At 36.7% G+C, this 72,089-nt stretch overlaps 3 protein-coding genes across 4 annotated transcripts in view; 1 reads left to right on the top strand and 2 right to left on the bottom strand.

Moving 5' to 3' along the window:
* LOC117344250 (transmembrane protein 106B-like) overlaps positions 1-7,462 on the bottom strand; it is a 12,427-nt gene extending 4,965 nt beyond the window's left edge. The window contains exons 1-2 of the mRNA XM_033906934.1: positions 7,084-7,462; positions 1-43 (exon numbers count right to left, since the gene is read on the bottom strand). The exon at positions 1-43 is cut by the window's left edge and continues 21 nt beyond it. Coding sequence (XP_033762825.1) covers positions 1-43; positions 7,084-7,453 — 413 coding nt within the window. The 5' untranslated portion in view covers positions 7,454-7,462. The remainder of the gene's footprint in view (positions 44-7,083) is intronic.
* A 251-nt stretch (positions 7,463-7,713) lies between these two features.
* LOC117343982 (lanC-like protein 2) lies at positions 7,714-19,022 on the top strand. 2 transcript variants are annotated; one of them, XM_033906574.1, is made up of 9 exons: positions 7,714-7,831; positions 10,133-10,250; positions 12,587-12,797; positions 12,961-13,105; positions 13,368-13,508; positions 14,051-14,242; positions 14,856-15,032; positions 16,118-16,190; positions 17,585-19,022. In XM_033906574.1, exons 1-9 carry the CDS (start codon positions 7,760-7,762, stop codon positions 17,659-17,661), a joined length of 1,206 nt encoding a protein of 401 aa, XP_033762465.1. In that variant the 5' UTR covers positions 7,714-7,759; the 3' UTR covers positions 17,662-19,022. The 2 variants fall into 2 exon arrangements, with proteins under 2 accessions (XP_033762465.1, XP_033762466.1); XM_033906575.1 differs by lacking the exon at positions 10,133-10,250 and having other exon boundaries at positions 7,744-7,831.
* A 13,929-nt stretch (positions 19,023-32,951) lies between these two features.
* On the bottom strand, positions 32,952-67,089 carry LOC117343712. The gene is made up of 5 exons (XM_033906180.1): positions 66,893-67,089; positions 47,861-47,958; positions 37,394-37,483; positions 35,820-35,997; positions 32,952-34,936 (listed from the first exon to the last, which is right to left on the bottom strand). The coding sequence occupies exons 2-5, from the start codon at positions 47,954-47,956 to the stop codon at positions 34,926-34,928; spliced, it is 375 nt and encodes a 124-aa protein (XP_033762071.1). The 5' UTR covers positions 47,957-47,958; positions 66,893-67,089; the 3' UTR covers positions 32,952-34,925.
* Positions 67,090-72,089: the final 5,000 nt, after the last annotated feature.

The raw sequence follows: 72,089 nt of genomic DNA, 5'->3' as shown, positions 1-72,089 counted from the left end.
TTGTCTTTGAGAGGAATTAAAGCCACCAGTTGTCCTTCTTGTTCTAAATATAAAATTAAACAAGATTTTCTTTTATTATCAAATTGATATAACATTAAAGGCAATTCAATCGACAAATATTAAACTAATATAACATTCAGCAATTCATTTCACAAATATTGAATTAATATAACATTAAGCAATTCATTTGACAAATAATAAATTAATTTAACATTAAGCAATTTATTCGACGAATATTTAGAATATCCTGAAACATAAACAACATTAATTTCCTCGAAGAACTCTCTCCAGGATGGCTGACTAACATATGGACCCTCACTCTCCATTCAACCCTTGGCCTGCACTCTGTCACCAGAATGACTGCCTAACATGGTAATACACTAATCCACCTTGATTCCTGCCCTGAACAATTTTAACTTCTTGATTAAGATACAATGTGGTTGTCACTTTTTTTCTTCCCCCCCCCCCCCCCCCCCCCTTTCTTTCCCCAAATTAAACCCGTCCTCTATCTATAGCTATCGATCCTGTCAATAAGAGTGCAACATACCTTATAAATAATTATATACATGTATAAGAGATTAAAAATGACTTTGTAAGTCATTCCGATATACAATAGACAATTCATTGGTTGATATATGTTTTGATACTGTGCCCTCAAGCTGATGTGTATGGTGTCTGGTGGTGAAAGGTTGTGGACCATAGCTGTAATGAGGAGAAATTAAATGAGACTTTATAATTAGGTTGTATATAAATTTGTTATGATGATTGCATGTATGTATCAATTGCTGATTATATCATAATTTAAATGTGATGGCATGATGTTTGTATATGATCTAATGCATAATGAAAATGCTATGATGTTGAAGAAGAAGAAGATGATGATGGCAGATGGTGATATCGATGATGATGATGATGATGATGATGATGCATGTCCTTTAAATATAATGGTGTATGGAAATGAGATTATTGACTTTGTGTGAGGTCATAACAGGATTAGGCAATAACTTGATGACAGTACATGTATGAAAATGAAGATAAAATATTATATAAGTTAAAAAAAAGACAAATTACAGCGTAAAAGAAGATAAAAAGTGATCAATATATAAATAAATGTAGAGAATCAGTGTACAAAAAAAATATGTGTTGACTACCTTTGTTGCAGGTGCATATCTTCAGTGTACGGTGATCACTATGATCATCATCAGTAATCATATATATATGTAACAGAGATCGAGGATCGAACCCGGGATCTATGGCTTAATAGCTATAGCTATATAGTCTTATACTCAACCAATCGAGCTAAAGAGAAGATCTCTAGTCGAACGGTGTATTACGGCTAGTATTTTACCAGGACTACATACTCTAGATCTCCAACCAGAAAAGAATTTGTCATTGAGTTTCCAGGGGCTAACCGATGCTTTCACAAGTAAGCTATAAGTATAATTCCTGAGCACCTAGCTACATACAATGCTTTGTTGCATTTTTTGGATGTTATAATTAATTTAAGTGTCTGCTAAAGCTGTATTTCAGATATAACATGATCATCTTCTTCACTGGCATAATCATGAAATTCAACACATATTATCACAATAATGCTATAAGTTTCCAAGTTAGATTAAAATCAAAGACTTATATATAAAATAGTACTTCACACTGCAACTCATCAACCCAAACTATTGCCAGATCTATAGAGTTGTTTTTATGCTACATTTTTTTTCAAAGAAGCAAATATTTCAAAAACAAATGTCATGACTTCACAAAATATTTTTGCTGTTGTGCTGGAACTGTCTCCCAGATGTGAAAAATTCTTTGATTTTGCAGAAATAACTCTTGAACTTTAAATTTGCTATGGCGTGCATAAACGTTATTAACATGTATGGTGTATTTAGTGTAAAGTGCTTCAAACTGACTATGCAAATAAGACCGATTTTCTTTCAAAGTACACATTTATTTTAAATGAAACTTTATCAGAACCTGTAAAATGGATATACCAACCCAAAAAACCAGTTATTTTGTGTGTATATCGGTTACATTTTGCTTTGGCGTGCGAAAAACCACTATGGCGTACCTATGGCATATATTTCCCTATGGCGTATTTTAGTGTGGCCGGTATTGGGTGGTGATCAATTTTGAGAAAGATGATCAGTTTTTGGAAGTTTCAAAATACAATAATAGTAAAAGGGGTATAACTGCAATTAAAAATGCAGGACATAACTAATCAAATTTTGAATCGATGCAGTAACGATAGACCGATAGACCGAGGCTACAGGAAAACCTGTCGGTCTCTGCAAAACGCTACTAGGGTAGACCTGATGTCTAAGCAATTCCATTGCTTATGTATGTCGAAAAAGTATTAAAACTGTTTGAATAAATAATATAAATTGTATTTCTCTTGTGTGTTGTTCATTTCTTAATTTTGTTTGGCTGAATTTGTTGTAGCATATCAATTTTTGTTAATAACTACGATCGCGACTAACCCGAAAAATCCAGTTGTTTTGTCCCGCCTCCCGCTCCATTAATGAAGGAGGGGAGATCACTCTGTTGTAAGCGCTTCATTAACACTGATTCATATGACAACATGGCAAATTTTTTGCGCTATTACGAAGGGGCAAATTAAGCCCAACCAAAAAAGAAAGGGGGCCATATTGTCAACGATTCTACCATAACAGAAATGTAAGGCCTATGATGATGAGGCGAGGGAGCATTCATTCATGTCTCACTGGCAGATAGGGCAAAATTGGCTCAAGTGGGACAGTGAGAAAATGTATAATCCGTAAATAAACATACAAATAACTTCGAAAATAAGAGTTTGTCATTATTTTGACCAATGATGGAAAAATTGTGGTCTATGGAAATTTTGTTCAGTCTATGCAATTTGAAATGTCCATAGACCTATTGTCTATGGAACTTCATGAATCACTTTCGCACACTGTCGATGACATCACTGAATTAAAAGTGATATCACTTAGGGACTAGGTGAAATCACTTAAAGGACTAAGTGATATCAGTAAATTACTAAATGGGAAAATTATAGTAAAGCGGTACCCCATAAATAGTGTGTGCATTAGGTGGTTTAGCCCGAGTTTCCTCTGGCCCTGACACCATGTCTGGTGTAGGGCCAGAACGCACTACATGAAAACGTGTTTGATGCAAATGCAACAAAATCGGGTATGACATAACACCTACCTTACATATATAGATAAATGAGATATTTATTTACCCCAGAACACGTATATAGTCCAATCTAGGTGTTTTATTCCGTCCGTATAGACCCTCGTTTTATGCTACACCAGCTGAGGGCCAGAGGAAACTCGGGCTACAGTTGAGTGTAAGCTAACCTTTACACCTAGTGCACTATACTAGTAAACTATGTTGTGCACTATACTAGTGCACTATGTTTAAACTAGTAGTGCACTACATTTAAACTACAGGTAAACTAGTAGTGCACTACACCCTAAGAGGTGATGAACAGCAAAACCCCCATACACTCTGGTAATGGACAGTACCCAAGGCTACCTGTGATTTTTACCTGTACTGTATATATAAGGCTATCTATGTATAGCTAGCAGTTATATTCAAAGAGTTATGAAAAAGATTTTGGAAGTTTAATTTGATGTTATACTTCAACCTTTCTATTCTTGTTAATTATACACGGTAACTAAGTTAAAACAGATTTACTTTGTAAATCCTTTAACTAAGTTAAATTGTTCAAGCCAAGTTTAATTTATCTTTTGGTACTTAATATTTTGTATTGATTGATCAGTTATATATTTCACATGTTTAATTCCAGTTATTTTGTTTTCATCACATGAAAGTATATAATAAAACTTTTGAAAACAATTATCGTTACTTGAACATTTTCAATTTGATACATTTAATTAATATTGTAGTTTAATTTCAGATTAAACTAAGCAGCATATTCATAATTTCATTTTTGATGTGATATTATGCTTATTAAAACCTAATTAGCCCATAGTATATGTTGTACATTCGATGTGTATACATCCAATGCTTAAAGTCAGAAACCTGAACACATAAAGAAATTAATTAAACATTGATTTTACATGTAAAGAAAGAGATTCTTTGAACGTACTGGTAATTAAGTGATCATAACAGTTCTACGTTTCAAAATTTAAAGTTTATAAAAGGTATATGTTACTTCTAATACACCTTCCAATGCTTCCATCTTCCTTTACTGAAATAGTTGAAATATCTGTACATGTACCTGTACCTGTATCTGTACTTTGAAGATCTAACATATTGGTTCTGATTCCAGGTACATGTATCAGTTACAGGTAACACTGAATGAGATAATGGCCCGGGGGAACAATTAATGTCATTTTTGTTATAAAATACATATACTGGCAAACTTGGGGATGGGGAGGGTAACAGTTTTAAGCTTATATAACACACATACATGTTCATAAATCTGGAGCTGTACATGTCATACAACACTTGACTTATAACTGATGGGGATTTTACCTCTTCTTGTAATCAAAGAAAATTAGCATATACACTATATTTATTGAAGATCTTTATTGTGAAGAAAAATGTTTATAAACATTAATTATTTTTTGATGATTCGCAAAAAAACCTATTTTTTTTTAAAAAACATCCACAAGTAGATATTAAATATGGGTAGTGTTATATGCTAATTACAGGTAGGTGAGGCAGAGGAGTCTGGCACAGCATGCTATAAATGGACCCCTGGGTATAATTGGGGACTTGACAAAACTATAGCCAGGTGTTAAAACAGGCACACTTTAAGACTGATCCTCATCTGATACATATATATCAGTAAGGTGTTATGGAGGCCCATAAGGTGGTGGTGAGGTGGGGTTTGGGCCCTGGGGCCCAGGTGGCCATGACAACAGGCATGTCCTGAAAGTACCAATTATACATACAGGTACATAACTTGTTGTGTAGATATTATATGTCTCTTAAGAACATAAATGAGAATACACGAAACTTCTGATTCTTGATTCTTGACTATGTACTATATAATGATTTCATGGTTGAATTAACAGATATTAGTGAAGTAATGATATAACAATACATTGAATTTAAAAAAAAATTGTCTGATAAAATAATAAATATTAAAATATATGTACATATTAGTGCTGGGAATCGCCATGATATTGAAGATCGATTATCGGGCTGTCAAGATCGATCGATAATCGATTATCGGCTGGAAATGGTTTTTAATTAGGTCCGACCACGTGTTAAATAAATTCTGGAAAGTCCGGATTCCGTTATATATTAGCAAATTAGTATAGCCTTGTACAAAACGCTGCACCGACCACGATTACGTAAGGTAGATACAACGCTTGAATGCTGGCGTGGTTCAAGCGAGACATAACAAGAACAAGAGGCCCAGAGGGCCTGTATCGCTCACCTGGTTTCATGAGATATGAAACAAGAATGATGCTTAAGTATATTTGTCGCTGGTATTGCTATGTCAATATATATCATCAGCATTTTATATGGGTACATGTACAATGGTTTTATTTTAATACTAAAAATGCCAAAAGGTACATTAATCCATGAAATGAAATTGACTTTTGGCGCGACCCCATAGGGATGCTAACACACAAATGTGAGTGATATCCATTGCTTAATTTCAGAGAAGATCTTGTTTAGACCAATTGGCCCCTTTTGACCCTGCCCTCTGCCCCCTGGGAGTCAGCTCCTTCCTTTATACAATTTTGAATCCCTACCCCAATAGAATGCTAATAGTCAAATATGAGCTGTTTCAGAGAAGTTGTTCATATCAATTTAGCCAAATTGACCCCTTTTGGCCCAGCCCCTCAGCCTCCAGGGGGTCGGCCCCATCATTTGTACAATTTTGAATCCTTAACCAAAGTGAATGCTACCAGTCACATATTAAAGATATCCATTGCTTATTTTCAGAGAAAAAGTTGTTTATATCAATTTTGCCAAAATAACCCCTTTTGGCCCCGCCTCTTAGGTCCCCTGGGGTCAGCCCTGTCATTTGTACAATTTTGAATCCCTACCCTAGGGGGTTGCTACCAGGCAAATATGAGTGATATCCATTGCTTAGTTTCAGAGAAGAAGTCGTTAATATCAATATAGCTATATTGACCCATTTTTGCCCCGCCTCTCAGGCCCCTAGGGGGTCAGCACCACCATCTGTACAATTTTGAATCCCCACCCCATAGTGATTGCTTCCAGGCAAATAGGAGCAATATCCTTTGCTCGGTTTCAGAGAAGAAGTCGTTTATATCAATGCAGCCAAATTGACCCCTTTTGACGCCGCCCCTCAGGCCCCTTGGGGGTCAGTCCTGTCATTTGTACAATTTTGAATCCCTACTCTAGGGGGTTGCTACCAGGCAAATATGAGTGATATCCATTGCTTAGTTTCAGAGAAGAAGTTATTTATATCAATTTAGCCGAATTGACCCCTCTTGGCCCCGCCCCTCAGGCCCCCCGGGGGTCAGCCACACCATTTGTACAATTTTGAATCCCCACCCCATAGTGTTGCTACCAGGCAAATATGAGCAATATCGTTTGTTCGGTTTCAGAGAAGAAGTTGTTTATATCAATATAGCCCAAATGACCACATTTGGCCCCGCCCTTCCGGCCCCTGGGGGTCAGCACCATCATTTGTACAATTTTGAATCCCCACCCCAAAGTTATGCTACCAGGCAAATATGAGCGACCATTGTCGTCTGCTCAAATTTGGATTATCGTCCTTGATAGAAAGCTATCGCTACCGGAGGTAAGAAAGTGCTGTTACACCCCATAATACTCATGTGGAAAGAACGGACGGAAAGTACGATTTAGGAAATGAGAAGCAAAAATAAACAAAGTGTTCGAGCACTGGTCCTGTTCGAGCACTGGTCAGTATAGTCTACAGGTATCTATAACACAGGTGTCCAGTGGCACTGTCCATTTACCTGTATAGGGGAATTTATGGTCACGCTTGACTGGACGTAGTGACTACTAGTTTACCCGTAGCTTAAATGTAGTGCACTACTAGAAGTGCACTAGGGTGTAAACAGGTAAAGGTTAGCTTACACTCAACTGTAGCTAGTGGTATGATCTCCGATGCTATATATTTACCTTTCGGTATGCTTCCGTTGCCTCTGCATGTCGGGCATGGAACACTCCCACGTAGCAGTTCTGTATAGGTGTTCGTGTCTATATCCCTACCTTCAGCAACTCTAGACGAATTGAGAACTAATTCATTGGTCGATTGATTGTTGTCATTTTCACGAGGCGGGGGCACGTGAATCACGTGATTTCCATTTGTCAATGGTGTTGGTCTATACGAATCTCCTGAAAATTCACCAGAGTCGTCTGTATCGTTAACGAGTTTGTCCCGATCGCTGTATCCGCCTGATCTTATCATTGTAGAACTGCAACGTAAGCTTCTAAATATCAATTTGATAAACCTCTTGCTGTAACTCCGCCTGACACTACGGTGTAACATCCATATTGTAAATAGAACAATCCAAATTAAGGATTCCGAACGAGGACCATAATAAACGGATAATAAAATACACAAAATCGTCAAATCTGATTGCTTATTTTCACTGAAACCATCAAAATAATAATTCAGTATTTTTAGATACTTTTTACTCTAAATGCATTGTTAAAAAGAGTTCAATTGTTTTAAACACCATATGCTATTCGACATCAATTTCGCACAAAATAAATTGGTAATATTTATTAACCAATCGAAAAGTCTTATTTCCGGTTCCGATATAAACAAACTGAAATTGAAAATAGAAGAAATATGGACGGGAGAGCATTTGAAAACAAATTTTCTTTATACGACGGGAAATCTCTCGTCGGCGAAGATGGAAAGGTGCAGTTTATTGATAGTGCATGACCTTGGATTTTAGGGTTTGCTTTACATATTTGAAATGTTTCCGCTAAATATACATACATGTAACCAGTGAGGGATATGTCCCTGGCAAAACGGCAAAACCACAGGTCCTAGCCTCGTCCGTCAATACATCCAATATATAATCGATTAGACTATATATTGGATGTATTGATAGACGAGGCTAGGACCTGTGGGTAAAACGGAGTAACTCTACTTACTGTTAAATATTTAGGCCTACTGAGAAGAGCACAGCAGCTGATAATTAATTTACTAATTAGACAAGTATCAAAGGGGGCCGCGGTGGCCGAGTGGTTAAGGTGTCCCGACACTTTAACACTAGCCCTCCACCTCTGTGTTGCGAGTTCGAAACCTACGTGGGGCAGTTGCCAGTACTGACTGTAGGCTGGTGGTTTTTCTCCGGGTACTCTGGCTCTCCCCCACCTCAAAAACCTGGCACGTCCTTAAATGACCCTGGCTGTTAATAGGACGTTAAACAAAACCAAACCAAAATATTAAAACAAATAGCCAGAAATAGTCTTTAGCCAGAAATACTATAAAGACTTTATCTACAGATAGGTATTTCTGGCTATTTGTTTTTCAATATAAGACTATCCATGCCCCTGTGGCTGTATGATGCATTGTCGCTCTTTGCTTCGCACACTGTCAATCTTTGCATAGCACATTGTCACTGACTTTGCTTGGCCCACATGTACACATTGTCACTATTCACTTGGCCCACTGCCGCTCTTCGCATGGTACCTTTTCTCTCTTCAATATATGCTCACTCTTGACATGGCACATCGTCGCTCTTCGCTTGCCCAACACATTGTCACTCTTCGCCTGGCCCACTGTAGCTCTTCGCATGGCACATTGTCTCTCTTAAATTCACTTGGCCTGGTGTCGCTCTGCGCTTGGCCCACTGTCATTCTAATTCTCATGGCAAATATTGACGCTTTTGCTGGGTCCACACATTGTCACTCTTCGCTTGGACCTCTATCATTCTTCACAATGTATATTTTCTCTCTTTGCTTGGCCCGGGCCACTGTTGCTTTTGGCATGGCACATTGTCACTCTTTGCTTGGTTCACTGTCGTTCTTCGCTAAGCCCACTGTCACTCTCTACATGACGCATTGCCATTCTTCGCTTGGGCCACTGTTACTTTTTGCATGTCGCATTGTTGCTCTTCGCATGGAGTGGCCTGGTGCTGTCGCTCTTTGCATCACACACTGTTGCAATGTTGCTCTACGCATGGGTCACTCTTTGCATGGCACACTGTTGCGTTGTTGCTCTTTGCTTTGCGAGAGCAACAGTCTGACATGGCCGAAATCGGCCACTATAGGTTTGTAGTGAGTGATTATATGATAATGACATACATATTTAGTATTGATCATGATCTCTACTCTATTTGGATTATTTTATTATCATAATCATTCGTTACATATCCCTGTGGCTGTATTGTGAGTTGATGAAAGGAAATAACTCCTGTGAAATGAAAACAAAAATGTACCGTACATCATTTCAGTATCCTGTTAAACCAGTATTCAAAATTTTAAAGCATTTTATTATTTAGTCAGTGTCAGAAATTGATGTGTTTTTTCGGCATAGCCGTATAATTTTCTTTTGGCCCTGGATATGACGCGACAGGTGGCGTTCCTGGTCAAGATGAAGTATGTTATTGGTCAATGTAGCGGTAAATACAAAATGCTGATATGCAGTTAAAAACGAAACAAAGCTAAGATTGAATGGAAGCTGAATAAGTGGATGTATGTTTTTAAATGACACATAAATGACATTATATTCTTGATTCAAATGCAGTCTTATTATCACCAAAAATGATTCAAACTGATATAATTTTGTTATCCGTGCTGAAAACAATAGTTTGTTAATTTCACCAGCAGTTTTACATTATAACCACCAGCATTTAAACTATGCCGTTTATCTTTTTTTAAAGATATCTCTTGTTAATTTCTATTATGAATATATGACAGGATGATCAGATAAAGCATGTACAGATCCATCATGGTTTGATTTGATATCTTCAATTCATGTCTATGATATCTAAATTCTTTCCATAAAATGACAAATTCACAAAAATCATGTTTTCAAGCAATTTTATGGGGAATTTCTAATAGATATATATACACAATTAAGTTTTAAATATTGCTTAATATGTACATCAAGTAAGAAATGTAAGGAATGTACATGTATAAACATCAAAAAGTGTTGTGAACTCACGATGTGTTCATTAAGTTTCATACTATAAATTAAATATATCAACAGTTATTGGCTGGCCGACAAGAGCTCCTGAGGTCACACATAGACAGATTACTACAGAAATTGTATAGTGGCTTAGATGATGATACAGACACTAACTACTCCTTGTATACCGGCATTGGAGGTAAAGTCTGTGTAAGATCATATGGCATTTTTCTTTATCATTCCATCATTACATGTAATCAGTTACGTTGACATAAGACCATTTTTTTTCATACCAATTAATTATAAGATAAGATAAGATCAGTTTATTTCTGGTTCAGGACATTTTATAGTCCTCTATACCAGACTCAAAAAAAACCCAGATATTTATATACATATATACTTAACACATATCAAAAACATGTGTGGTGGGACTGGACTGGGTCGATCATCGATGACCAGGTAGCTCAATTGGTAGAGCATCCGGCTAGTGTTCGGAGGTCCCGGGTTCGAACCCCGGTCTGGCCGCTACATTTTCTCCTCTCCTGTTACAAAATTGGCGCCCAACTAAAATACCCACGGTGGTGGTATAAGGGTCTTGTGTGTCTTCGAGGGAAGACTTGGAAAAAAGGAGGGAGGTGTGTGGCGGGACTGGACTGGGTCGATCATCGGTGACCAGGTAGCTCAATTGGTAGAGCATCCGGCTAGTGTTCGGAGGTCCCGGGTTCGAACCCGGGTCTGGCCGCTACATTTTCTCCTCTCCTGTTACACATGACACAAATACATAAGATTAAATTTCAGTCCAGTATATTACTTTATGTTTTATATGGTTATTTCAGCTGTATAATTTAAAAAAAAAGGAAAAGAAATAATTGTTCATTTAATAAACTCTGATTGCTATGAGATTAGATTCCCTGGTGCAAATCCAAGCCAGGCAAAAGAAGGGTTTTCATTTTTAGCTCACCTAGCCCAAATGGGGCCCTTGAGCTTACGCCAAAAGTGCAGTGTCCGTTGTCTGTCTGTCAAAATTTCTTTTAAATCTCTATTAGTCCAGAACGACTGAATGGAATTTGATGACATTTGGTCTGGAGTATAATTGGGCAAAGGGGATCAAATGTTGTATAAACAGAGGTGTGGCTTCCATGGGGCTGGATGGACGGGGGGCCAAATAGGGAAAATTGAGGTAAATCATTTAAATCACTACTTGTCTTAAACGCCAGAATTGATTTTGTTAAAATTTGGCCTGGAGCATTATTTGGCAAAGACGATCAAACTTTGTATAAATGGAAGGTGCAGCCCCCCAGGGGCCGGCCAGGACCTGCCATAATTGAGGAAATTGAGGTAAAGCCTTCAAATACCTGCTAGTCCTGAACGTCTGTATGGATTTTGATGAAATTTGGTCTGGAGCATTATTTGGTAAAGGAGATCAAACAGTGTATAAATGGAGGGTGTGGCTACCCTGGGGCTGGAGGGGCGGGACCCAATAGGGGAAATTGAGCTAAATCCTTTAAATCCCTACTAGTCTTGAACAACTGAATGTATCATAATTTTTGTGAAATTTTGTCTGTAGCATTACTGGGTAAAGAAAATCTAATGTTGTATAAGTAGAGAATTTGACCCTGTTGGGGTGGGACGAAGGGGCCCAATAGGAGAATATAGATTTTTTTTTTATATATATATATATTTTTGTTATCTCGAGAATAACAGGATTTGGTCCACTTGTAGTTTGAACCATTGTTGGCAGAGTTAGTTCAAAAGTAGGAAAATATTTGAAATACCTGGTATAACTTTAATTAGTTTATTTTTGCCATAATTACTGAAATATCCAGGTGAGCAATTCAAGCCCTCTGGGCCTCTTGTTTGTTTCCTGTTACACTGTATACACTGTCAAAATACCAAAATGTACCCATAACATCAACATGCTGGTTGACCAAATCCATCAAATGAGGTATCTTTATGAGAGTGGTAAATTTGCCAAAATCACATTATCATCTTCTATAAGGTCTAAAGAGTTGTCTACCTTAGTATTTTCCAAACACATATCATTGTATTGCATTCTATTTTCTTTTTTCATTATGTTTGTATGTAATCGTTATCTTTAAGGAAATTTTGAAGATATACAAAAAATAAAACAGAAATATGCATTTTGAACTGTTTTATTAATTATGAACCAAAAACTAAACTTAGCACTGAAACTTGCTTTATGCTGTGTGTCTAGTACAGTACTATTCTCTCCTGCCATTGCTAATGAACACAAAACCCCAGCTTTTTAATGGTTAAACAAGAAAATATTTAAGAAAGATTAAGAATATAATGCTTTACCCATGATAATGATGATGACGATGATGATGATTGATGATGATGGTGATGATGATGATTGATGCTGATGGTGATGATGATGATGATGATGATGATGATTGATGATGATGTATGTTTTTTGCCTTTGTCATATATGTCTATTGTATTGTTAAATATGTGAAAAATTGTCAAAAAATAAAAGAAATATAAAACAAAATAATATAATGCTTTCGCTTACAGGTATTGCGTATCTCCACTGGCATATGTACCACAAACTTGGTAAAGACCCACAATACCTTGAAAGGGCATACTGCTATATCAAGCATCATTTACGGCACCTGAAAGGTCGGAGGGCGACTTTCCTATGTGGGGACGCAGGGCTTCTGGCTCTTGGTGCTGTGGTTTGCAGTGAGATGGGCAAGGTTGACAAAGCGCAAGATCTGATTAAGAGGTAGGAGTTATAAAAGATGCATTACAAAATAACTTTTGTCAAACTTTGTTAGACACCATAGCATTATTTATTTTGCCATAGTTTTAAATTTCAATATTATGTTGTCCATATGTATATACATTTGAAACACAAATTAAAAACCTTTCTGGTATATTTTAATTAGGTTGGAAGCCATGCATGATGGAGTGTGTTCAGATCACAATCTTCCCGACGAAGTCCTATTTGGACGTGCTGGTTATCTGTTTGCTCTCCTGTTTGTCCAGCGCCACCTAGGGGATGACAAGATAAATAATTCTGTTATATACAAAGTAAGTTTCTTGAAAAAGATTACAAAGTTACATTTACATTGCGTGAAAAGCTTAGACCAATTCATTCTTGTTGATAGTAACATTTCTACAAGCTTCATTTATTCATAATGCTTATTTACAATTTACATGAATATCTCTGGTTCAAATCACACTCAAATAATTAATTTTGAAAGATTTTCTTTTAAACCTTTCCTGTTTTATTTACACATCCTCTAGTATATCATTGAACTGCAAGATCCAATCGGGTGATTTTTTTCGACAGGTTTTCCAGTCCATGATAGACAGAGGTCGAAGGTTGTCAAGGGAGGAGGGGTTGAGTCACCCTCTGATGTACCGATGGCATGACAGGTACTACTTGGGTGCCGCTCACGGTCTGGCTGGGATACTCTCCGTACTGATGCAGGTACACCTGTGCATTTGTTATGACTTCAATAATTTTTTGGATAATTAAATTGCTGTTAATCAATTAAAGAATTCATGAAGTGATAATCCCTTAGGAGGAATCATTATTTTTGTCTTATCCTGTTTGTAACCCTTGTATGTATCTAATATTGAGGTTACAGTGTTGATGTGAATTGTAGATGTGACATCAATGTATTGTCGATGTGACATCATTGTATTATTTCCATATTGTCATGCAACGGTTAGAATGTGTAAAGAGCATGTGTAGTTTGTTTCAACCCTAGGTTGATATAAGAAAATCTCACAATGGTAAAATTGTGGATATCCCTCGCCTGTCCAGGGTAAGAGAAAAGGGAATCTTAAACCCTTGGGAAAATTCTTACTCTGCCAAACACTTGGAAAACCTTATGTTTGTCAATTCAAAAATCTTCCCCTTGAGATTAAGATCTTTCTGTCTCATCCCAAGGAGATAAAAGATCCTACTAATCTTCAAACTTGTCATTAGTATCATTTGTACATGTAGCAATTGGTTTTACACTTCAGGTTCCAGATCCGGCCGGGAAGTACAAGTCTGTGATTACAGACTTTGTAAAACCTAGTGTGGACTACATGCTGGGATTAAGGTTCCCATCTGGAAATGGTCCATCGTCGCTGGAAAGTGAAAACGGAGACAAACTTATACACTGGTGTCATGGAGCTCCAGGCTGGATCAACATGTTCATCTCTGCCTACAAGGTAAGTGACTCATAAGGTATGTGTTGTGATATCAAATGTTTGTTAACTGTGTCAGTTATAGTAGGACTCACACAATAAGATATTTTACTATATGTTATTACCAGTGACTCCATCCCCTCAGTCACTCGTTTGAAGTTCAAATGATAGAAATTTGTATCAAATTGAAGTTTGAAGACTTTGCTACCTGAGAATTGATGTTATTGTATAGGTTTAATGACATATTAGAGTACACAGGTACTGTAAACGTGATTATTTTCGCAGGGGAATTAATTTCGTGATTTCAATATGTAAACTATACGCGTGGGGGTAGTTTTCGCGATCAATCCACTTTCGCTTGAAGTTCAAGATTACGCAAATTGATATCAACAAAATACGCGAATGGGAAATTTTTGCGAACAAAAGGAGTCCGCATAGATAGCGTAAATTTCACCCTGACGTAAATTTCAACATTTACAGTACTTAAGATGCAGTAATACATCGGAATTAACAACACCAAAGAAAATGTTTGTTCTGGCTCTGCTGTACATTCCTGACATAAAATGTCACATTGGGTGGGGGACATATATATGCTGAATTGTCATGCTGTCATGTTTGTACTTGTTTGTTACTTTAGACATTTAGTGATTCCAAATATCTGGAGGCAGCCAAGAAGTGTGCAGATGTGATTTGGGAACGTGGAATTCTAAAGAAGGGGTATGGAATCTGTCATGGCACGGCAGGAAACGCCTATGCATTTCTGACAATGTACAAGTTGACTAACAACCAGGAATATCTCTACAAGGCATATAAAGTAAGTTGTCAGTCATACCTAGAATATCAATGATGTTTTACTGTCAAAGGGGACCACCATGTAAATTTTAAACTCAACATCAGGAAAAGGGTTATTTAATAAGATTCATCAGTTTGGATATACATGTATATATGTATATAAGGTTTATCTTTACACAAACAATACACATAACAATGTGTATGAGTGTCGTTGCAATGTTTCAAGACCGACTGATCTTTTTGTCTAGCTCTGACTGACTGAGTGAGCGACAATCATGTTAACCTGTACGTCTATATGACAAAATGGTAACTATACATTATCTCTCAACGACGGGTTAACACAATTTTCGCTCACACAGTCAGTCAGAGCTTAACAAAAAGATCAGCCGGTTTGAAACGTTGCAACGACACTCGTACGCATTGTTACGTATATTGTTTGTTTAAAGATAAACCTCGTATATATAAATTGATAAAGCATTTGTTAAAATTTTGCTGAACTGCAATAGAAATTTGTGGGCTTACAACCAGATATATACATTATATTTTGTCTGGAACCTGTTTTCTTGTTTAATGTGACTAGATATTTTTGGAGGAGTTACTTTGACAAGAAAGCGTGACAGACATATGAAAAAGTTATCAGTCCTCTACATCGTGATGAAGCTGATGAAATTAGGGGATTTATGATTCTTGGTTGTGATTATCAATAATTTCATTGTGTTACATACACATTGTGATGATACAGAGAAAAGGGGCGTGAGTAGATATATTGTCATTTTACATCAGCATCAGAATACACATATTCACAAAACGAAAACAAAATAATAGTGGTTATATGATAAACAGAATCTCACCTGAGCATCCATTTAATTTAGATTTTTTTAAAAAGATTTATGAAACATTAACAAAATCTCACCAAAATGTCAGTTTAATGAAAATTTCTTTCAGTTGACTTGTTTAATACATCAAGTTTCACATGAAATGGAAGCTCATTGACTCTGTAGAACATGAACTACTGAAGAATACAATGCTTAATTCTTTCAAAATGTCATTAATTACCACATTTAAGCTAAAGAATCTCCCCTCCCTCATTAATGTTTTTGTATATAGTTTGCAGAGTGGTGTTGTGACTATGGAAAACATGGATGCCGTACACCTGATGCACCATTCTCGCTATTTGAAGGTAAATCGTCTAAATTTGTTGATTCTATGCAGGACCATTTAACGGTCAGAGACATAATTACGTATGTTGTTAACCGTGGCCGTCATTCTGTAATAATTCCATTTTCACTAATTTTCTTTTTAAAAGACACATATAGAGCTGTAATTTGCCATGTAGTTGTGTAATAATGATGTCCTGGTCATGTTCTGATTAGGTTGTAGTCAATTAATTTTTTTCCATAATAGGAATTTAACTTTTAAGAATTGGAGAGCCTTGAATAACTTCAGTGGGAATTAAGAAAAAACAAAGTATTAAAAATGGAGATACGTAACTTATAGAATCTCTTGAAGAATGGGGCACTGTAAAAGTCAATATCTGGGGTGTAACTTAAAGTGACTTCATTTCAAATGAAACTTGATCCAGACTAGCGGATAATTAATTTACTAATTAGACAAGTATCAAAGGGGGCTGCGGTGGCCGAGTGGTTAAGGTGTCCTGACACTTTATCACTACCTCTCCACCTCTGGGTCGCAAGTTCAAAACCCATGTAGGGCAGTTGTCTGGTACTGACCATAGGCCGGTGGTTTTTCTCCGGGTACTCCGGCTTTCCTCCACCTTCAAAATCTGGCATGTCCTTAAATGACCCTGGTTGTTAATAGGACGTTAAACAAAATTAACCAAACTAACTCAAATCATTGGTCAACCATTAGGGTACTTGTTCTGGAAAGTCATGAGTACACCTCATAGCAATACCAACAACACTAAAAACGTTCCAACACTTCTCTTTGGTTTACATTGGGGCATTTCTGTTCTCCGACAAGTCTCATTTTGTAAATTCTGTTTCATCTTGTATCAATAGATTATGAATGACAATGCTTTTGATTATATCTAAACCTTTCTCTCTCATCCTCCCAACATTTTACCAAGGTTGTATGTCAATATCAATTTGTATTGTTGAACTAGTATGAGCATATATTATCAAAAAAACATTAACATCTTTCTTAACTATAAAGTAAATACCATTAAATCCATATTCAAATCTTACTTGTGTGGCATGGTGGTAGCACAGTTCTGTTTGTCTAGGAGAGGGGATCACCTGCCAGACTACGTGGGTTTTTTCCTAGTACTCCGGTTCTCCTCCAACACTGAAACCCCTCGCATGCTTCACCAATTCAACATGAATGATCATTATCAGTTGATATAGCTTGTTTTGCAATCACTGTAAAATAAATTGAGTTTAAAATTAAAAAAATATGTAAAACAAGACAGTTCTGTTATTAAACCAGAATTAGATTTTCATTTTCATTGGCATAACGTTGATCTTCATCCATATTTGTACCTCTTTATATTGCTTGACAGTTTCAGCAGTAATTTGTTTCTTGCATGTAGTTATTAAGATTCTTTATTTTTTGCAGGTATGGCAGGCACCATATATTTCCTTATTGACATGATAGATCCTTCCAAAGCTCATTTTCCAGCTTTTGAATTGTGATGGAAAAATTTTACTTATATTATTTCTGCCTGGGGAAGGTCACAATACCTTCATGGCCGAAGCTAATTATCCAGCTTTTGAATTGTGATGGAAAACTTTTACCTATATCATTTCTGCCTGGAGGCGGTCACCAATACCTTCCTGGCCGAAGCTAATTATCCTGCCTTTGAACTGTGATAGAGAATTTTTACTTACATGTATATTATTTCAGCCTGGACGAGGTCACCAATACCTTCTGGCTAAAGCTAATTTTCTGGCTTTTGAACTGTGATGAAAATAATCTATGTGTATTTTTTCTGTCTCTTTGAGGTCACAATACTTTCCCGGCTCTAAGCATGCCGCCTCTGTTGATGATGTTTTATTGACTGTGTCAGCTAAGCGGAGTTTCAACTATTTTGTCTTGATTTTTAAGGATAAGCTTTGGAAACTGTGGAAAAATGCCAGGTAGTTTCTTTTTGGGGATAATGTAAAACAAATTTTGATCCTAAGTCAGGATTTGGAACTGTGAAATATTAATTAACACATTCATGTTTCCCTCAACTGTTTATGTTTTATAGTTGATTGACGAGAAGGGTCATAAGGTCATATGATGACTGTGTCATTTTAGAATGAGGCCTATCTAGAGTCATAGTTGTAATGTGCCATTATAGAAATGTTGATACTCTACATGGCTAGATGAAACCTAGCAATAAGTAGAGTCATACAGGCAGTGAACCTGTATAATTTAAATGTTACTGATTTGTTTGTATGTAGTATAGTGTTTGAGTATGTGATATATACATGTATAGCCTATGTACAGGCAATATTGTTACTGTCTTTTATGAGTGTTCATTAAATTTAAACTTTATTCAGTTTACAACAATTGTGAACCAAGTTGTATCAACATAAATAAATCACACTTGTTCGTCCTGTTGACAGGGTTTTAGTGTGGGAGAAAACCCACGTGGTCAAGCAGGTGACTCTAACCTCTTCACGTGTGATGGAGGAATCAAACCCTGGCTGCCTAAGTGAAAGTAAAATGTGTTACCACTGTGCCACCCAACCACCATTTTATGGGTGGTTACTTGGCATAGTTGTAATGTTCATGTCATTCACCTAAGCGATTGGATGAGAAAATTTACGGGGTCACCTGCCAAACTGTGTGGGTTTTCATGGTAGTCTGTTTTCCTGCCACAGTAAGACCACTTTTACTTCCATTCTGTCATCCAGAGTGTTGAGTATAAGTGAAAATAACTTGTTTCGCAATTGTTGTGAAATTAATGTGTAAAGTTTGTTGTTTTCAAGTGCATAATACTCACGGGATTTGATTGAACAAGACCTTTCAAATTCCATTTAAGCCAAATAAAACTGATCTGATGGATTTTGAGAATTTTCTTTTCTTTGGGAAACGTATGTTCTACAATCACCATCAAATAGATAAGACAAACTTTTCTTGTGGGATATAAGGTAGACATGACATTAAACTTGTTTTATGTGATTGTAGTACCTGCAGGTTTCATTATCAACCCTGTTTCCTATTTTGTGCACGTGACATAACCTGATCAGAAAATAACACAAACGCAGCCGCTGATGACACCGTCGGGTTAGTTGTTGAACCAGAGGACGCGTACTCTGCTGGAACACATAATCTTATATTCTCCCTGTATTTCAAGGGTCTCCAGGTAAATACATATTTTCATATTGTGCGGTTGTCTGATCATGTCTGATCATTTTTAGCTCACCGGTTACGATTAACGATGAACTAATGCTCCAGCATCAGTTTCCCACCACAAGACTAAAGGTGCTGTTGCAGGAACGCTCTAAAACCGCCCACGAAGGAAATTGATCCTTTACCTAATGCCCTGATAGACATATCCATGGGGCATCTGATAGTACATATGAAAACCTTGTTCCGTTCCGGACATGCCAGAACGAGGCCATTTTGTACCAAAGTCGTAAATACTCAACAAGCACACTTTATCAAGTATTTATAAGGTCAAAATGTTATTTGTTTGTAAGGAAAATTGTACTAAAATTACATTTATATATCGGGCAATGTAATCGGATATCGATTGTATGAATCTTTTCGTTAGTTTCTGTGAAATTTGACATCAAACATAAAAAATGATATTTCTCATAAAGTTGAATGTACGTTTAAATGGCATTTTGTCTAATTCAAACCCCGAGTACTATGGAATTTTTTGTCGATAGAAAATATCTCCATTCATTTGTGTAATCCATGAAAAAAAATTGCGTTTCAGAATTACTGGATATGCCTCGTTTTTGCAACTTCTATTAGTCAACCCCCCATAAATCTTCATATAGATCAAAGTGCTGAAAGCACTGCATGCTAGTGAAGACATCTCGTCCGGACAAGAAATACGTTGAAATATTATAGGAAACACGATTGGATGAATTCGCCTTAAGTAAACTATTTGTTTCAAGATTTTTGTCAGGATAATGTTAGTCCCTTTACCAATTTTCCTATCTCCATGACTTTGTTGTACAACTAATGTGCTTTGTTCTTGCTCACTCAGCTCATCATGTATTATTTGTGTATTTAGAACTTAATATCATATATATATGAGTATTATATTCCTTCACAGTTACATTCTAGACACTGTCGATCATTTTTGAAGAGTGACAATGACGCTACGTTGTGTATATCAGAAGTATCTTCCCTACATTCTGGATTATATGTATTAGCGGGTTATTTACTTCATCAGTGGCATAAACTTGGTTGGTCGAAGTGGTTTTCGAGAATGACTATGGACATAGACCCCAAGGTAGAAGAGAACATTGGCGATATGAGCACACATACCAACAGTCCTCTGACCGGTTGGACACGTACAGTAGTAATTCTGTATTGGTGGTTGTTCGGTAACTGAGTACTGGATCCATATGTTGTATTTCGTTTGCGATTTATGACGAGATCGGATTTGACATCGAATCAGGTCGGAAGAGTGTTGGTATGCCATGACTTCATAATCTCCATCTGCTGTCAAATGTTCCGATATGTATCCGGGGGCCAACTTCACCTGGCACGTCCCACATGCCCGAGGTTTTGGCTCTCCGTGATAGTTCTGGCTCTTTCTCAACACGCTCTGCTAGGATGTTGGACTTGTTTAGAAGTGACTTCATCTCCAGAGCAACTTTTTCATCTTCGGCTGCTTTTGTCGATGAAGGCTGATATATGTGTCCACGTAGCCAATTCAGACATTCCGTGACACTTTTCAGAAGACTTTCGAGATTTTTGATGAAGTAGTTTGATGTGAGTTCTGTTTAAAAAAATCTGAATTGCTTGAAACGAGAGAGTGATAACTTTCGACCACCCATCTTGTTTTAGTGATACACTTGTCTGTTTGCCTCTATACCATCATGTTGACTCTGTCCAGGTTTGAGAAATGTCGGCATGTGAGTCTCGTATCCCTCGTCTGATAGTTTGCTCAAAATGTCTCGGAAATCCCTGTCTACAATTACCTGACCATCTTCCTCTAGGATACCTGACAGACTTTGTAATGAGGTAAGTATCTTGTCAGTGATTTTGGCGTCATTATCACTACCAAGAAATGGGCCGACAGTGTCTAGAACGTAACCGTTAGGGAACACAATACTCATAAACTTCGCGTAGTTGCGGTTTTTTTTACCGCAGTAACTTTTCCGCTGAAACTCATCATCTTCACTTTTGCAGATATATATATATGTACCATCCAATATTACTGTGACTTTGTTGCCGAAGAATGTTTTTGTGAAAACTGTATTGTGATCCAACGCTTGCGCCCTAGACACGTGATCCGGACCAAGATGTGTGGGAACTACGGCTTGATTTAGAGCATCTGTAACGATCTGGAAAATTCTGCTGACGCTCGATTTGTGAATGCGGAAAAGAGAAGCCAACTGAGTGAAAGATATGTCTGTTTTGAGTTTAACCCAAAACAGCAGAAGGGCATTCTTAGATGACAACGCTTTTGTACCAGTAATATGTTCGGAACATGCATCGTGTATTTGATTGAATTGATTACAATCCCAGCCTGTCCAAGCTTGGCAATCTTCATCATCCATGTTGTCGAAGTTTAATACAAGCGGTGACAAGTTATTGGACATGTTCTGTATGATTTTGAGTAAATCGTTGATAACAGCTGGTGACTTGGTGGCTAAGTGATTAACAAGTTTATCCCTCCCTGTCAAAACCGGCTCAATGTCAGGACTGATATCCTTACCAAGAAGATGACTTGAACACACCCTGGAATTCTCAGGCATGTACAGTTTATGTTTGATAAGCAGCTGGTGTCTTACTTTCTCACTGATGCAGCTAGAACTCTTCATGTTGTAAGTTCGACAAATGCTACATTTTCTGTTCGAAGAAGGGGCATAGTATAAATCATCTACAGAAAGATACCCGTCCAGAGTGTCAGATTCGTCAACAGAATCATCATTGTCTACGGAAGCTTTTTTCCGTTCCGGTTCATTGGCATTCTCGGATGCAGGACGTTTCTTGAGGTATCTGAGAAAGCAATTTGGACACATCTTTGCTTCTGTTGATTCAGAAAGTATGACACCTTCAGAAAGGAGAACATCTTTCATCCAGTCCTGAATTTTTCGCGGATTTTTACCATCGCCAACCTGGTTGTACTTGAACTTAACTTTACATCCCAACCCAACGCAGGAGTTCTCCATTTTCCTATTTGAGACAAAGACAACTTTACTACAGAATAACTGAACTAGATAGAATTGTAAAACGTAACAGAAATTGTAACAACACGCCGAGCACCATTCGCGGTGAGTATTCAAAAGACCAAGTGGCAAAGGGAACTTTTGTGTGGCACACCCCAACGGAGGAGAAGCTTTGAAGAAGTACTGAAGACGAAGATGGTGAAGTGAGAAAAATGATGAATCATACGTAATACGGAACTACTATAAGTATGTTAAACATAGAACATAATACATTGCCATGGACATTGTATCAAATCATTTTCATAATAAATCAATACGTTGTATTATTGTGTACGACAAGGACCACTTGTATCGCCCGTGCATTTTTTCCACATACATTTTTCAACATTGAAATACTGCCCTTACCCAGTGATTCGGCACGACTTTCTTTTGCTGGTATACAGAGGGATAGTCAAATATGTTTTTAAAACACTAACATCGATAGTACTCGCATATTATCGTGCCGAATTTGCCGCTTGATTTTAAAAATGATATTTTGAATTTGATGAAAATTTTCGAATTTTGGTTTTCTACGTCATCTTGTACTAAACTCGTTTGTTTTTTCATGGTCAACTGTTAATCATTTTTAACTACAATGTATGTACAATACCTAGTCGTGAGAAAACCTCTCAGTGACAAACAGAAATACCACTTATGGGTCTGTGAAAAATACAGGTATGCTTGTAAACGAAAAAGTGAAATAGATGGCGCTATGGGCGCGCTTATGGGTCAAGTGGAAAATAACATCTTGTTCCATATGTATTTTTCATAGCTTTACTGGAAAATATAGTCGATTTCAAGAAATCGCTGTGGGCGGTTCTGCAACAGCACCTTTAAAGTTTTTGGGGTAAGTCCAAAAGTATACACCTTACACCCTTCTTCTTTGGTTCATACACCCTTCTTCTTTGGTTCATACATTCATTAGATGTCTAGCAGTGATGTTATGGCAAAATCATGCAGAAATAAAATTATTTTTTTCGCATTTTATCATTTTGTTGACTTAACTTTTTTTGGCACCGAAACCCACTTCAAATTGTTTGGTGTGGGTTTTTGGAAAGCCTATAAGTTCAAAAGTATACACCTCATACACTTCTAATTTGGTTTCTACATTCATTAGAGGTCTAGGACACACACAAATGAACGTTTAGGCCATACATGATCATCTAAATAAATAGAAATTTCAAAATGACATGCTTATACATGCATGTACATGAAAAATACATAAAAAAATGAGTGAAATGAGTGATTGTTGCTCCCGGTGATCTTCTCATTGCACTTGTTTTAGTTGGTATTTCAAATTACATGTAGTTTCACATGTTACCGTACTGTCTTTTTACTGTCATTTTAGATATGACTCGACCCTTTTCTGACCTTTTGGGATACCCTTGAGTAAAAATAATTGTTCGTTGCTTGCCTTCCAAACCATATCCTGCCATTACCACATGTCCGAGCTGTAGATGGTTAGTGTACCGGTCATGTCCTATGTAATTTTATTTCTCCAGGGTTTACGTCCGATGTCGTTACCTCATTATACCGCAGTTCTGACATCAATAGAACCCCTAATTAAGGTCACATTCCTCAGGTTAATGATGATGACTTGTGGTCCCGCATCAACAATAACATTTCCAGGGACATAATTATATAGAGAAACCAACCATCGATTGAGGAACGTATTGACCCCGGACTACGGGACAAACACATTGGATGGTACGAGAGAAATACCAATTATCTCGGAGTTTGTTTCGGTCACAGCTTGCGAAAGGAACCATTGGAAAGGTTACAGAGAGACACACATGAAAAGAGTTTTTAAATATGAATTTAGTAATTTATCAAAGCCTTGACACATATAATTCACTGGTTCTGATATTATCAAAGTTCCTTTATTGATCAAATCCTAACGAAAGCATTCGTAGGGTTTCAGGAAAAAATTCTTTCAGGAAAAAATTAGATAATGTTTTTTTTTATCTTAAATTCAGTATTGCTTACCTCTTTTGAAAATTTAAGTGAAGAAATGTTGATGAAATTGGGTCCTGAAGCTGAAGAATATAATTTCTATAGAGTTGATCTCAGCATCATAGGAGTTGCCTCCCTCTAAGTGGAATGTATCGATGTCAATATTGCTGGACTTGAAGGGACAATTTTCACTTTGGATTTCGTTATTCTAGATGTTGAAGCTTTTCACCGATGAAAATGAAATGAGTTCATTATACACTGCAGTTGGGTTCCATTTTAAGCCATTTAGTTCCTGGCACACTGTATTGTTTGAAAATGATTTTCAAAATTTCCTAATACAATGTCTTTAAATGACTGTGATACTGGAAAGCGGGCATCTTCAAGGACGAACTGACAAAACGATTATTTAACGGTATTCGAAGAAGGGGTACTTACTGCCATATCATTATGCCTGAACATGGATATGTTAAATATATTTCAGCGGTAGAATGCTGAATGCTAGCAATTCGCGTTTTAGACAAAGTAAAACTTGTTCTAGCTCATTGTCATATGTATATTTATGAAATGATTTGTTTGTTTGGTTTACGGTCCATCGACAACTAGGGTCATTTAGGGCCTTATGGAATGATGACGAACTAAAGAATAACCGAGAAACCTATCACAATGATACACGTCAAGCTACATGTATTTTGAAATACATGGATTTCAATGTCGAGATTTATGTTTTTTATCAATTTACCTAATCTGATAAAAAAAAAAAAAGGTAGACCGGAACAAATTTTCTCCACTTGTTCATTTTGAATGTTAAATGTACTCATGTCTATCACCAATTTTTGACTGCAACCTTTGAAGAAAGTAAGGTATAATTTCTGGTTTGGCGATATATTTACCTTTTCTGTGAAAATAACAGAATTCGCATAAACGTAGATTTATGGCGTAGGAGCACATTTTATCGTATTCCCACATCCAAGACATCGTAGATTTGTGAAAACAAAAATCTGACAGCACCAAATTTTCGAGATGAAATTTATCAATGTATTTACCACCGATATTAATTCATGTAACATCTAAGAACTTTTGGTTTACTGCAATGGAAAGACCAATTAAAATCGTATGAGGGAAAGAAACCGATACCAAGCCGTTCCTTGACACCTTCTCTGTAACGAAACGTGGTGTCCGCTCGTTGTTATGTAATAGGAAGCAACTTCATTCCAGTTTAATCAACATTCTTTAACTTAAAATCCTCAACTAATTTTGTTCGTAGGAAACCATTGTATGGAACCAGGACCCGATCATAGTTGATTTGACACCTCGGTTCCTTCATTCTACTAGGTAATGTCACCACCTTTACTGTCAGTGGCAAGCGACCCATTCATGTCCATCACAATATCTATACCAGCCATATGATAGCCATCAGAATATCTATAACAGCCATATGATAGCCGTCAAAATGTCTATAACAGCCATATGATAGCCATCAAAATATCTATCACAGCCATATGATAGCCATCAAAATGTCTATAACAGCCATATGATAGCCATCAAAATGTCTATAACAGCCATATGATAGCCATCAAAATATCTATCACAGCCATATGATAGCCATCAGAATATCTATAACAGCCATATGATAGCCATCACAAGTCTATAACAGCCATATGATAGCCATCAAAAGTCTATAACAGCCATATGATAGCCATCACAAGTCTATAACAGCCATATGATAGCCATCAAAAGTCTATAACAGCCATATGATAGCCATCAAATGTCTATAACAGCCATATGATAGCCATCAAAATGTCTATAACAGCCATATGATAGCCATCACAAGTCTATAACAGCCATATGATAGCCATCACAAGTCTATAACAGCCATATGATAGCCATCATAAGTCTATAACAGCCATATGATAGCCATCATAAGTCTATAACAGCCATATGATAGCCATCACAAGTCTATAACAGCCATATGATAGCCATCAAAAGTCTATAACAGTCATATGATAGCCATCAAATGTCTATAACAGCCATATGATAGCCATCATAAGTCTATAACAGCCATATGATAGCCATCATAAGTCTATAACAGCCATATGATAGCCATCAAAATATCTATAACAGTCATATGATAGCCATCATAAGTCTATAACAGCCATATGATAGCCATCACAAGTCTATAACAGCCATATGATAGCCATCAAAATATCTATAACAGCCATATGATAGCCATCAAATGTCTATAACAGCCATATGATAGCCATCAAAATATCTATAACAGCCATATGATAGCCATCACAAGTCTATACCAGCCATATGATAGCCTTCACAAGTCTATAACAGCCATATGATAGCCATCAAAATATCTATAACAGCCATATGATAACCATCACAATATCTATAACAGCCATACTAAGTATGATAGCCATCACAAGTCAATAACAGCCATATGATAGCCATCACAAGTCAATAACAGCCATATGATAGCCATCAAAATATCTATAGCAGCCATATGATAGCCAGGGAATGTCTTTAACAGCCATATGATAGCCATCAAAAGTCTATAACAGCCATATGATAGCCATCAAAATGTCTATAACAGCCATATGATAGCCATCAAAATGTCTATAACAGCCATATGATAACCATCAAAATGTCTATAACAGCCATATGATAGCCATCATAAGTCTATAACAGCCATATGATAGCCATCACAAGTCTATAACAGCCATATGATAGCCATCAAAATATCTATACCAGCCATATGATAGCATTTAAGTCTATAGCAGCTTGCATGAAATGCTAAATATTCATCAAATGTTGACAATCACTCTAGTATCCGCCAACACTATTTCTGTACATGTACCAGTAATGATATACGTTTGTCCCTGTTGTGTCTCGCTTCATGTCGTAAGAGGCGGCTAACTGTTCGTCCCACCACTCATGTAGACCAGAGATGGTTTCTGTGATATCTTCTGTTTCATTGGAGAGCCAAAGAACAATCCCTGTATTCCACTACATGGAGATCGCAGCAGACTGCAAGTGGGAAATTTAACAATGTTCGTTTTAGTATTATATGAAAAGGACAAATTAGATCTGCTGTCCACATTGCAACAAATCGGAACTAAATCTATGTGTTTTACCTTCCTCTCTCTTCCTCCTTAACATCCTTCATCATAAGTCTACGACTGCTGTGAAGACCATGTTAAAATACTGGTTCCCTACGACTTTGTGACACTTATTTCTTACTGTCTTACATAATTGCTGATTTTAACAACATTCTATGTCTACAGATTGATGCCTACTGAATCAAACATGTACAATGTACAGCTTACTGCCTTCCGCCTACTGCCTCAACTGTATTCTGTCTAAAGCTTACTGTTTTCCGCCTACTGCCTCAACTGTATTCTGTCTACAGCTTACTGTTTTCCGCCTACTGCCTCAACTGTATTCTGTCTACAGCTTACTGCCTTCCGCCTACTGCCTCAACTGTATTCTGTCTACAGCTTACTGCCTTCCGCCTACTGCCTCAACTTTATTCTGTCTACAGCTTACTGCATTCTGCGTACTACCTACTGTGTTCTGTCTACAGCTTACTGCCTTCCGCGTACTACCTACTGTATTCTGTCTACACCTTACTGCATTCCGCGTACTATCTACTGTGTTCTGTCTACAGCTTACTGCCTTCCGCCTACTGCCTCAACTGTATTCTGTCTACAGCTTACTGCCTTCCGCCTACTGCCTCAACTGTATTCTGTCTACAGCTTACTGCCTTCCGCCTACTGCCTCAACTGTATTCTGTCTACAGCTTACTGCATTCCGCGTACTACCTACTGTGTTCTGTCTACAGCTTACTGCATTCCGCGTACTATCTACTGTATTCTGTCTACACCTTATTGCATTCTGCGTAATACCTACTGTGTTCTGTCTACAGCTTACTGCCTTCCGCCTACTGCCTCAACTGTATTCTGTCTACAGCTTACTGCCTTCCGCCTACTGCCTCAACTGTATTCTGTCTACAGCTTACTGCATTCCGCGTACTACCTACTGTGTTCTGTCTACAGCTTACTGCATTCTGCGTAATACCTACTGTATTCTGTCTACACCTTATTGCATTCCGCGTAATACCTACTGTATTCTGTCTACACCTTACGGCATTCCACGTACTATCTACTGTATTCTGTCTACACCTTACTGCATTCCGCGTACTACCTACTGTATTTTGTCTACACCTTACTGCATTCCGCGTACTATCTACTGTATTCTGTCTACACCTTACTGCATTCCGCGTACTATCTACTGTATTCTGTCTACACCTTATTGCATTCCGCGTACTATCTACTGTGTTCTGTCTACACCTTACTGCATTCCGCGTACTATCTACTGTATTCTGTCTACACCTTACTGCATTCCGCGTACTATCTACTGTATTCCGCGTAATACTTGCGGCGTTCTGCCTGCTTTGTTCTGAATACACTGGCTACTGTGTTGTGTATACACTGTCTACTGTGTTCTATATACACTGTCTACTGTGTTGTGTATACACTGTCTACTGTGTTGTGTATACCCTGTATACTGTGTTGTGTATACACTCTCTACTGTGTTGTGTATACACTGTCTATTGTGTTGTGTATACACTGTCTACTGTGTTGTGTATACACTGTCTACTGTGTTGTGTATACACTGTCTACTGTGTTGTGTATACACTGTCTACTGTGTTGTGTATACACTGTCTACTGTGTTGTGTATACACTGTCTACTGTGTTCTGTATACACTGTCTACTGTGTTGTGTATACACTGTCTACTGTGTTCTGTATACACTCCCTACTGTGTTCTGTATACACTGTCTACTGTGTTGTGTATACACTGTCTACTGTGTTGGGTATACACTGTCTACTGTGTTCTGTATACACTGTCTACTGTGTTGTGTATACACTGTCTACTGTGTTGTGTATACACTGTCTACTGTGTTGTGTATACACTGTCTACTGTGTTCTGTATACACTGCCTACTGTGTTCTGTATACACTGTCTACTGTGTTCTATATACACTGCCTAATGTGTTCTGTATACACTGTCTACTGTGTTCTGTATACACTGCCTACTGTGTTGTGTATACACTGCCTACGGTGTTGTGTATACACTGTCTACTGTGTTGTGTATACACTGTCTACTGTGTTCTGTATACACTGTCTACTGTGTTGTGTATACACTGCCTACTGTGTTGTGTATACACTGTCTACTGTGTTGTGTATACACTGTCTACTGTGTTGTGTATACACTGTCTACTGTGTTCTGTATACACTGCCTACTGTGTTGTGTATACACTGCATACTGTGTTCTGTATACACTGTCTACTGTGTTCTGTATACACTGTCTACTGTGTTGTGTATACACTGCCTACTGTGTTCTGTAAACACTGCCTACTGTGTTGTGTATACACGGTCTACTGTGTTGTGTATACACTGTCTACTGTGTTGTGTATACACTGTCTACTGTGTTCTGTATACACTGTCTACCGTGTTCTGTATACACTGCCTACGGTGTTCTGTATACACTGCCTACTGTGTTGTGTATACACTGCCTACTGTGTTGTGTATACATTGTCTACTGTGTTCTGTATGCACTGTCTAATGTATTCTGCATGCACTGTCTACTGTGTTCTGTATACACTGTCTACCGTGTTGTGTATACACTGTCTACCGTGTTCTGTATACACTGTCTACTGTGTTCTGTATACACTCCCTACTGTGTTGTGTATACACTGTCTACTGTGTTGTGTATACACTGTCTACTGTGTTGTGTATACACTGTCTACTGTGTTCTGTATACACTGTCTACTGTGTTGTGTATACACTGTCTACTGTGTTGTGTATACACTGTCTAATGTGTTCTGTATACACTGCCTACTGTGTTGTGTATACACTGTCTACTGTGTTCTATATACACTGTCTACTGTGTTGTGTATACACTGCCTACTGTGTTGTGTATACACGGTCTACTGTGTTGTGTATACACTGCCTACTGTGTTGTGTATACACTCCCTACTGTGTTCTGTATACACTGTCTACTGTGTTGTGTATACACTGCCTACGGTGTTGTTTATACACTGTCTACTGTGTTCTGTATACACTGTCTACTGTGTTGTGTATACACTGTCTACTGTGTTGTGTATACACTGTCTACTGTGTTGTGTATACACTGTCTACTGTGTTGTGTATACACTGTCTACTGTGTTCTATATACACTGCCTAATGTGTTCTGTATACACTGTCTACTGTGTTCTGTATACACTGTCTACTGTGTTCTGTATACACTGTCTACTGTGTTCTGTATACACTGCCTACTGTGTTCTGTAGACACTGTCTACTGTGTTCTGTTTACACTGTCTACTGTGTTCTGTATACACTGTCTACTGTGTTGTGTATACACTGTCTACTGTGTTCTGTATACACTGTCTACTGTGTTCTGTATACACTGTCTACTGTGTTCTGTATACACTGTCTACTGTGTTCTGTATACACTGTCTACTGTGTTCTGTATACACTGTCTACTGTGTTCTGTATACACTGTCTACTGTGTTCTGTATACACTGCCTGTGTTGTGTATACACTGCCTACTGTGTTCTGTATACACTGTCTACTGTGTTCTATATACACTGCCTAATGTGTTCTGTATACACTGTCTACTGTGTTCTGTATACACTGCCTACTGTGTTGTGTATACACTGTCTACTGTGTTCTATATACACTGCCTAATGTGTTCTGTATACACTGTCTACTGTGTTCTGTATACACTGCCTACTGTGTTGTGTATACACTGTCTACTGTGTTCTGTATACACTGTCTACTGTGTTGTGTATACACTGTCTACTGTGTTCTGTATACACTGTCTACTGTGTTCTGTATACACTGTCTACGGTGTTGTGTATACACTGTCTACTGTGTTCTATATACACTGCCTAATGTGTTCTGTATACACTGTCTACTGTGTTCTGTATACACTGCCTACTGTGTTGTGTATACACTGTCTACTGTGTTCTATATACACTGCCTAATGTGTTCTGTATACACTGTCTACTGTGTTCTGTATACACTGCCTACTGTGTTGTGTATACACTGTCTATTGTGTTGTGTATACACTGTCTACTATGTTGTGTATACACTGTCTACTGTGTTGTGTATACACTGCCTACGGTGTTGTGTATACACTGTCTACTGTGTCCTGTATACACTGCCTACTGAGTTCTGTATGCACGGTCTACTGTGTTGTGTATACACTGCCTACTGTGTTGTGTATACACTGCCTACTGTGTTCTGTATACACTGTCTACTGTGTTCTGTATACACTGCCTACTGTGTTGTGTATACACTGTCTACTGTGTTCTATATACACTGCCTAATGTGTTCTGTATACACTGTCTACTGTGTTGTGTATACACTGCCTACTGTGTTGTGTATACACTGTCTATTGTGTTGTGTATACACTGTCTACTATGTTGTGTATACACTGTCTACTGTGTTGTGTATACACTGCCTACGGTGTTGTGTATACACTGTCTACTGTGTTATGTATACACTGCCTACTGTGTCCTGTATACACTGCCTACTGAGTTCTGTATGCACGGTCTACTGTGTTGTGTATACACTGCCTACTGTGTTGTGTATACACTGCCTACTGTGTTCTGTATACACTGTCTACTGTGTTGTGTATACACTGTCTACTGTGTTGTGTATACACTGTCTACTGTGTTGTGTATACACTGTCTACTGTGTTGTGTATACACTGTCTACTGTGTTGTGTATACACTGTCTACTGTGTTGTGTATACACTGCCTACTGTGTTGTGTATACACTGTCTACTGTGTTGTGTATACACTGTCTACTGTGTTCTGTATACACTCTACTGTGTTCTGTATACACTGTCTACTGTGTTGTGTATACACTGTCTACTGTGTTGTGTATACACTGTCTACTGTGTTGTGTATACACTGCCTACTGTGTTCTGTATACACTGTCTACTGTGTTATGTATACACTGCCTACTGTGTCCTGTATACACTGTCTACCGTGTTCTGTATACACCGCCTACTGTGTTGTGTATACACTGCCTACTGTGTTCTGTATACACTGTCTACTGTGTTGTGTATACACTGTCTACTGTGTTGTGTATACACTGTCTACTGTGTTGTGTATACACTCTACTGTGTTCTGTATACACTGTCTACTGTGTTGTGTATACACTCTACTGTGTTGTGTATACACTGCCTACTGTGTTGTGTATACACTGTCTACGGTGTTGTGTATACACTGCCTACTGTGTTGTGTATACACTGTCTACTGTGTTCTGTATACACTGCCTACTGTGTTCTGTATACACTGTCTACGGTGTTGGGTATACACTGCCTACTGTGTTGTGTACGCTGTCTACTGTGTTCTGTATACACTGCCTACTGTTTTCTGTATACACTGCCTACTGTGTTCTGTATACACTGCCTAGTGTGTTGTTTGTTTTGATCTCGATAATGTAAAAAAACATATTTGTGTGCATCACATTACTCTTCCAAGCTAGCTGCTACATTTTTGACGTCGTATACAATGCTTAAAAGCCTACTACGTTCACTTTAAAAGAAACAGAAACAACAAATCGGTCGTTTAAAAGAAATATATTTAATGAGTTCATATACAGAACAATGTAACAGTATGCATAATGAGAAGGGTTTCAAACCATGTACGTGTTATCAGTATAAGAGGTATGCTGCTCAGGTGGTGTAGGTGTCGCTGTTGTTCAGTTTATTGACAGGAATGGTATTCTGTTTCAATCTATCCGTTTTCTGAACACTTAAACTAAAGATATTTTTCATTTTCCTATTTGCACACACTTGTGTAAGCATTTAATAAATAAAACATGACAGAGAAACACACTCAATCCAACTAAACAGGAACACCAAGTCGAGAAAAAGGTTTTCCATTAGGCGAGGGATTCTTTAGATATATATATGTTGACAAAACTATTTTATAATCAACATCCCGTGCGGTCAAAATGCCCGGCAACTTCAGCAAACCTTTGCAGTCGGATCATGCTTACACGAGAACCTAGGATCCCCGTTGCACCTCGATCTGTTTTCAAATACCACCGCTACACCAGTATACTGCATGACGTGACAGTGAGGAATTTGACAGGTATTTTTTTTTATTTGGATTATTTAATTGCTGGTAGGGAGGACACCGCTATTTGTTAATGTAAACTGTAGCTGCCTTTTAGTGCCTGTTAGTGTTAAGTGCCTGTAGATGCCTGCAGGTGCCCGTTAATGCCTTTTAGTGTTAAGTGCCTGTAGATGCATATTACAATGTTATGGCGCAGGTGCCCGTAAGTGCCTTTAAGTGCCTACAAGATGACATCTTTCAGAATTAGAGATGTTATAATTTCTAAATGCACATGATACAAATTTTATGAAAAATTTGCAGAGCATGTAGACGTTTTAGATAAATGTTGTTTCACTACAAAATAAAAATAATTATTTTATGGATGTTTTTTCAATCCTGTGATAAATAAAGAACCTTATGTTTCACCTAAACTATTTCATTTTTGTATTTGTTAACCTAGATCTAAGTGTGTAGTTTGAATTATGCTTATCTACAAATTTAGACAATATCGACTGGTAATATACCAGACAAAATAAGTTAATTCGTACGTAAATGCTAAAATGAAATATTACACAAAACAAGCTAGGTTACATATTTACTAGGTGTTCCATTACTTAAAAACACTTAAAATTAAAATTGAATTCTTCTAAACCACCCCGTGTACTGCTGAAAAATCAACAACCGGTGGCTTCCTCACCTAATCCAGAAAACTCCTTAATTTTCTTTCTATTCATGACAACTCGTTTCTGTTGTTTAATTAGGAAAACTCATTTCTTCTAAACTAGTTTGTGTTATATTTCGGTGTCTTATTAATCCGGAACTACGTTGTTCGAAACCTATTGTATCCGGAAAAAAAAACATTGGTAGATTACAACAACAACAACGGTAAAAGATAAGCTAGTAATGCGTTATCATATTGCACTAGGCCGCCCAGCCTGCTGTTTGACGTTGGTCTTTTGTAGACTGTTTATCCGGGGACAGGTTTTACTTCGTTACATTTTATCTTATTTCAAAAATGTTTGATTTTTCAAACGAAAAAAAGAAACAGATAAAATAAAATAAATTGTTTCACTTTTCGAAATAAACGTTGATCAAATATTTAATTGTGTGTTCGGAGCAGGGCCCAATATCCGGATACACTTCTCTAGTAGTTCAGAAATCCCGATTGTCTCCCCTGTCATATGTGTGTGGTAAATTATACCAAAGTTATGATATCACAACCTTCATTTTTATATACAAAATACAGATAATAAAACAGGAGAAATGACAATATCTATTAAACATTGCAGACGATGTAAATTTTAGGAGGTCAAATGTCAAACTTCTCTCCTCGAAATGACTGCTACGAAAAGCAAACGTTTTTATCCAGGTATCCATGACAACACGACAGAATGACGAAAATCTGATATGTAGCGTGATGGTTTTTTGTTTGTGATCACCTGATCATCTTGAATGGTTTGGTCATTGTCGATGTTGTTTATCGTCGGCCTGTAAAAAGGGAAAATACAAATTTAATTACTTGGAGCATTTCGATCAATATCCTCCATATACATGTCAATATATTTTAATTCCCGCGCTAAGTGATTAAAACTCCATTTCTATGATAATGCTATTAATTCACTTCAGTGTTCATGATAAAGAAATAACAGAAATTAAGCAATATATTGCACTTTCTCATATTTCTGCTTATAATTGTGAACAACGTGTATAGTCAATATCTCCCAGGAGTCTTTGCGACTTATGGAGGCGACAGCAATGCACCATGGGAAAGCTTGGTGGACAACAACGCAGTATTTGCTTTTTAATGAAAAAGAGTTCCAATACATGTGATTTGTTCGGCATTTTGTTCACTTCTGTTACTTGTCCATCGTTTATGCATACACTTTAAATTTCCAATGTTCATAGAAAACTGATTCGGCTCACTTCAGACACTTTACATTAATGAATAACGAACTTTATTACAAAAAAGTGATACAATCAAGTCGTCAATGCTTAAAAAGGCATCGTCATATATATTCTTATTTATCCATTTATCATTAACCCATTTTGCGATTTTTTATGTACATCAGAGAATGCCCCCTCCCGAGAAACGTCCGTCATCTGAAAAAACCCACATTTTTCTCTCTTTTTAGAATTCTCCCTAATTTATTTTCGTATTTGAGATACATGTATTTAGAGCAGAAAGTAGTTAAACTTTCGCCTTTTGACAAAATGGCAGTTTCGAGCTCCTTTTATAATTCGTCTTGGGATGAGAAGTTTAGATAAGGGGATGGTTAAACTTTCGCCCTAAGTAAGGAGTGTTTGCTCTTTCAATCTTTGATTTTTACATTTATTAGGCGTTTTTTCTCTCACAAATTTTGTTTTGGCTTACCTCCATACTTATAACAGGGGTAGGGCACAAAGTTGCGGCCGCTCCTTCGGAGACAATACGATAGGTGGCGCCTCCTCTTGTCCACGCTGCCCGCGTCTGTGGGATTCTCATTGGTCTCTTCCGAAAATTTCTCAGGTGACTCTAAGACTTCTGTGTTAACCTTCCCTTTCATAATGAGCTAAAAAGGAGAGCGACAGAGACATGTTATCCGTTTACCTTAACTATTGTATATATATCACGTTTTAATAAATATTCCGGGATCATTATACTATTGTATTCATATATTACATAGGTGTATATGATATATGTATATGAACCGTAGATTGGGAACTTAAGTCGAGATCATGCGTTTGCAATCTGTCATTACACAACCTGATACGAAGTTCCATGTTCGTTTGGGATATACATGTACAAGGTTGCCACCTTGTCATATATAGTCTACTAACTCTTTAAGCACACACTTTTTCAAAGATGGAAAGTTCAATGAAATAATTTTACAAGGTTGAATAAACATGCGACATCCCTTTTCTGTTTTTATCTTAAAGTGACCTTTATTTTGTAAGTAGACGCATATCACAAAAAAAATCATATTAAAAATATTTGTTTGTTTTAATGTGTTGAGCTCAGCAATGAAAAGGGTGTAAAAGCAAACATGCCTGGCCCATTCTGGTGTTAATATGATGGACATGTCAATATATCTGTGACATGTAAATGTACCTGTGATATGTCAAAGTACATGGCATCTAATGTACCTGTGACATGTCAGTGTACCTGTGATATGTCAATATACCTGTGACATGTCAGTGAACCTGTGATATGTCAATGTACCTGTGATATATCAATGTATCTGTGACATGTAAATGTACCTGTGATATGTCAAAGTACACGTGACATGTCAATGTACCTGTGACATGTCAATGTACCTGTGATATGTCAATATACCTGTGACATGTCAGTGTACCTGTGATATGTCAATGTACCTGTGATATGTCAATGTACTTGTGACATGTCAATGTACCTGTGACATGTCAATGTACCTGTGACATATCAATGTACCTGTGATATGTCACTATACCTGTGACATGTCAGTGTACCTGTGATATGTCAATGTACCTGTGATATGTCAATGTACTTGTGACATGTCAATGTACCTGTGACATGTCAATGTACCTGTGATATATCAATGTACCTGCGATATGTCAATGTACACGGGGCATTTAATGTGCCTGTGACATGACACCCAGTAAAATCACACTACGAAACGGTCCTTGATTTGGCCTCATTCACGTAGCTATCGTCATTAAACGGCCTTATTGTGTTGATAGGACTTTAAGCAATACTAGATAACACCTTTACTGAAGAGTCTTTTAAAACATTAACGAGGTACTACATTTATTTGACAAATGACTTGCAAGTTTTCTCATTAAAAGGTTGATGCGACTTTTTTGCTCTTGGCGCTAGGGTAGCAACAAATACAATAGATAACAGTTTATTAACAGGGCGAGTTAGATAATCAATGTTAGGCCTTCAGGGTTCTGTTCTACCTGAGCGCTCTGATAGGTATTCTAACTCACTTCTTTTAAGGCGTTGTAGACAAGGTCTTGCATCATGTCGCCCAGTTCCCTTGTGTCCATGTACTTCGGTCTCTTCGCTTCGAGGTGTTCCTGCAATAACAAAATCACCACGGAGTGTTTTATCTATTAGCTAGTTTTCCTTTGTGATTTGTAAAAATTGTGATTGTTCTTTTTCCCACATGTGATTGAGTCTGTTGGTTTGGTGCTGTCACACGCTTTGTGCTTTGTTCAATTGCATAACGACCCTTTCATGTGGAGGATGATTAATTCCTGCAAGCTGTGTCCGATAGTATGGACAAATAATGTTTATTAAGAAATAATATCCAATGGAAAAGTTTTTAAAACAATTTCAATCTGAGAGTGACGTTAGATAATAAATAAATAATATATGTGTGCTTTAGAAGCTTAATACAAGAAAAAGACCAAAACAGTTCTGTTTCCCCCATTGCGACAACTGGGATATATATTGATATAATTCGATGATTTAGTTCTTAGCTGTCTGTCTGCATTTTCTTTGAGTGTTTTGTTTCCTGCCTTTGTTTCATCTTGGCATTCTATTGATATGAGCCTGGCCAAGACATTAACACCCTAAAATAAAGAAATAGTACAGCCAACGTTAAAGTGAAATGGTCCTGATTTAGTGCCCTATTACTCCAGTATGTATGGTTAATTGACCAAAATGATTGTTTCAACACATGTAAGAAATTAAATGAACAGTGTGCTTGATATTATGAAAATGAAAAAGACATTAGAAAAGGTTAGTTAGAAATATAAAGAGAGTTATTCCGAGTTTTGATATAATTACCAATTGTTTTGTTTGTTTGTTTTATTGTTTGTTCATGCGGGCAGAATGATTCGTCATTTTCGTTAATACAACATTTGAGGCTCTTGGCGGACCAGCAGATGTTAATACGGGCCTTGAAAGTCTTGTCATCGCTCGTTCAACGGCAACATAAAATCACCAGGTCCGTCACGATTTCATGAATTTAAAACTGCTATAAACGGAAACGGCCGAAACATCTCATTATTGCCGTTATTGAATTGACTGTGTGGCAAGTTGTTTGAGCCCGTGGCGCTGATGTTGTTACATGTTGAAACTAGCGTGTCTTAACAGGGCTGGTTAGACAGTCTGTTCCCGCTATAATTAGTCTAATGGTTAAAAATTAAGCCACAAATTAAACTCGTTATTCAAAGTCGTCGCATCATTTTCAACCCCCCTGTTGCACATTTCTGCTGGTTTAATTAAAACCAGATATATATCAAACCGTTCTACACAATTCCTCTATAAAGCACTTTTGGGGATATCGAAATGACTTGAATCTGTTGAATCAGCATTCACCCGCATAAAACAAACTTTGCGTTTTCCTCACCTGTATAATTCCTGGAAGTATGATTGCTTTCTTTCCAGTGAATTATTGCCTGTTTGTCTCCCTATCTAATGTCTGATATCGAAGTCTCATTATTTTTTCTTTTGCAACTCCTCTAGATGAACTTGATTACCACGATACCCTGTCAGAATTATGTTAGCCTTTCTTCTACGAGAAATTGATTATACCCAAGTTTCCTGGGAAATATATCTCTGTCGTTATTTCTTTGATTCGGAAATGAATGCAGATACAGGTGATTTAAATCCTTGATTACATGATCGATTCATCACACATGACGTATGGATTCAAATCAAACCTTTGACGTCTTTAGAGACATCTGAATAGCCGTGTGATTGATGTCCTCCTTTAACGCAGGCTTCGTGAAATGTTCCCTGTGGATGACATACGGGCATTAATATTATGCAAATCACGTGCCATCATACCGTTAGTTGGAAATCATGCAAATTGACGCTTATAACAAAGCTCAATTAATGTTTAATTATCACAATGACATAATTTTTTTTTTTTGAAATGGTTAATCTTGTTGCTTTTTTCACTTTGGATTCCGAAAAAAAATGTCTGGAATAATGCTTTGTTTACTGACAAGTTTAACATACTTGAGTAATGACACAGGTTAAACTGAAAATTAATGTATTCAAAATACATCTAAGCAAACGTGTCCAGTCGGAAATAACATAAATTGTATTTATTTTATAACAATTCCGTTATATAAGTTACAATAACCACGCTTGCTGTCCAAGTTGAAAGCGCGCGGGGGTTTTACTGTTTGAGAAAACCAAAGCAAATGGGGAAAACCCACGTGGTCGGCAGGCTTACCAATGACATCTCCTCAGTAAGTATCGTTACCAGTCGTGTATACTCGGAAATCATCGTTACCAATCATATCTAATCGTTGATTGCTTATTTATAATGTATATATTATTATATAATAATTATCATCTAATTTGAAATTGTCTATACCTATCATATCTAGTCAGTCATTTGAACCAATGATTATTAATACCAATATTAGCATTTTCTGAAAGCAGAAATCCAAACTGAATGTATGAAAGGTACGCTTCCTTTTTCTGATGGAATCAAGGTCATGCTATCTGATATAATTTTATTCAAAGAGGAGATCTATTATTTAATTCAAAGACGTCATTTCTGATTTACATTTGATAGATGTACTGCTTTACATGTAGTGTTGATATTATGATCCTTAAACGCTTGTACCTTTGATTCCCTATATGTCTCTAATAAAAGGACACAGTGATCTTTATGTGCAATGGCTGATCGTTATTTCATTGACAGAACTCACTGATGCTCAGAAAGATACAAGTATTGTGCAGGTACTGGTACAGCAGAATTGTAAATATTAATTATTTATAACGTCTACAACGTTAGAGGCCCTTTCTATGCGCCATTTGTACGGTATAATATTCCGATAAAGGTCTCTACAAAGCGTAGTGAAAACCAATATAGCTGTGTCATTTTATGTTATATCACAAAGTGAAAAGCGGGATAGGAGAGTTAATAAAGGGACGTCACTCTGCTGTTAAAAAGGGTTGTCGGAACGTTAATATAGGTGGCACTACTGCTGTTTGATGATGGAGGTCACATGTCTGAGAGGGCCATACGTATCTGGCCAACTATTGTACAGTGTAGCCATTTATCATCACGAAGCAAGTGACGAAGGTTTTAGAAATGCCAATAAATGAAATAGATCTAACTGAAAAGTAAATAAATAAATAAACAAATAAATAAAAGCATTGTGTATACAAAAGAAGATTTGGTTTTGTTTTGTTTTATTTTGTTTAACGTCCTATTAACAACCAGGGTCATTTATGGACGTGCCATGTTTTGGAGGTGGAGGAAAGCCGGAGTACTCGGAGAAAAACCACCGGCCTACGGTCAGTACCAAGCAACAGCACCAAATGGGTTTCGGACTCGCCCAGAGGTGGAAGTCTAGTGATTAAGTGTCGAGACACCTTAACCACTCGGCCACCGCACCTCCTTACAAAAGAATGAAACACGGAATAAAAAGATAAAGAACCCGTTATATCTTATTATGATATTGCATGTAATTTCCAAGATATATTAGTTTAAACATATTTTTATTGAAAAATTCAATAGGAATTGGACACAAGTTATTCAACTTATATATCGTCCTTTTCCATATACAAGTATGAAATGATATATACTATGGCAGCAATTATAATGAATGATGATGACATATATACGTATATATAAAAGAAACACAACATTAATTATTATAGGTGACAAGAAATAATACACTTGACATACCAGTACCCATAATTTATATAGAAAGTAAGCTTTCCATTACATGGCGTTTTGTATACATATTATAAGATATATACTACAATTATGTAGCTGAAGATATAAATACACTGTACTATAAGTCATGAAAATTAAACCACTACAGAAAACGTTCAGTATTTTTTATGTATTCTTGGACTATTAAACGTATATTTTCATTATCTTTGTCCCTTAGGTCATCAGATCGATTAAGTATCAACTTCAAATCAATGTTAACATTGTGTACTGATACTTTTCTCAAAAGAATTGCACGTTGGTTATTAAATTGATTACACTCGAAAAAGTAATGAAGTGCGTTTTCAACAGGAAAGGAACAATTGCAAAATGGATACAGAATTATATTAACTTTATAGAGGTCACCATTTAATGCACTACAACCATGTCGGAGTCTTGTATGCATAACATCAAGTTTTCTGTTTCTTATGGTCAGTCTAGTTATAGGTTTTTTCGGTTTAATTTTTTGTTTAAATTTTGACACAGTTTCTGAAGACCGTATTGAAATGTCTGAAGAATTCCAAAAATTCACAGTACTAGGAAGGAATGATTTTTCAAATAATGTAAGGCGACATCTAGGTGGTATATAATTTTTATTATTTCTTAAGTTATAATTAATATTTTCGTTAACTCTGTTTGGCAAAATGTCATTTAAGTAAGACGGAGCCAAATTATGGTGCATTTTATAAAATAATAACAATTTCTTTTGTTTCCGTCTTTCAGATAGTGGTTCCCACCCAGTTTCTAAGTATAGAGATTGCCGACTTGCGAAAGAAGTTAAACCTGTAACTATTCTTGCCGCTTCTAATTGAATTTTCTCTAATTTTCCCGAATCTGTATTGTTACATCCATCCCATACTTCACTCGCATATTCCAAAAGAGGTCTTATGAATACAATATATAATTTTGATAATGTTTCCTTATTTAAAGTAAATTTCAATTTGCGTAGAACCGATAGATGTCGCGAAGCCGAAATAGTGATATTTGAAATATATATATCTAAATTGATTTAAGCCTATCCCTCAGAGAAATTAGGTCAATTACGACGTAATACAGATTGTTTAAATCAGTTAAACAGTTACATTGTTTGGTGATTGTACAAAAGACACACAAACCATAAACATCTTTCGATACACACTGATAATTGGGACAGTAGAGCCAAACCGATTTCAACTTCATCATAAAGCTGTTTGTCAAGGAGGCGAGGATGAACCCTTGATAGAGCAGGCAAAGAATATACTTACCGTATCACATATAATATTGAAAGATGTGACTGACTATTGGGCCATTGACATGACCGAGGGTGACACGGGTCACTGGAGAACCCCAGAGTGTGCCCGACACCACACTATGGGTCTTGATAATCGTGGAATATTATTAAGACCCACCCCACGCAGGAACAAAACTTTCTAGGGTACATGTTGATAGTTAGAAGCACCTAACTGCAATTTATCTTCTATCCCCATTTTAGCATTTTGGATATTTATCTTTTCATTTCTTCCCATTTCTGTATATTTTTCTATAGCTGACGCGAGGACATAAATTATGTTCAAACAAATTGACTGATGTGCAAAATCTGGTGTATGCTCGAACAATGTACTTAAATTGTTAAGTAATGAAAAATAAACTAGAATATATCGTTAGACATATCTACAGATTAAGTGATGAGAATATGTACTTACTTATCCCTACACCACTAGACATATCTACAGATTAATGAATGAGAATATGTACTTACTTATCCCTACACCACTAGACATATATACAGATTAATGAATGAGAATATGTACTTACTTATCCCTACACCACTAGACATATATACAGATTAATGAATGAGAATATGTACTTACTTATCCCTACACCACTAAACATATATACAGATTAAGTGATGAGAATATGTACTTACTTATCCCTACCTATCGGCATATCCTACAAAGATAATTCAATTATCCTTATTCTCTAATAAATATGGTGTCTGATCTTAACCCCAGGTGATTCTGGCATGCCGTTACGGTTTATAACTAACATAGGCACGTCATCCTGTCTTATCTCCGGAGGAGGATGTTTTATATTAATTGGGAAGTATTTGAGTGTCCCTGTCGTTCTTATATATTCTTATTGAAATATTCACTGGCTTTCCTTCTGAATTCCAACTCTTGATCTCTGATATCCCAGAAGGAATATACAGTTGAATGATGTACGTTGCATCACTGACATGTCTTAGAAGGACTTAACAGCTTTGCGATGCAATTTTGGCAGATTCCGTCCCTTTAACTAATATTTTATTATCTTTATATTTGTGTAAGTTTTGCACAAATTCCTAGCGTTACTGACGAGAGTCTAGAACAGCTGTATGGTGTTCCTATCGTAATGGCAAGTTCTAGAAGGACGACACTGTTTTGTTATGTCTCTAGCATCATTGACGAATTTCAGAAGAACGGAAGAGCTGTGTTGTGTCTCTAACATCATTGACGAATTTCAGAAGAATGTAACAGCTATGTTGTGTCTCTAGCATCATTGACGAGTTCTAGAAGAACGGAACAGCTGTTTTGTGTCTCTAGCATCATTGACGAGTTCTAAAGAACGGAAGAGCTGTGTGGTGTCTCTAGCATCATTGACGAGTTCTGTTCTAGAGAAACGGAAGAGCTGTGTGGCGTCTCTAGCATCATTGACGATTTCCAGAAGAACGGAACAGCTGTTTTGTTTCTCTAGCATCATTGACGATTTCCAGAAGAACGGAACAACTGTTTTGTGTCTCTAGCATCGTTGACGATTTCCAGAAGAACGGAACAGCTGTGTTGTGCAATCTTGTTCCTTGTTGTGTCTATGTTTTTTCTACTATAAGTCTCATACTCAAAGAATCTTTCCATGATAAACTATGCAAAGTCGTTCCAACAGTTTTACATCTAATATTTATATCGGTTATTTTGTCATATCTTAACTAAAACAGTGTTTAACGGGTCTTCCTCTTTTCGTATGCATAACAACATATTACTGTATTTTTCATTTCGATGATTTTCCGTAACTAATTCTGACAACACTTAACGTTCGACCAATCAGAGACAAGAAAATGGCGGCAATTTTGTCGTTTAAAAAGATGATTGTCTTTTAATTATATCGCTAACCTTAAAATATCGATAATTTGTTTATGTAGTATTTAGGACGTTGTTACATACAGGTGTTATATGTAATTTTATACGATTCTAGAAAGTTCTTTGTACAAATAGTCGAATTTAAGAACACGTAAAAAGTATAGGTTATAGCTACATGGGCATTTTTTCAGAGTTGATCTGAAAATTGGGATAGGCTTCAGATATAGCAATACACGAACCTATACCGTAAAAATGTTCTATAAACATATACCTCGGTTGATGATGTTGAACAATGCCACACGGAGATATCTGAATGAAGTCACGTGGTGTGAGTAACGATATCTGGTGATAAGCGATAACATGCATTCCTGATTTGAACTGATAAAAGTTATTTACACAAATCGGCTACGATCATTTTTAATTTTCGTAATTAAGGGAAAGTCTTGGTTTATTATAAATTTTCAAAACATATCACGCCCGATAATATGTTCCAAGTTATTTCATTATGTCAGATGATTTGTATACTTAGTAACCATCAAAGGGTAGTCGTTGGTATTGACAACTGTCCGTGAGTCGCAATTGTACATGTGAGTATGATAGCAAGCCAAGTTTTTATTTATTCGCGGAGCAATGTTGATCCAGCGTTTTACCAAAATGTATAAGATATCTTATCTTACATGTTTATACGATATCTTATTTAAAGTTTATAAGATATCTCATATGTTTATGAAATATCTTATCTTGTATGTTTATAAGATATCTTATCTTATATGTTTATAAGACATCTTATTTAAGTTTATAAGATATCTTATATAATATATATCTCATAAAAGATATGAGATATCTTATATATCATATAAAATATCTTATATCATTTATGAGATATCTTATATATCATATAAGATATCTTAAAAAGAAAGGTAGGTATATAAGATATCTCATTTATTATATAAGATATATTATAAAGTATATAAGATATATTATAAATTTTATAAGATATCTTATATAATTTGGTAAAATCCTGGATCACCATGGCTTCCACCATGCTCTTACTACCTTGTACTCGATTCCATTCTCCCATAACGTAAACATATGCAATGGAATTATGAAAATGACGAAAAATACCAAAATGAAATATATCGAATATTAATCTTAGTATGAATTATTTTCTTGCTGTCAATATTAAATTTGAATTTAGTGACAATATGTTCCAGAAATGTTGACATGTCTTGGTAAACAAACTGTATCCCGACATTCGCCGTGCATATTTTGATTTACGTAATATGAGATCGAATTTACCGACAGCTACCAAGAACAAATAATTCAGACAGTTGCATTGTCCTTGAATATAACGGTAGATATACAGGTAATAGGTGAAATAACTAAACAATCGTATATATACTCCTGAACTTAACATCAAGAACACTGCATTCTTCTCTAGAACAAGTCCATATATTCATCTTTACTTACAACGTAACCATAAGAGACAGTTTGTACAAGGCACCTGTATGACAAGCGATTATGCTAATTTTTATATTTTGAAATTCCATTCCCCATGAGTAATATTCCTACTTTTCGATAATCAAAGCCTTGTTCCATATATCATGATTTCCGTAGATTTTCATGGTTCGCATCATAAGAATTATTCTATTTATTACGTTTAGATATGTTTTTTTCCCGTTTAATTTGTCCTCATTTTGTCTTTTTTATTTAAAAATATGTTGTTGTTATCAATTCTGGAAAATGTGTGACTGAGAGTTGACAATAACCTACAATAGCATTGTTTTTTTTCTAATTGTGCAGGAGAGTCGGAACAGAGGGCATGCCATATTGTTTGGGATATTTACCCGAGATTCCTGACTATCTAAACACATGAAGAGGCAAGCATGATTTGTTGATGAAAGAATATTTACCCAATTCTTCGCTGTCTGCAAATTGATGCAGGCATGGTTTGATGGTGGAACAATATGTGCCTAGTTCTTGGCTGTCTAGAGGTATTGAAAGGACGGGCATGATTTGTTTGGGGTCAATATTACCAGTGTTCTTGACTGTCTACAGGTATTGAGAGGGCGGGCATGATTCGTTGTTAGCCAATATTTACCTGTGTTTATTGACTGCTTAGAGGTATTGAGAGGGTGGACATGACTTGTTGTTAGCCAGTATTTACCTGTGTTTATTGACAGTCTAGGGGTATTGAGAGGGCGGGCATGATTTGTTTGGGGTCAATATTTACCAGTGTTCTTGACAGTCTAGAGGTATTGGGAGGGTGGGCATGATTTGTTGGTGACTAATATTTACATGTGTTTATTGACTGTCTAGAGGTATTGAGGGGGCGGGCATGACTTGTTTGGGGTCATTATTTACCAGTGTTCTTGACTGTCTAGAGGTATTGGGAGGGCGGGCATGACTTGTTGTTAGCCAATATTTACCTGTGTTTCTTGACTGTCTAGAGGTATTGGGAGGGCGGGCATGATTTGTTGTTAGCCAATATTTACCTGTGTTTATTGACTGTCTAGAGGTATTGAGAGGGCGGGCTTGATTTGTTTGGGGTCAATATTTACCAGTGTTCTTGACAGTCTAGAGGTATTAGGAGGGCGGGCATGATTTGTTGGTGACTAATATTTACATGTGTTTATTGACTGCTTAGAGGTATTGAGAGGGCGGGCATGATTTGTTGTTAGCCAATATTTACCAGTGTTCTTGACTGTCTAGAGGTATTGAAAGGACGGGCATGATTTGTTTGGGGTCAATATTACCAGTGTTCTTGACTGTCTAGAGGTATTGAGAGGGCGGGCATGATTCGTTGTTAGCCAATATTTACCTGTGTTTATTGACTGCTTAGAGGTATTGAGAGGGTGGACATGACTTGTTGTTAGCCAGTATTTACCTGTGTTTATTGACAGTCTAGGGGTATTGAGAGGGCGGGCATGATTTGTTTGGGGTCAATATTTACCAGTGTTCTTGACTGTCTAGAGGTATTGAGATGGCGGGCATGATTTGTTTGGGGTCAATATTTACCAGTGTTCTTGACAGTCTAGAGGTATTGGGAGGGTGGGCATGATTTGTTGGTGACTAATATTTACATGTGTTTATTGACTGTCTAGAGGTATTGAGAGGGCGGGCATGACTTGTTTGGGGTCATTATTTACCAGTGTTCTTGACTGTCTAGAGGTATTGGGAGGGCGGGCATGACTTGTTGTTAGCCAATATTTACCTGTGTTTCTTGACTGTCTAGAGGTATTGGGAGGGCGGGCATGATTTGTTGTTAGCCAATATTTACCTGTGTTTATTGACTGTCTAGAGGTATTGAGAGGGCGGGCTTGATTTGTTTGGGGTCAATATTTACCAGTGTTCTTGACAGTCTAGAGGTATTGGGAGGGCGGGCATGATTTGTTGGTGACTAATATTTACATGTGTTTATTGACTGCTTAGAGGTATTGAGAGGGCGGGCATGATTTGTTGTTAGCCAATATTTACCAGTGTTCTTGACTGTCTAGAGGTATTGAGAGGGCGGGCATGACTTGTTGTTAGCCAGTATTTACCTGTGTTTATTGACAATCTAGAGGTATTGGTAGGGCGGTCATGATTTGTTGGTGACTAATATTTACATGTGTTTCTCGACTGTCCAGAGGTATTGAGAGGGCGGGTATGATTTGTTGTTAGCCAATATTTACCTGTGTTTCTTGACTGTCTAGAGGTATTGAGAGGGCGGGCATGATGAGTAGAAGGGACAGGAACATACTGAGGACCGCTGTCAAGTTGATATCCATGGCTGTAACATAAATTTGTAATAATAATTGACATATTATGGTTAGTTTAAAAGATACAGATACATATACATTGTTGAAATAAAGATCGTAAGTTAAAGCTGATTTTGAGATTCTGTTTACCGTATACCAAGTAATTTCTCTTCTGAAACAGCATTTTTGAAAAAAGTTGAGCCTAACAAAAATATTTGTTTTTAAATATAGCAATATTGCATGTAGCCTGCCATATCTTCATGTTAAAATGGAGTTAAACGAATTTCGTTCATTACCAGTATGGATGTTAAAAATGTTAATCCCTATAAGGCATGCACGGAAATTGTCTGCTAAATCATAAAATATTTTTATGATGATACAATACGATATAGTAACCAGGCACATTCTCGTTAATTCATCGGCCGACGAAATAAATCCCTATCCTTAAGAGGACATATGTATTATATACCACAGATGTTCATCTGTAATATGGAACCATTGTTTCATCGAATGTTGCTGACTAATTCTGGCCCGTACAAAAGAATGAGATCTGCGTTCATCTCGTGCACAAGAATGGGATCTGCGTTCAACCCGAAATATTTATATTTCCACTTAATTCAGACTCGATGAACCTACCACAGTTAACTCGAGTCATTTTTCAATGAACTATATCAAGTCCGGCGTAGGAATACATTTCTCGAGCTTGGACTATATTTTTTAATTCCTTTTCAAAAGTGATCATATTTATATGAAATAAATTCCATTAAAAATCATATTTGTTTTAATTCGTTATCAAGTTTGTTCATGAAAGAAATCCTGAAAGTAATAACCATATGTAGACGAAGAGTGATGACGTACATTTCGGTAAGTTCCGTGGTAGACTTGCACAAGTCCCTATTTGTCAAGGACAAAATATTATACAAAAATATCAAAAAATATAAATATAAGGATTGAATAAAGTGATGTTGAGGTGTATGGGGGTATAAACCTCAATAGGTCTTGAGACAAATTTATTATGAACTGCTTCGCAGTTCATTGAATTTGTCTCAAGACCTATTGAGGTTTATACCCCCATACACCTCAACATAACTTTATTCAATCCTTAAATATCTTTAAACTGATCGCTTTAATAATGAAATATCAGTTTGATAGAAAAAAAAACGCTAACATTGAAAATAACATCTCCCTTGAAGTCTTTTCGAACTTCCTTCTATTTAATGAAAAATAAAATGTGAATTCATATATCTGATTTATAAGTAGAAAGTGTCCTAGAAACGCTTGAAAAACAGCCATAGACACATGACATTATAAAATGTGTTCGAGAGACGCTTGTCGATCAGACATAAAGAATGTTTCCTAGATATGGCACGAATGGATACATGCAGTACATGTTTGTTTGCATAGCTGCATGTACATGTATAGCTATAGAAACTGTCATAGAAACGCTTGACGAGTAAGCACGGACACATAAAATGGATGCAAAGCTATAAAAGTCGTCATAGAAACGCTTAAACACTGACAATGCAACCGTTGTAGAAAATTTACGCATAAAATAATTGATATCTTGGCAAATGTGATTTTGGACCACAATAAAAATGATAAATAAACAAATAAAAACAATAATCATTAAACGTTATTATTAACAATTTTGGTGTTTTGTGTTTACCTTTGAACGGAAACACTGGTAGCATTCAATTTTATGTCGACCTATGTAAATATGGTAATGACTATAGCTTGCAAATTGTTGATGTAATCAAATGTTTTATTCCCACACGGAATTCGATACTGAATACAAACAGAGATGTGAATATGGATTGGATGCTTTCGATTTAATTATTGAAGACCGTTTCTGTTTTCTAGAATCTAATTTTACACGGCCGATTCCAGGAAAACTGTTACATGATAGTCAATATATGACACTCAGAAGGCTATCAGGTAAGTTTTTTGTAACAATATATACAGAACATGAATTGAACTATCGTTTTATGGCGTTTATGGTGATATGAACGCTATGAGATACAGATATTTCATTGTATATAATGTTACACAGGGTTGAAGTAAACGTTAATTGGACATTGCCAGAAAGATTTCAGCGAAAGTAATGGAATGTTCCAAAATAATCGCAATTTTCGAGTACTCATAGTTTACATATATAGCAGCGCATGCGCATCCACGAGCATGCCTGTAACAACCTTCTTTGTTTCGTAATAAAGGTTGCTTCTTTCGTCTGGTTGACCAAAGTCGTGAATAAGACCCGGATGAAGTAGACAAATTACAATTGCAAAGCAGCTTTGAATACTTATGAACTGAAATAGAATCTTATTTATTTCTTTAGAAAAAGTACTATGTAACGGGTGAAACGGATATGGAAACGTTATGGCCAACACAAGTCATAAACACCTTTACCGAAACTGCTATTGACATAATACTGTTATCTGATTGGTTAGAATTCGCAACAATATGGTATAACCTTGACACTTCTTTATTGCAATGCAAGTTCCCAATCAATGTTTGATGCCTCTCTGTGTTACTTGTTAGAGAAACACCATAAAATTCTGTTAATATGCCACGTGCTATTAAAACCGCGTGCCAATAAACGTGTGCGTAGATATGTTACACAATGAAAAGTAGCATTGTTACAAAAAGAATAAAATTCGATCTGTAGGCGATACATTGTTTATCAAAACGAGGCTATTTATGTGCCGGAAGTTCCTGGTAGCGAGTATAAAGCTATTATACTGGTGATGCTGTGTGACCATATGAATCCATTTGATGATGTTTCATTGAGTCATGAATGCAATATTGACAGCTTATCTGCAAACCAACATGATACATAACATCAAAATTATCGAACACACTGGAATGGCATAATTTTTCATCGCTTCAGATCAGAATAGGATTTGCTTTTAAAATCAATATTCGGAAGACATATTGATCAATTTTTTTTCAAACATCGAGTAGATTATCAAATAAATATTTAAACAATCTGATCAACAATTTTCATTGAACATAGAGTAGGCTATCACGCAAATCTGTAGAAATACTATAATGTATTTCGGAACTTATTCTAAAGAAGTTAACATTAATGACAAGCGAAAACAACCTTTTACCATTGTTTTAAATGGGTCAGAACTAAATTGTGGTGATTCTATTTAAGCATAGATGATTTTTAAATTTCAACTTTAATTTGCTAGACGGAAGTTAATAATTGGCAAACTGCTATATTTCTGTTCGGGAAGTCTCTTCATCATTGGACGCGTTGTGGATATTTCTTATGACTAATATGTAATGTACCATTGGTGCTACAAAGCGACAACAGCTTAACATAGGCCTATTTGCTATATCACCAAGTATACATCATATGCTCTTTGGTCATGAATATTTCATCGGTTATATTTGCCTTCTGCGGGTGCGATCATTTAGTTTCGTTTGAAAAAATCGATGGTGTAGCCATTGGAACTTCTATGTGTCGGAAACCCGGTGGATACGTGTATATGTCTCTCTGAATATTGTCATGGGTGACTAATTTAGAAAATTACAATATAAACAGACAATTCATCGGGGAAACATATTTTTCTCGACAAAATAATGAAATTCATAACGAACAAACACTTTCAGGAAATATTTTGATGTACTGTGTTTCTGTTTCAATATATAAAACTGGAGGAGTGTATTATTTACATGTACAGCCAGGTAAACTCGTGTTCAGAGAATGAACCAGTATATCGATCTATACTTAATTTAGATATTGGAATCGTAGTCCGTCGAATATACTTCTTGTATCGGAATCCAACGTCAATATGTAAAAACAAAACCAGACAATTTATATGTACAGTCATAAAAAAACCTCTCTAGACCGGAAAAGCTGACATTTGAAGCTTAGAACCCTCACAAATAGACATTAAATTAAGAAAAGGCTAATTTAAAACTGTCGATTTTAAAACATCAATCGATAAATAAAAAATAAGTAAGTATGTATGTATATAAAAAATGTATCAAGTCAAAATACCGGTAAATCTTTGTCGAACTAAACAGATATCCAGGATTAAAATCAACGCGGTCTTTTTCAACACCATTCGAGGATGATTCAATCAAAGATTTATCAGGTTATGGAAGTATATTGTTACGTCATCACTTATCACATATTGTTCCGTCTACAATTACTAGGGTCATATGAAGTCAGTGTCCAAAGATGATGTGTTACATTAAATTATCACATTTTACTGACAGCGACCAAATAATACCCGGGCTACCGACATTGAATGGACTATTAACACTAACACAAAACATAGATGCGTGCGCATATGTCGGTCTGAACTTCCGGTGTTCGCATACTCGTAGACGTACTAGTATGATAAAATGGTCACACAATAAAACATCCGGTACACCAATAGCGTTAATGGGATGTGAGAGCGCGTGTCATGTTGCGCGTGACTTACACATATCAACACTGGCATATATAGGTACTCCTGGCATTTACTTACATATGGAAATGAAATTGACAAGGTACGGAGTAAGATAATTATTTGAAACTGATTGACCTTTCCGGAACCTAATCCTTTATTTGGCCACATCCTGTAGATATTGTACGTGCTATATACGTATAAATATGTCAATATTCCCCAGTCATCAATATTTGCCCCTGGGTATGACTTACTCTTATAAAGGATTCTGACATGCTGTCGCCGATGACAAACTATTGATATATTTTACAATGAGTTTCCATTAGTTACGCAATCGCATTGGCATCAACGCCAGCACGCATTCGGCACACAAGAATACCTCTAGCTCGAAATTCCTCTGGCCCTGACACCATGTCTGGTGTAGGGAGCGCGCTAATATATACTATATGATACTATATCCAACATACACATAATGTATCCTTTTCGACTCATACTTATATCTCTTATCCTCCACATCCTACACATACTTAAGAATAAGATATCTTTCACGATACATACTTAGAATATCTTACTAGACACACACTTTAGGATGTTTTACAAGAGACATGGGTAGGAAACTGTAGTCTGTAAGTGTAGTTTTGATATAACAACCACTGCCTATTTCGAGTCCCTATATTGCAGTGTTTTGGTTATAAGACAAAGCAATACCATACCATACCATACCATACCCATACCATACCATACCATACCTAATATATTTACATTATCATGTCAAATCAAGGATATATACCAGGATAAAGACAATTTAGTGTGAAACAGTCGAAGAACAGCTTCACAAATTTTTATAGGGTTAACAAAATCAATACGGATAGGTCACCAGTCTGAACAAAGCACACGAAAAAAGCCATATTGGCACTTGTCTCGTCGGGCAGTTGGATTCCACGTGGCCATAACTCTTCTGAACCAAAATATAAGACAATCGTGTGTATTCACACGAAAGAGAAGAACTGACCTGGAATAATAGCGTGGAAAAAGAAAGAAAAGTTCCGTTTTATATGACCTTGGTTCATACGGGAACGATCAATTTCCAAACAAAGGGACACAGAACGGTAGACATTGTTGTCACTATTTTAAAGATTATTGTCCTCGGCCTTGTGGTTTCTTAAACTATGTCACGAAGTGTGTGGATATACCTGGACGACTGGTTTGCCCGTTGTAAGTATAATGTGACCGGCCGGAGTGTCCTGCTGGGTGTCTTCGGCAGTATGCTTCAGTGAGGTAGCACTATAAATCGGCAAAACTTCGAGGCTATCGCAGGGAGACTTAACACGAACATACCGCCGCCTCCCAAAACACATACGCACTAAACACACGCATGCATGTCTCAAGCACGATAGGTCATCCTTAAATTACCTTAGCTTTTGATATGACGTAAAACAACAATAAATCAAACCAAAGTGCTGATATACATATGTATATAACATAGTAACACAAATGAGGAAAGAAGACAACTGTATGACTTGTGTTTTGACCGGGTCTCGAACCCACGATCTATGGCACCCAATCGCCAGGCCAGAAATACCAGCATCTTATACCATTGCGCCACATCCACGTTCTTAAAAAGATGCAAATTGTACACATGTTAGATATATTCAACACTATACAATTACGATAGGAACTATATAAATTACAACCTGTCATGGATTTAATGACGGTTCGATGGTTGCACTCTGTCACCTTCATCAGACAAGACGTGAAGCATGTGTTCACTGAGGTGTGAAGTATACGAGGTATTGTTATCAAATCGTCATCGTTGTTAATCTAAGGTTTTTCTAGTTATGAAGTAATTATATATTTCAAATAATTTTTTTGAATTTAACGATATCAGGGATGTAATCGCATTGCGTTTTACTATTCTTTCCATGACGATTGGCTGGCTGAAAGGACAGCATTAGGACATTCTTTACCTCCAAACGTGGAATCTAAGTTTGGGAATCGTCCTTAAATTCTGTAACGTTCCTTACGGGAAAATAAGTTAAGGGATTAAGTTAAGGAACAATAATGTAATTTGGGCCCCATGATCCTAATGTGATACAGGATCTGGGTTTTTGTTTTCGTTTTCGTATGAAGTTTCATGGGATCTCAAGACATTAAGTATGTATGAAATATATGTCATTGGATTAATCGCTTAAACATAATGTTAGTAAGTAAACGTTTCCTATACGCGTGTACTGCCTAATTATGTGGGACAATTCAATGTTCCGTAAATGGGAATTCCAAAGGTGTCCACCTTCCTTTACAGCACGCGCAAGGGACATTGAAGAGGCTAATATACCCTAATTGGATCACGTGGGATCTTATCTGTATCTCGTGTTTTCTTCCTCCTCCTCTCTTTCATGTCTGCTCTTTCGGTCTCTGATTTCCTGCTTTTATTCCCTCTGCGTATCAGGGCTGTTGCTCATATGACCTTACTGTTGTCTCCTTGACACCTGCCCTCATATTAATCCGGTTGTCTCCTTGACACCTGTCCTCATATTACTCTGGTTGTTTGTATCTCTTTACCAACCATCCTTATATGATCCTTACTGTTGATGCCTCCTTGACACCTGTCTTCATATGACCTTACTGTTTATGGTTCCTTGACACCCATCCTCATATGATCCGTGCTGTTGGCGTCTCCTTGACAACCATCCTTAAATTATCCTTGCCGATGGTACCTCCATGACAACATCCCAATGACCTTGCTCCAGGCAATTTAAACTGATAAAAACCGTCAAATGTTCAACATTGAGCATTCCTACTGTAATACAGGCATACGTGTTACAAGATGCTACTAGTTTATAATGGAATCCAGCTTCACAGAACGGTGAAAAATATCTCTCATTGTTATTGAACTGACGCGGAAAACATGTCCAATGAGTCCACAATGTAAAGCCCAGACGGAACTAAAGACAATGCAAAAACCAAGATTCTAGGGAACACTAAACACAAAGTGGAATTAATTCAGAAATGTCAAATGTCGCTTACCCTGATAGATTTTGAAATCCATAGAGGGAAATAATGTATCCGTTTTCACCACTTTCCAGTAAAGTAATAGTTGTTCATTGCCCAAAAGGCTGCCAACAAGACCATTTGAAGCTGATTCTTATTTAATGATGAACTTTTGTTTCGTAAGAAAATCCACGATGCTCCTTTTACACAAGACGAAATGTATGTTTTAAGCGACAGTATCCATGCGGCCCATTCTTGCAATAAATTGCTACCGATTTCGTTGCCAAGGGTTTTTAAAAACTGTCAAATCAATGCTGTAATAGACAGTCGGTATAACGCTTCTTTGCTTTAAAAAAAATCAGAAATTTAATCAAGAATGGGTCGATAAGAAATATGAAAATTAACTCAGCTCTCAGCTGTATCTTTCTAACCGACGATTGAATGGAGGTTTAAAATTTCCAATCAACTTGGTAAGATCCTAACCTTATGGCTTGTATCGATTGTATGCCGACGTTGTTTGTTCTAGGGTTTTAGGCGAGCGCGGTATTCTTCATGAGTGTCTTTACGCCTAAAGAAGATTTTATGGTATGTTTTCCTAAACTCTTCATGTCAGGTTTTATAACTTGAGAATAACATAAATTCTTGATGGAATCGACGCAAGGTTACTTGGTACAAATTTAAAAAAATATAGAATAATTTTAAGAATATATTGTGGAAAGAAGGGAAAAGACCCACATTAACAAAAAGATAGAACCAGACGTCGATAAAGTGTTTCCTTCACAAGGTGTAGCATGCATTATTATAGCAATACCATTTAAAGTATGTGGGTCAAGGTCATTCACTTTATCAGAATATTTGAAATATTTATTATCTGTCAATTCAATGTAAAATAACTGTATCCACATAAAAACATACGTCACGGCACAATATCTTCATACAACAATAGAAACAGAAATCTCCTACGTCTATCTTACGGTTTATTAGATCTTATACATCTGGACTATCTGCGTTTTGTACAGAAATATTGCCAAAATGTTCCCAAAATGCGGACAAAATGCGGACAAAATGTGGACAAAACGTGGACAAAAAGTGGATAAAATGTGGATAAAATGTGGACAAAATGCGACAAAATGTTGATAAAATGTGTACAAAATGTGAACTACGCCTAGTCATTTTTTCCATTTGTTCAATTGTATGAACACGAGCACTAAAGCAATAAAGCTAATTTTTTAAGTGTCCAATGTAACATAAGACAATACTGATTATCATTAAAGCTTTTGTTCTGATTAAAAGTTAATCAACGGATTTTGATAGATAATCTACCCATATTAGTTATAAAAAATTACGGTATTAAAATGCTAAGAAGAAAAAATTGAAAAAAAATACCAACAGATATTTCACATCTGGGGGTTGAGAAGTAGACTATTGTGGTGATAGTGACATTCTGTATGTATATCATTGAAGTAATGATAGAATTCTGAACATTTTCTTATAGCGCAGTTTCTGTATGAACCTTAAGTCATGATACAATTTAAGTATATCTATTTATACATTCTTAGTTAATAATAATTCCTGCTGTGATTCTTAGTACATATTCTTTATGTATAAAATTAAGTATAAAATCAGTATCCATTTTAGAATTGTTCTACGTAAACTGAACTGCAAAAAAAACCACATTTTAATAATTATAGATTATGAAATCGTGCGAAGTAAACCGACACTCACTATAAAACTTTTAACCTAGAAAAACATTAAAACAATACTAGATCAATAATAGCTCCCAACACGAACTTGTTATCAGGAAGTATATGTCATTTCAAGAAATAGTCTTCCCGAAATCGGAGATCCCAATGTTTAGTATATTTCCAATGTATAAAGCTACAGGTTTTAAATGCCAGAAAATTATCTATCATCAATTATTGTTTGTTTCATTCACCTAGAAAGCGTCAACTATTATTACATTTTGAAACCTTCCTAGATAAGGTGAGCCTAGGATGTTAAATAATTCAATGATCTCGATGAATATGCGCTGTCTATTTTATCGATGATACAGAATTTAGTGAATGTACTGAAATTGATTTTATGATTCAAAGTATAAACAAGGGCATTACTCATTAATGGACGTGACACAGTACATTTTAATGGGTTTGGCCGATAAGGACGTGCCACACATAACCTTGTCATTTTTTCATTTTCGAATACAATTGAAACATTTCAAAATGTAATCAGTATTCTGTCATAAATGAAGCTTGGGTGATATGAAAAAAGTACAAATTTAGAAATATGTATTTTAAGAAGTATCTATGACATCGTTAATACTCTCCACACGAAAATATCCCATATACTTTGAAGACAGTCAATCAGAGCACCCCATCAGAATTCAGACACTTTTGTCATATAGTAACCCTTTCCTATCCATAACCTCGGCTATATCTTTTCCCAACCTAAAACCGTTGTCATACTTGTTGTGTCCCTCTGCAACCAAGAAGTTTTGTAATATTTGTCGCACCCCTCCCCAATAGAGAACCTTGGTGATATCTGTTGTGTCCCTCCCCAATAGAGAACCTTGGTGATATCTGTTGTGTCCCTCCCCAATAGAGAACCTTGGTAATATATGCTGTGTCCCTCCTCAATAGATAACCTTGGTAATATATGTTGTGTCCCTCCCCAATAGCGAACCTTGGTAATATATGTTGTGTCCCTCCCCAATAGAGAACCTTGGTAATATATGTTGTGTCCCTCCCCAATAGAGAACCTTGGTAATATATGTTGTGTCCCTCCCCAATAGAGAACCTTGGTATTATATGTTGTGTCCCTCTCCAATAGCGAACCTTGGTAATATATGTTGTGTCCCTCCCCAATAGCGAACCTTGGTGATATCTGTTGTGTCCCACACAGATAGAGAACCTTGGTATTATATGTTGTGTCTCTCACAGATAGAGAACCTTGGTAATATATGTTGTGTCCCTCCCCAATAGAGAACCTTGGTAATATATGTTGTGTCCCTCCTCAATAGATAACCTTGGTAATATATGTTGTGTCCCTCCCCAATAGAGAACCTTGGTAATATATGTTGTGTCCCTCCCCAATAGAGAACCTTGGTAATATATGTTGTGTCCCTCCCCAATAGAGAACCTTGGTAATATATGTTGTGTCTCTCACAGATAGAGAACCTTGGTAATATATGTTGTGTCCCTCCCCAATAGAGAACCTTGGTAATATATGTTGTGTCCCTCCCCAATAGAGAACCTTGGTAATATATGTTGTGTCTCTCACAGATAGAGAACCTTGATAATATATGTTGTGTCCCTCCCCAATAGAGAACCTTAGTGATATCTGTTGTGTCCCTCCCCAATAGAGAACGTTGGTAATATATGTTGTGTCCCTCCCCAATAGAGAACCTTGGTGATATCTGTTGTGTCCCTCCCCAATAGTGAACCTTGGTGATATATGTTGTGTCCCTCCCCAATAGAGAACGTTGGTAATATATGTTGTGTCCCTCCCCAATAGAGAACCTTGGTGATATCTGTTGTGTCCCTCCCCAATAGAGAACCTTGGTAATATATGTTGTGTCCCTCCCCAATAGAGAACCTTGGTATTATATGTTGTGTCCCTCCCCAATAGAGAACCTTGGTAATATATGTTGTGTCCCTCCCCAATAGAGAACCTTGGTAATATATGTTGTGTCCCTCCCCAATAGAGAACCTTGGTAATATATGTTGTGTCCCTCACAGATAGAGAACCTTGGTAATATATGTTGTGTCCCTCCCCAATAGAGAACCTTGGTAATATATGTTGTGTCCCTCCCCAATAGAGAACCTTGGTATTATATGTTGTGTCCCTCCCCAATAGAGAACCTTGGTAATATATGTTGTGTCCCTCCCCAATAGAGAACCTTGGTAATATATGTTGTGTCCCTCCCCAATAGAGAACCTTGGTATTATATGTTGTGTCCCTCCCCAATAGAGAACCTTGGTGATATCTGTTGTGTCCCTCCCCAATAGAGAACCTTGGTAATATATGTTGTGTCCCTCCCCAATAGAGAACCTTAGTAATATATGTTGTGTCCCTCCCCAATAGAGAACCTTGGTGATATCTGTTGTGTCCCTCCCCAATAGAGAACCTTGGTAATATATGTTGTGTCCCTCCCCAATAGCGAACCTTGGTGATATCTGTTGTGTCCCTCCCCAATAGAGAACCTTGGTAATATATGTTGTGTCCCTTCCCAATAGATAACCTTGGTATTATATGTTGTGTCCCTCCCCAATAGAGAACCTTGGTGATATCTGTTGTGTCCCTCCCCAATAGAGAACCTTGGTATTATATGTTGTGTCCCTCCCCAATAGAGAACCTTGGTGATATCTGTTGTGTCCCTCCCCAATAGAGAACCTTGGTAATATATGTTGTGTCCCTCCCCAATAGAGAACCTTGGTAATATATGTTGTGTCCCTCCCCAATAGAGAACCTTGGTGATATCTGTTGTGTCCCTCCCCAATAGAGAACCTTGGTAATATCTGTTGTGTCCCTCCCCGATAGAGAACCTTGGTGATATATGTTGTGTCCCTCCCCAATAGAGAACCTTGGTATTATATGTTGTGTCCCTCACAGATAGAGAACCTTGGTAATATATGTTGTGTCCCTCCCCGATAGAGAACCTTGGTAATATATGTTGTGTCCCTCTGCAATAGAGAACCTTGGTAATATATGTTGTGTCCCTCTGCAATAGAGAACCTTGGTAATATTTGTTGTTTCCCTCCTCAATAGAGAGCCTTGGTAATATATGTTGTGTCCCTCTGCAATAGAGAACCTTGGTATTATATGTTGTGTCTCTCCCCAATTGAGAACCTTGATGATATCTGTTGTGTCCCTCCCCGATAGAGAACCTTGGTATTATATGTTGTGTCCCTCCCCAATTGAGAACCTTGGTGATATCTGCTGTGTCCCTCCCCAATAGAGAACCTTGGTAATAGATGTTGTGTCCCTCCCCAATAGAGAACCTTGGTAATATATGTTGTGTCCCTCCCCGATAGAGAACCTTGGTGATATCTGTTGTGTCCCTCCCCAATAGAGAACCTTTGTATTATCTGTTGTGTCCCTCCCCAATAGAGAACCTTGGTAATATATGTTGTTTCCCTCACAGATAGAGAACCCTGGTAATATCTGTTGTGTCCCTTCTCAATAGAGAACCTTGGTAATATCTGTTGTGTCCCTCCCCAATAGAGAACGTTGGTAATATATGTTGTGTCCCTCTCCAATAGAGAACCTTGGTAATATATGCTGTGTCCCTCACCAATAGAGAGCCTTGGTATTATATGTTGTGTCCCTCTCCAACAGAGAACCTTGTTAATATATGTTGTGTCCCTCCCCAATAGAGAACCTTGGTGATATCTGTTGTGTCCCTCACAGATAGAGAACCTTGGTAATATATGCTGTGTCCCTCCCCAATAGAGAACCTTGGTAATATATGCTGTGTCCCTCCCCAATAGAGAACCTTGGTAATATATGCTGTGTCCCTCCCCAATAGAGAACCTTGGTAATATCTGTTGTGTCCCTCCCCAATAGAGAACTTTGGTAATATATGTTGTGTCCCTCCCCAATAGAGAACCTTGGTAATATATGTTGTGTCCCTCCCCAATAGAGAACCTTGGTAATATATGTTGTGTCCCTCCCCAATAGAGAACCTTGGTGATATATGTTGTGTCCCTCCCCAATAGAGAACTTTGGTAATATATGTTGTGTCCCTCCCCAATAAAGGACCTTGGTATTATATGTTGTGTCCCTCACAGATAGAGAACCTTGGTAATATATGTTGTGTCCCTCCCCAATAGAGAACCTTGGTAATATATGCTGTGTCCCTCCCCAATAGAGAACTTTGGTAATATATGTTGTGTCCCTCACAGATAGAGAACCTTGGTAATATATGCTGTGTCCCTCCCCAATAGAGAACCTTGGTATTATATGTTGTGTCCCTCACAGATAGAGAACCTTGGTAATATATGCTGTGTCCCTCACCGATAGTGAACCGCTGTCATACCTTTCATGGCCTTTGTTACTCTTGTTTTTCCCACATCTTATTCCGAACCTTTAACATTCCTGTAATTCTTTTCTCGAATCCAGAGCCTTTATCGTACCTTTTGTGTCACTCCCCAATCCAGAACTATTGTCATACCTGTCGTGCCCCTCCCCAATCCAGAACCTTCTTCATACCTGTCGTGTCCATCCCAAATCCAGAACCTTCGTCATACCTGTCGTGCCCCTCCCCAATCCAAACAAAATGTGATTCCAAAGAATTGTACAAAAGACAGTATATTAATGCTTCAAACAAGGCTTCTGGAAAATGTAACGGGATTTGACGAATCAGGCGGTATAACGATGTATGATCGCCACTTATGCATGCTGTAATCAGCAATACCACACACACTTAAAGTCAGACGTTAAATATGTTGTGTTAACACAGTATGTTACCTCACATATCAATCTAGCCTTGATACATATATAAATAATATAACCAATATAAATAATATAACAATGATGCAGAGTTGTTCACCAAAATCGACAGATGAAATATATTGAAATAGATATATATATATATTTTTATTATTAACATGTAGACAACCACGGAGACACAACGAAAGACAAATGTATATTGGATAGATATACATTGTACGATATAATTTACCCGGTATGTCCTGTTGCGGCGTTGTACACACACAGTTGCATTAATCATACCTTTACAAAATACATGAAATATTCAGTGCCTTCCCCAGACTAACTGGCAGACTGTATGTTGCCCTGGTTATTAGAGCCAATACATATGATTGCGGATACTCCATATGATTTGTTTTGAATAAATCCATTTCACCAGAAGGAAGTACTTTTTTTTTCTTTTTGCCACATTTTTATATATATATATATATATATTTTAAGTTTAAAAAAAACACTTTATGTTTGACCATGGTTACAAAGGGACTAATCCACAATAAGACAACTCGTATATAATACTATACATTTATGACTCTGGTTGCAGGGTAACATGAAGGTTTATTTACCTAAATGTATTACGAGTGCTTGCCCCATAAATTGTTTATTGTACCGAAAATAGAAATGAATGACGATGTTAAAAAAGATGCATATTTCTTTCATTACAAACCCATCTAGTCTCTTGTACCACACACTTTCGTCCTTATTCCTCGTCTGTAGATCTTGTTCAACACACTTTCGTCCTTATTCCTCGTCTGTAGATCTTGTTCAACACACTTTCGTCCTTATTCCCCGTTCTGTTGTCTCTTGTTCCACACACTTTCGTCCTTATTCCTCGTCTGTAGATCTTGTTCAACACACTTTCGTCCTTATTCCCCGTTCTGTTGTCTCTTGTTCAACACACTTTCGTCCTTATTCCTCGTCTGTAGATCTTGTTCCACACACTTTCGTCCTTATTCCTCGTCTGTAGTCTCTTGTACCACACACTTTCGTCCTTATTCCTCGTCTGTAGATCTTGTTCAACACACTTTCGTCCTTATTCGCCGTTCTGTAGTCTATTGTTCCACATTCTTTCGTCCCGTTTTGTAGCTCTTTTTCGACACATTTTCGTTTCTGTAGCCTTTGTCACACTTTGTTTTGTTTCACAAACTTCCGTCCTCACTCAGCTGTCTGTACTACTGTACTACTCTTAATTCTCATTCATTCCATACTCTGATGTATCTTATCTTTCATAATACCGGTACTTTCTAATTTTCTTGTTTCTTTGACAATGCGATTTTTATTTTTATTTTTGGATATTTGACATCTCAACCATTCACCAAACCAACCACACGAATCTTACTGACGTTGCAGTGTTGTTCCATTGCTACGAATTCTCCTGAAGTCTTATCTATATCTCTGTTCCTTGCACACTTATTTAGGAGTGAATCATTGCAGTATTTAGATAAAACCACAAGGGGAATATCATTTCATTCTGAATAATTAATCGCAATTGAAAGTGACACCATGAGAACGAAATGAGATGTTTCAACAAGAAGGTGTGATAGCTATAGAAAACCGCAAGACGCCGAGAGACCATTTTTTCATTATCTGTTTACAGTCTTTGCCAAGCTGTGGTTGCGCGGATGTAATTGACGATGATTCAAGTATAATAATAATTTGCCATTTTTCAAACATGTAATATAAATGATCATTTCTTTGTTTTTTGTTTTTGTTTTTGCTTTCTTTTTTTGTGTGTGTTAAAATTACATTCAAGTAAGGAAATGAGGAAGTGTATAGTTCCCCACCGTTCAATCAATGACGCGTCGAAAGGCTAGCTTTGGAATATCACGGCGCATTCGTGTTAATTTTACTACATTTTTCTTCATTTATGACAATGACACGTGACATCATGTTAAATTTTTATCATGGGAAGTTTAATACTACGACAGGGCGTCTTACTACACAACATGGCGTGTTCAATGAACGACAGTCCCATCATTTAGACATGACATTTTCATCATGAAACATGTTACGCTTTTAACACGACATGTTAAATTATGTTAAAAAAAACATGTTAAAATTATGAAAAGAAATGTTCAGTGGATGGCAGTCCTATTAAAGTTTTTGACAATGACATTTTCATTTGGTGACAATACTGTGAAATTCATGACAATAAAACGTTCATATCATGACAGTCCTATTAAATTTATGACAATGGTGTATTCGTAGATTTAAAGTTTTTCAGATTATTCTGTAGACGATTTGTTTGGGTCACGACTAATGCTTTATACATCAATTTTGCTAGAAATTACATACAATGACGTGTTTTGATATATCTTTACAGACATATCTCACCATGAAGACATCCTATTATCACTTCAGATGTGAAGTTGGGGTCTCAATCTTCGTGTCTTCACATGATGTTGGGAGTATTAAAGTCTAGGCATAATCGCCAAGGGGAATACATTTGTATACAGTATCGAGACCCACAGCAACGGAATGGTGCATCTCATTACAAATAATATACGAGATGATAAAATGGATTTGTAAAACTCTTTAGTACTGATACTTTGGACTAGATAGTGAGATTTATAAATATAAAGACTTTTGTGAAATGATGTAAAGAAACAGACAAACCTGTAACATGTAATTATAACCAGCATCAGTCAATACCCTTAGATAACATCGATAAAGGTATATTATTACTACACTTTACGTTCATTAAACAAGGATTTAGACAAACACCATTTCCCTCATTTTTACCGGTCTTTATGATATATAAAGGTATTTAGACATGCATGTCCGCTTTTTATATGAAAATTGAGTATTTACAAGTATTTAGAGACTGAAGTCCATTTGATCATGGCAATTTAAAACTATTTAGATAATCAGTCCATTTTTTAAAGTAAACGAAAATATTCTAGAGATTCCAGACACTCAAAATGAATAAACTGTTAATGATTCAGATTTTCCAATTCATGTTTTTGAACAAATTTGAAAGGAGTTAGATATTTCAATTCGTATTTTAAAGATAAATGAAAGGAATTCCGACATTCCAATCTATTTAATTTGTTAATTGAAACAAGTTAGGGATTCCATTCCATGTCTTTGATGATGATTAGAAAGGAAAGAAATATATTTGTGCTTGTTTATGGATGGTAATTGACAAGGATTAAGAGAATTCTTTCCCGGTAATTTATCATATTTAACAAAGATTGAACGCTTCATTCCTCGATGTTTATTACACTAAACAAATTATGTTTGCAAGCTGTAATTAATTAGTAGCTGTATACATTTTAACGATGTATTATTCAAGGACAGGGACCGAACAACAGTGTTAAATGTTCCAATTAATTATACTTTTCCAGAAATGTATAACGTTCACTGTAACATCGGTGTGAATAAGTTGGCCATGGTGACAAATAGCCTTACATACCAAAACAAGATAATGTTTTAAGCTACTTATTCACATAAAGTATGGTACAAAACACAATGTACTAGCTCCTTTTCAATACAAATTTGGAGTTGGATACATATCAGAGTCAAAATATTGACTTAACTACATAAAACAGTCGTTTTGTCTTTTAAGGGTTTTTCAGTGACGATAGACACAAGCAGTATTGATACCATACCTATAATCTGGAAAATATCCAGATGAAGTGACGGCAGACCGAAATATAGGTATTAGTTTTGAAACATCATGAAATGTTCTATTCAAGCATTTGTTCAACAAGGCGTAGTAAAAAAAGCATCATGAGCCTGAACCGAAATATAAGTTTTCGTTCTGAAACACTGAAATGTTCTATTCCAGCATATGTTCAACAAGGCGAAGTGAAAAACACCATGAGCCTGTATTGGTATGCTTATCAATAAATCATAGGCCACTTGGCTTTATTCGTCATGTCACGTTTAAATTCATTTGAACAGAACAGGTACTCTACGTTCGTTTGAAATTCAGTATCGAAAAATATGAACGTTATTAAATTACATATCCCCGGCACCTTCCCATCCAACTTTTGACATTTCGTTCTTCGACGTACAGTTTATTTTAACTTTCCTTTGTCGCCTTCTGTGTATCAACAATTTAGGCCTTTCACATCACAGAAGAAAGAAACTGCTGCATAATGCAATTAAACTTAACTGTTTGTCTCTACTGTATCCAACTTAAAAAGTGTATTGAAAGGTGCTAATATGTTGTGTATCTTTGGTAAATCCTGTCTGACATTTAGAAATACCGTGAAATGATCGTGAATTACAGTGAGAGAATAGTCTTATATTCATCTTTTTTCATTAATTAAGTAAACAGTGCGATATATAATGATGTGAATTATCACGTATTTGATGTTAATGCAGTACCTTTTATCACACACGATTAATTATTTCTAGGTAAACAAATGCCATGAAAAATGAGTACGCATGTATTTTGGTTGTTGAAATGCTACAAGAGAGTTTACACGGGAGGTGTCTCCTTAACATATCAGCAGTGTCTCATTTATAGACATAAACCCGATTATAAGATAATAACTCGTAAATCTACTCTTTTTCGCCAATTAATATGTACCTGCACAGTTTTCAGATGTTTTAATCATTTTAATTAACGATCATTTTTTATTGTACGTATAATCGTACGACACAACTAAACTCAACATTTCTCAATCTACAATGTATAATGGTTTCTATTTTCTCGACCTTAATATTGCCAATGCATTCAGAAATATACCGCGACGTTGAATTACAAATTACCCAATTTACCTTTAGCATTCAAAAATGAAAACATCTAGTGAAACAATTGTACTTTGCTATGACTAGTAGATTATGAAATAATCTACATATCTAGTACTTAATTATTAATTACTACGCGCATCAAAATCAACAAAGGAAAAACGTTGGCTATACTTTCAGAACGAAAATACAATCAATAGGCAATAGGTATCAAATGCTACATTTATAGAATCAGAAGAGCGTCTAAAACGAACACTTTCAATAAGGCAATTTGTACTAGAAAAGGAAAATAAAATACCAATACACCTGGTACACCTTGTATGATAGCAAAAGCATTGGAGACAAAACCATAAAATTATTAAGCAAACAAGTTCTTTATGAAGCCTACCTGTTATTCTAGGAATGATCCAAATACACAAACAATCTTTGCGTCCTGTACAGCACACAACGTGTTATCCCGGGTCCTGACTGTCGCTCTATGCTGCCGAGTTCACAGCAGCTCCAGCTTTTTGTTGGTCGCTGGTAATTATGGGAGACTATGTGTTGCTCTCCACCCCCACAATAGGCGGCGTCCGTGTGCGTAGGCCGTGGATCTAGCGGCGCCAGTCAACCGTGGCTGCTGATGCTGGAAATGGTTCTGGAAACCGAGGTGTGTTGTATTTGTATTCGACTCCAACAGTCCGTGGCTAACTTGTGTAAGTAGGGATCACGAATAGTTCTACCTTGCAATGTCGTCAGAATTGTCTGTTTGACGCCGTGTGCATGACTACCTCATTGTTTAATAGAGGAAACCTTGTGCAATGAATTAAGGTTTAATACGTTTTCTATTGACTTTCACGAGCTCGAACAATAGTAAAATGTATGGCATTGGTTGACGTTTTGCTCTCCGTGATACCGGATGTGGTTTATACTACTGCATGTAGTAAACCGAGTAGTTCAACTGTAACGTAATCATCGGGTATTTGCTGTCAGTTTAGATGCATAACTTATTTAGTAACAAAAGTGAAAAAAAAAACCATACAATTATCTTGGATCTTTAGTTCAAAGAGAGAGAGAGAGAGAGAGAGAGTACAAATGAAATTGTTGGATGATAAAAAAGATTCTGACACGGTATTATAATGTTCTAAGGCCCAAAGGTGATGTTTTTCGAGGTAGAAACCTTATAGCCAGACTGAATGTCTAGTCCATAAAGATATGTCAAATATATATTAATATCCGCACATCATAATCAATAAAATAAATCCTCACATTTTTGTCTAGATTTTAAAATAGAAAAAAGTGTGGTCCTGATTTATTTAGGACTATATTGTATGTGTGTCTTGTGTGTGTATTTCCCACATACTTCCAAGGGTTATCCCGCGGTTGCTTGGGGAAAGATGAATGATTTCACACAGGGGGGTAAAGACAGCTGGCCCGCGCTATATGACACTGCTCACAATAACATAACATCATCATTTTAAGTTTGATAACCATGAACACTAAAAACTTTCATTTGCTTGCAAGTATGTGAGAAAAACATTCAAAATGGGTCTGTTCCGCTAAAAGGATATCTCGACCCTCGTGCAAGCCTCGTGCTGACTTGCCCAAATCTTGCACTCGGGTTGAGATATCTCTTTCCACGGGACAGACCCATGTTAGATTCTATTATTCCCTAATTATCACGGGTTGTGTTGGCTGTTTATCACGTGACAAAGTAGTGCGTAATAATTTCATTCAATTATTACGAGCACTTCTGTATACAGGAATACTAGCTGAAGAGCGAACTACTGTCAATATTGCAATATATGGTATGTATACTGACTTGGTCTAGGGGTTTTTACCCTTACAACAATGAATAAATATAATGACGCTGTCTTCGAATGATTGGGCTAATGGCGGGATCTCTCTTATATTGTCACTACAATGAAATGTTGCGAAAAGTGATTCCTTATTTACTAGTATTGTCGTCACAGATACCATGCCTGTATTTATTTCATCTGCATCTTGGGATTGCTAGACAACCAGCACCGTACATACGGAAGCTGTAACATAATGATGACGACGTAGAAATTCAACCTTCATCACGGGGACGGCTGCAACTCAACGTCTTTTAATAGACACATTCGACTCCCGTTTGAAATATCATCCGTTCGTTAGTTCAGTGCTTTCCCGTTGGCGTATATAATATTAAGCCTTGGGGAGAAGTTTGGTTATCTAACATCCGCTTCCTCAGTTCTGTGTGAATTTGACATCCAGCGCGACATTATGTCATATCTTTCACTTGGACAGATATTTAAGTCAGCATCTCTGCGGAACAGCATTTTAATAATGACATTTATTGTTCGCCATGATGTGGAGTATGAATTTACGTCATTAATCAAACATTTGATAATTCGTATCAGAAAGAGTGACTTTCGACGAGTCATTTCATGATATACTACAAAAGAAATATGTATCTTTTAAAAAATGTAGACCTTAACACTGCCTAATATTAAAAAACTTACATCATAGTGTTTCGAGAGATGCAGGTTGACAAACATCATTCGAAAAGTTTACGGTAATGTTATGACTTCTTGGTCCTATTAGGAAGTATTCTTTTCCTTTGTGATTTCTGACACTTTTGATGCCGGTTGATATCCCTGATTACGTTTTCACCCTGCCTCTCATTATGAGAACCTTACATTACAGTATACCTGGATTTGGTCAGATGATTAAAAATACACGTTGGAGCTGAAACAGAAGACGCTCACCCTCCATGAACACCTGGTCTTATTAACATTATACTGTCTCAATGTCTTCATGTTGAACTTATTTTATTCATAATTTGTCCTCGGTTTATCGAGTAAATGTTTCAGTTGAAATTATCCTTACACGTCGGAGTAATCTGTTGTTTTGGTACAGTATCATGTCATGACTCGACCTAGCGACCCTTTGGTGGTCACGTAGTCCTGCGTCCTACCGCTAAACCAAATTTCCTCCTACACGTATCGTCCAGACTTTGATTACCTCGTGCAATTCCACAGATCTAAAATCAATATAACTTATGAGCTTATAAAATCCATTTTAAGAGTAAATGGTGCTTTATATTTCAAACAAACTACAAGAATGCATTTTTGTATTTTTTAAGCATTTAGCAATGTGAGCGAAGAAACTTTTTCATAAAATCTATTTAAGAAGATAAAAGGTTACGATAAACAATGAATAACGACAAAGGTTCTTTCGTTCTGCATAAATGTATCGTAAAAAACAAATAGCAATTAACACGATAGTGTTGCCTAGCCCGAGGATTAAGATAACGCTGGACAGATGCCGAGTGTGTTCTTGCATGTTTACAAACGAGTATCAATACAGCTTGAGTGGTTGAAGTATTCCTCAAAGGGGACGAGGTGGATCTATTTCATCCTATCCATTATCTAAAAGCCCAATGCTTTTGTCATCGCCTCGCACATCGTTTAGCGCTTAATGTAACTTAAGGCACATGAAAGACCATTTAATAAAAATAACTGAAGGAATGGGACTTGGGTGATTGGCTGTCGCTCGCCATGTCACTAAACTATGTGAGGATGTGTAGCCTTCAAAAGGACCAGACGTTCTCATTCAACGTACATCCCAGGATTATTGAAGAAGTATACTTTATTACTTAAAAGGAATACATTTCTATCGCGGGGAAGAGATTGGTGACATTTAAATGATTAATCTATTTCAACAAAAAATATTTTAAGATGTTCAGCGCATTTCAAGTAGGCAGTGTGGAACACAATTCAATCTTAACGAAAATTCTATTTGCGTTAGAAGTCTCTGTTCTGCATAAGAACATCTTTTATTAAATTGTACCTTTCTTCCAAGAATAATAAAGTTGTATCAGTTCCATGTGAACGTAATTCAAAAGTATATGAAGATTTGCTTTCTTATTAGCACGTGATGTCTAACTCTTCGTCATCAATTGTTTGCCAATAAAACGCTGGTTAATTCCATAGAAATGGTTGGCAGGGATAATTGAATAAATGATGGTTGATGGCGGTAAAAAGACACAAATTCCCGATGGTACAAAGTTTATGTCTTCTACAGCGGATATAATCTTAGTTTAAGGCATTTCACCCTAACTTAATCATAATTGTATATACCAATATAGATATTTTACAGACACATATCTATATTTACGATCAGTCAATGATAATGAAATTCTCATTCAGTACAAATATTACTATTAGATCGAAAAGTTATGACAAGATTATTCCCTGTATATCGTTTTTCTTTTTGTGACCTTATCGGACAATGATTTTTTTCATTATTTATCTGGATGATAAAGTTAATTATTTTTTGTTTTGTTTGTAATTGTAGATTATTACTATCATTCTTTTGTATTCAGTTCCAGATGTTGCTTTTAAGAATTGAAATTAAGTGATGTGTCTAGTGTCCACACCGTTTTCCTTTTTAAAATTGACATTTAGTTGTGTGTCCTGTGTTCACGCCGTTTTTCTTTTTAGAATTGACAGTAAGTTGTGCATCTCATGTCCACGCCGTTTTTTAGTATTGATATTAACTTGCGTCCAGTGTCCAGGCCGTGTTTCGCTTAAGAATTGACATTAAGTTGTGTCCAGTGTCCACGCCGTGTTTCGTTTTAGAATTGACATTAATTTGTATCCAGTGTCCACGCCGTTTTTTTTTTATATATGTATCTGTTGTATTTATGAGTGTTTAACTTGTCATTGTGTGTGCATACCGAATTTATTCGGTTGTTGCAGTTTTTAATTTTAGATGTTTCTTTGTTTGTGCACATCGTGGATTTTCGTGAACTTGTAATTGTGTTATTTTGGTTCCCGCTGTAGACTTGTTTTTGTTCCCGATTTTTCGGCGTCAGCACGCTGTTTTCGTTCAGTTCCTGCCCGTTGTAAATATGTTTTCCGTCACAATTAGGTTTGAATTCGGTCTTGTGCCTGCTCGCTTTATTCTTTCAGTTCCCGTTGTAGCCATGGTTTTTGGTTACCGTTTCATTATCATTGAGTTTGAATTTGGCCTTGAATGGGGAAACTCGATCGATTTTCTCAATCTTATTGGATATGGATAATACTTGGACTAGGCAGTATTCTGACACCAAATACCCAATGTTCTGGTAGCGGACATGCCCGATCTATCATAGAAATCTATTACCAATTCTCACTTTTATTTGGAGAAAAACTATCACCATCGACAAGATTTCATACTACAGGCTAACCTTGACCAAGGTCAACAGTCTTGAAAATCTAATAACTTTTTGAGTGTTTGAACAATGAACGAGTGTCCACAATCGCAGCTAACATGCCCACTATACTCGCTCTGGACAGAATATCATTATTCTTTAATATTGGTTTCTGTGTTTACTCCATCACGGGTTGTTTTCGTCTCGAGAAAGGTAATCTTCATCATCAAAGGAAGTTGATATAGTGCATTATATTCTTATAAGTTTATTTCACGATGAACGCTTCAAAATAAATCATTAACATGGACGTAACGTAAAGTAATATTGTCGGTACCATATAAAAGTACATGTTGGGTGACAATGTAAAATGATTCACGTTCAAAACAAATAAATACTCGAGGTATATGAGTTTGTGACCACTCCCCTA

The sequence above is a fragment of the Pecten maximus genome, chromosome 15, assembly GCF_902652985.1.
Source record: "Pecten maximus chromosome 15, xPecMax1.1, whole genome shotgun sequence".
NCBI classification, from domain to species: Eukaryota; Metazoa; Mollusca; class Bivalvia; order Pectinida; family Pectinidae; genus Pecten; species Pecten maximus.
The sequence above is the reverse complement of the archived record's forward strand: the minus strand, read 5'-3'. Positions and strand labels throughout refer to the sequence as shown.

Coding starts and splice junctions, on each gene's coding strand:
- LOC117343982 (XM_033906574.1), top strand. CDS start 7,760: ATGGACGGGAGAGCATTTGAAAACAAATTTTCTTTATACGACGGGAAA. Junction 12,798..12,960: donor GCGCAAGATCTGATTAAGAG/GTAGGAGTTATA, acceptor TATTTTAATTAG/GTTGGAAGCCATGCATGATG. Junction 16,191..17,584: donor ACCATTCTCGCTATTTGAAG/GTAAATCGTCTA, acceptor TATTTTTTGCAG/GTATGGCAGGCACCATATAT.
- LOC117343712 (XM_033906180.1), bottom strand. CDS start 47,956: ATGGATATCAACTTGACAGCGGTCCTCAGTATGTTCCTGTCCCTTCTA. Junction 37,484..47,860: donor TAGACAGTCAAGAAACACAG/GTAAATATTGGC, acceptor TTGTTATTGCAG/GAACACCTCGAAGCGAAGAG. Junction 35,998..37,393: donor TCTACAACGCCTTAAAAGAA/GTGAGTTAGAAT, acceptor TCTCCTTTTTAG/CTCATTATGAAAGGGAAGGT.